The 72,089-nt window shown below is 41.4% G+C and overlaps 1 protein-coding gene across 1 annotated transcript; it reads right to left on the reverse strand.

Annotated features, from left to right (window-relative positions):
• Positions 1-2,814: 2,814 nt before the first annotated feature.
• On the reverse strand, positions 2,815-33,491 carry CRHBP (corticotropin releasing hormone binding protein). Its single transcript, XM_063456717.1, has 7 exons — positions 33,348-33,491; positions 32,858-32,948; positions 30,547-30,704; positions 14,999-15,209; positions 9,550-9,698; positions 8,703-8,823; positions 2,815-3,303 (listed from the first exon to the last, which is right to left on the reverse strand). Exons 1-7 carry the CDS (start codon positions 33,426-33,428, stop codon positions 3,149-3,151), a joined length of 966 nt encoding a protein of 321 aa, XP_063312787.1. The 5' UTR covers positions 33,429-33,491; the 3' UTR covers positions 2,815-3,148.
• Between the last annotated feature and the right edge of the window lie 38,598 nt (positions 33,492-72,089).

Raw genomic sequence — 72,089 nt, forward strand, 5'->3', positions numbered from 1 at the left:
ACACAATGGGGGAAGGGCGTAAGAACACCATCAGACAGGGGAGGGGGAAAAGAACACTATGGGACAGGTGAGGGGGAAAAGAACACTATGGGACAGGTGAGGGGGAAAAGAACACTATGGGACAGGTGAGGGGGAAAAGAACACTATGGGACAGGTGAGGGGGAGGAAGAACACTATGGGCCAGGAGGAAAACACTATGGGACGGTCAGAGTGGAAGAACACTATGGGGAGGGGGAAGAACACTATGGGGGAGGGGGAAGAACACTATGGAACAGAGGAGGGGGGACGGGAAAGAACACTATGAGACAGGGGAGGGGTTGGGAAGAACACTGAAAAAGAGGGAGGCGAGTTGAACATTGAGGGGGGGCACTAAGGTACAGGGGAGGGAAGGGAAAAGGAACACTTGGGGAGGGGGGACCACTAAAAGAGAAGGGAGAGGAAAATTAAGGGGAATGGAGGGCACTAAGACGAATACTAATGGACATGGAGGGGAGAAGAGAGGAACATTAAGGGACATGGAGGGGAGAGTGGCACACAGGGGAGCCTGAGTGTAGAGAAAGATACACAGTGGGACATGAGGAGAGAGAAAGACACACAGATGGGCCTGGGGGTGAGAAAGTTCACAGAGGGGCTGGGGATGAAAGCAACACACAGAAGGGCCAGGGGCTTGAAATGGAGGGGGGGGGGGCATTTGTTTTTTACAGCTGTGCAACAGCATACATTCACCATTTCAGTCCCATTACCAAACGTTTCTTAATATGTCAAAGTAGTCGGACTGAAACATTGGTCATATGCAAATGCACGTCTCTTTAAAATAACTTTGCTCTTTTGTTTACTTTGAAGCCCTATGAGCGTGAGGACGTCCAGTGTCAGTTAGGCAACTTTTTTATACTGTACTTTTCCGAAATAAACCTATTTTTTCTATGAAAACTGAAGCTTTTGTGTTTTTGCAGCCCACGCAAACTTAAACCTTGTTTATTTGGCCCATGTTAGCCTGTGAGTTTGACAGGCTTGGACTACAACATACAAATTGAAAAATAAAAAATTGGTCTGAATAAACTCTGAAGGCGCTGTGTGTATAGAACATAGAAGCATACGTCTGTATGTGTGTGGGAAGCATATAAGCTTTGCTTAACTTCATGCAGTAAAAAATATAAATCCATTGCTGCATTTCCCTGGGCGACCCCAGTCCCATGTCTGTCAGCCCCAGGAAGATCTCTAACTATCCAGGTGAGTGTGTTGATAGGATGTGTACAGAAGGATTTCAATCGGCAACATTTATGAGATGACTGTATATTTTGCCATGACCACTGTGCACTTCGTATTATCCAAATAGAATATCCATGTGGGGTTTTATTTGTCAGAAATTTAGAGATTTATTGACTAAACTGTAAATTGTGGTGATCTGAAAATTAAATTGCAAAAACTCTGATTTTTGCCTAAATTTTACATTTGTTTTTAAATAATTGAAATTCCTAATATGAATACATGATAAAAACAAAATCCATACATTTTTTTTATTTGGTTCCAGAATAAAAAGGAATACAGTATTATGACAAATGTTTTGTCATTTTGCTACAAAGCCAAGAAGTCATCAATAAAGATATAATAAAAATTTGTTTTAACTTAGTTATATTTTCCCTATAAATCGAATTATAAATAATGAATTAGTATAATACATAGCAGAACATATGTTACAATGATAAAGGTTTGTAAACAGTCTGTTTCCACCTTCACACTGCGATTTAGAAATGACAGCTGAACATCCGGGTCTTCTTCCATTTTTAGGTCTATTTTAAACATTTGATACTTAAAAACAATATCAGTATTAAAAAAAAAACATACTTATCTCTGAAGTTCCATCTTATGAATGCGCTTCCTGGGATTTGATACATTTTATTGTAATACAGAAAACAGGAATTGTCTTAGATTCTTCAACCAATTCCTGGTTTTCTCATTTCATTTCTTGATGATTTACTTGAAATGTCTGAGTGTATATCACAAACACACATTAACATTATTCCCTGACTCCCTGACATAGGAAGGCTGAACTTGATGGACGCATGTCTCTTTTCAGCTATGTAACTATGTAAATTGAAGATACCATACACATCGACAAGCTTACTGCTTCTCTACATCACACATCAGCATGGAACCCATGGTTGGCGTAGGCTTAATGGTTGCTTGTTGGGAAATGAGCTTCACCTCTGTCCTCCTATGCCCGCCCCCCCCCCCCCGCCTTCTATCCTTCTTCCCCCCCCCCTCTTTTTTCATGCCCCTCTGCTTTTATTCTCCCTAATTCTATTCTCATGTTTTTCACATTCAGTGAGGTATGACTCTAATAGGCCAATTGGTCTTTGGATTTTCTCCATACAGTTGACTCTGTTCAAACCTTCAATATTGCCTCTGTCCTACTTGCTGGATATTATACAATGTGCTGTGTATAAAATATCTTTGGTGTATACACTAGCTGACTTACTGGTGTTATCCTTTATGTGACTGTCATTCCGGCCGTTAATCCTATGTCATTTATTGATGTGTGCACCTAGTATTGTCATATCGCTATGCTATTTTTCCTTAGTTAAAGGGGTTTTCCTTATTAAATTTAAAACTTGATGATATCTAGCTAACAGGAAATAAAGATTCTAGCAGTTCATTGATCCATTGATTGCCCAGCTTTTAAACATTTCCACAAACATTCTGATTTACTCAAACATTCCATGGGAAACACGCGTTATTTATAAAACGAGGAAACGATTTGTGCAAAGTATATATTTTAATATTCATTTATATTTTGTATATTGAGTTGAATTAGCAAAGTGTCTACAAAGCAAATTAAGGAGCAAAAACAAAACAAAACACACTCTGTTCAACAGAAACATTATACAATCAGGGACATTTCTTTCTACTTGTGTGGTTTGACCCTTCTGCCACAGACAATTTTAACCATATAAATATAATATTTATTTTAAATTATAATACAGATAAGCGGTAATACTGTATGTACACACATTCTTTTAGCAGAATGACAGAAGGGTCACAGAGATAAATTGCTACATCTGAATAGTTTATAAGTAATTCATTTATCGGATTCCTGATTTAGATTTTTTTTTTTTTTTTTTAAACTAGCACAATATTTTTCTGTTGATCAATCGATCGGGGAGCAAACCTCTTCAACGCTGTTACCCTCTTGCTTTTCTTTCTGTCTGTCCAGCTGACTGTACTCAAACGTCACCCTGTTTATAAATTTACCACTTGAAACCATCCTTAGGACACTGTTGTCACAGCCGATCTTCATTTGGGCTAGAGACAGAAAAGCAAAGCCATAGATTAACTCTACATAATATCGGTCAATCATCCATCAACACAGTAAAGGAGGAGACTATATTTAAAAGAAGAAAAACTACCACAACAAGAAGAAATAGTCTTAAATTAGAGGGGCAAAGGTTTAAAAATAATATCAGGAAGTATTACTTTACTGAGAGGGTAGTGGATGCATGGAATAGCCCTCCAGCTGAAGTGGTAGAGGTTAACACAGTAAAGGAGTTTAAGCATGCGTGGGATAGGCATAAGGCTATCCTAGCTATAAGATAAGGCCAGGGACTAATGAAAGTATTTAGAAAATTGTGCAGACTAGATGGGACGAATGGTTCTTATCTGCCGTCACATTCTATGTTTCTATATGTCTCTAGCCTCTCAAAAAAATCCATCAAGCAACTTATATAATCAATACAGCAAATTTCTGTATCCTAAAATATATTAATAGAGTTTAAAAGGAATATGACATTAACAGTTGGGAAACTTTATTCATGTATTTTAGTCTCCCTAAAATGGTCCCCAGAGATGTAGAGGAAAGAAAAAAAAAAAAAAGACCCCATCTTTGAAAAAATAATTTGTTGAGAATTCCAACAAAGAGAAACAATATAGAGAATGGTTTTATGGCCAAAGAAAACCAGAAAGCTTTGGTTTTAAATGTGTGCTTTAATGTAAACATTTAGTATTGAATAAACAGTTTTAAGTTAATATACGTTGAAAAAAGGCTGGCATCCAACCAAGTTCATCCTTTGACAAAGCTTGGTTTGTGCTATTCATTCATAAAAATATTAAAAAAAAAATACATCAAGCAGAAACAGAGGGAATATTGTACTGTATTATGTTTATGAATTATAAGTATGAATGCACCATCAGCCAATATATATGTAATCACACCATGTGTGACACTAAAAGTTACAGAATAAGGAAAAGGTGGGTTTTAAGGCAATCTAAGATGTATTGATTACTATGTTAGTTCACTAAAGGGAGCAGTTAGTATATGAAAGGATCACTATAGTGTCAGGAAAACAAACTTGTTTTCCTGGCACTATGTAGTCCTAGGACCCCTCCCCCCCCCCCCCCCCCCACCCTCAGGGCCCGCCTCCCGCTGAGCTGAAAGGGTTAAAACCCCTTCAGCCACTTACCTTTAACCAGCGACGGGCTCCCTTGGTGATTGGTGATTGCAGTAGCTGCTGGTCTATCTGAAAGGGGATTATCGCCTAAACGGTTTTTATCCTCTTGTGAGCGAAATGGTCCGTTACAATTGGTGGCAAGCGGCGGGATCGTTCCTACAGCCAGAAGGACAGCTACAGGTAACACCATCCCCTGGATTTACAAACTGAGGGCAACGTTAGTACCCGTACAGCGACCCTATCTACAAAGGAACCAACGTCGGCAGAGCCAGCATGGCGTCTGACTACACTCAGGAGGAGTTTGACAGAGAGGTTGCCAGACGGCTGTTTTACTTTGGGCCCAACCCCCCTGAGAAATACATACCGAGCGCGAGGAAATTAGCAGCAGAGTACCTGCAGGCCATGGCAGATATAGCCAAAGGTGTCTTCCGCCCTCCCCAGCGGCAGAGTGCGTTACGGGGAGTCAAAGGTGTCGTCCTTCTTCCCCAGCGGCAGTGTGTACCCCAGGGAGCTGAAGGTGCCGTCCTTCCTCCCCAGCGGCAGTGTGTATCCCAGGGAGCTGAAGGTGTTGTCCTTCCTCCCCAGCGGCAGTGTGTACCCCAGGGAGCTGAAGGTGCCGTCCTTCCTCCCCAGCGGCAGTGTGTATCCCAGGGAGCTGAAGGTGTTGTCCTTCCTCCCCAGCGGCAGTGTGTACCCCAGGGAGCTGAAGGTGTCGTCCTTCCTCCCCAGCGGCAGTGTGTACCCCAGGGAGCTGAAGGTGCCGTTCTTCCTTCCCAGCGGCAGTGTGTATCCCAGGGAGCTGAAGGTGCCGTCCTTCCTCCCCAGCGGCAGTGTGTACCCCACGGAGCGGAAGGTGCCGTCCTTCCTCCCCAGCGGCAGAGTGTCCTGCAGGGAGCAGAGACCATCAGTGTCACACCCCAGCTGCAGGACAAAATATTGAAAGGGGAGACAGTGGGTCCCCCTCTCCACCAGCAGAGAGAGTGTCAGGGAGAGGAGCAATTACCCCCTCTCCCCAGCGGCAGTCTACAGTTCAGAGAGAGGAGCTTGTTATACCCTCTCTCCAGCAGCAGCCTGACCCACCAAGGGGAGATGTTAAGCCCCACAACTGTGCAGATGGGACTGTAGTCTCTGCACTTGCAGCACAAGGGGTGGGCATGGTCGGTCCTGTCCCCCAGCCACAGAGCGGTGTATCCAGAGGGGAGACAGTCAGTCTCCCCCTCCCACAACCAGGCTCCAACCAGGCTACTTCCGTGGTAGCGCTGGCACCAGGGCAGAGTACCGTTGGTCTCTGCCCACTCAGCAACCCACCAAGGCAGTCTACCAGTTCCCCGCACAGCCGTGGTGAGGCACCTGGACATGGACAAGTTGCTACTTTATCCAGGTGTAGTAACCAGTCAATGTGGGTGGGCTGTACTGCTGTTTGTGCTTTGTGATTGGGTTGCTGGACTAACCAGGGCACTGACCGGCAGGAGGTCAGATACCCTGTTAGTCTAGGGGGTAAAGGGGAGAAGTGTGGCGAAACCAACCTCGCCACTGTGCACTGGAGGAGCCTGGTTGCTCGCCTCCTACCTGCTGACTATGGCCCTCTCATCAGCCCATGGCGATTTGACTGTGTTTGTGGCATCTGAGCGCTGTTCGGATATATTGAGCGCTCAGATCCAAGCCATCTGGGGATGGGTTGAATGTGGGGGTTCTGTTCAGTATGATAGGAGTTATGTCTTTTTGTGTCTTTTTGTGTCTTTTGCTAACATGTGCGCAATGGAGTCTGCCTTTATCCCTGGATATAATTGGATTACCTCTCCATTGTCTCCAGGATAGAGGACTCTTGTGAAACTGGTTTGGGCCGGAAAGCCATGCTGGCAGTGGGTTTTATTAATACTTTTGCTAACTTTTGAACCCCTGGTCTAATTCGTGCCATATTATTTTTAATATGTTGTTCCCCTGAATGGATTGTTTGTGAATATGTAATTTTTATGTGAATGTGATGTATAGTTTTAAAGTTATAGTATATTTGTAAAAACTGTATTTCTCTGCCTGTGATAATTACATTTCCCATTGTGTAAGATAATTGTATCACAGGCAGAGGAAAGGACTTTACTGCGGGTTGTAACTGTTATATTATTGGTTATTTTATACCTCCCTGTGGGCGGTCCTGTATGTGCAAGACCGTACTAAAAACCAGGCTGGGTGTGCCAGCACAGAGAGTTCCTGCTTAACCCTCAAAGTGAAGTGTCGTCTCATACTTGGGGGGAATTTGACTGTATGCCGATTGCCAGTAGTGTAAGCTGTTCGTAGGGCTTTTCCTGTTCGGCTGGTTCCAGGGTTTGTGTGTTTCCTGTTCGGGAGTTGGGGCATTCGTGCAGTTTGGAGTTCGGGAGATTGGTGATTGCAGTAGCTGCTGGTCTATCTGAAAGGGGATTATCGCCTAAACGGTTTTTAACCTCTTGTGAGCGAAACGGTCCGTTACACCCTGTCCCTAGTTTAACTCAGGTCCCCTTCTGCCAAGTTTGCCATAAAAATTAACAATATAAACAATCTAATTACCCTTTTCCAGCACCGAGACTCCCTCAGTGCTGCTAATCTCTTCGAACTCCCGCGACTTCATGGTGGAGGACCGCATGCTCATTCACACTTCTGCTTAGGAAATCATTGCATTCCGCGTCACGTGATTGAGTTTTATTTGGTCAGTGCAGCGAAAGCTCCTATAGTGGTTTCAGTATGACAGCCAATAGAGGTGGACTTATTCCAGCAATGTAAACATTACAGTTTCTAAGAAACTTCAGTGTTTTACATTGCAGGTCTAAAAGGAGAGGACCACTGCAGCCAGACCACTTTATTGAGATGAAATGATTTGGGTGACTATAAGTATCAAGCCAAAATGTATTGATTGAAGTACATACAAAATGTGAGGAAGGCTGAACTTGATGGACGTAAGTCTCTTTTCAGCTATGTAACTATGTAGCTATGGCCAATCATGGCACAAAACAGACAATATACTGAGAGCAAAGAGTTGTATAAGCTGCACAATAAAAAGAGGCAGTTTCATGTAATGGTATATTCACGCTTATAACTCATAAGATTCCTTCCGTACAACTTTCCCTCTTTATGTAGGGACAGATTTACTCTTTGGTGTAAATCGTGTTAATGTGGGTTATGCCCTTCAGTTTTAAATATTGAAATAAATAAAAACAATCTTTCAAAACAACGAGGTAGGGCAAATTGTCTACACAGGGAGAAAATGTAGGATTGTGGCTACACTTCCCAGTTGGTGTCCTGCAAAGATCACGCCAACAGCACATTTGTGATCGTTTGTAGAGCCAGAGAGGATTTCTTTTAGCTCATTGCAAATCATTGGAAAGCCACGATCGTGTGTAGGAACGCTTACAGCTCCAGCACAGATTGGAGTACTCCCGTCACAGACTTAAAGTCTGTGCTGGGGGAAAAGGGGGGGACTTGCAAAGACTGCAGACAAGTGATCTGCAGCTTTTGAAAGCTGTTTTTAGATGTAGCCACAATAAACAAATATATAGTAAATAAAAAAAAAAATGTATGCATTTTATTTTTATAAACATGAAAAATTCCTTTCCCCTACTGCATTTACTACACTTCTAACATACAACTATGAAGAGTGGAGGGATGGCTGCCAACACTGGTTGTCTATTCTGGGAAAGAAGAGAAACCACTTTGTTTTTCTCTTTTGGAGTTTTGTTTAGTACATTGCATGCTGGTTCAAAATTCTACATCATATATGTCTCCTTCATTCAGCAAGATATCTGGAGAATGGAGGTCTACCACCATGGTAGGGGCTGGAGATGGTTTAGATCCTCTGGAGAACATGGAATTAAAGCAGTGGTTCCCAACCCAGTCCTCAAGTACCCTCTAACAGTCCAGGATTTATGGATTACCCAGTTGTGTCTAAAGTGTTTTTAGAAAAGAAAACAAAAACACAGACACAACAGGGTAATCCATAAATCCTGGACTGTTAGGGGGTACCTGAGGACTGGTTGGGAACCCCTGAACTAAAGTACTTGCCTACATTATACACTTTGAACAATCTGCACACCACTAGAAGCACTAGCTCTGAAGACAGATACACAGATGATACCTATGTTAGATGGAATGTGTGGAACCAGAATACATTTGTATTAAAATCTATAGCAAGGTTAGTATCTCGTATACAATGTTAACATGCTTTCCATATCAAACCAGCCTAATTTTATTTGTGTAGTTGCTTGGTGATGCCATGGGGCCACTTACCAGAGCCATGGAATGAGTGACAGAGATCAGCCAATGGAAACATCTTGGAAGGGTCAAGTCCGGCACCTCCTAAAAGTTCTACAAAATCACCTGTTCCCCCACATCCTCGCGGTGGAGGCTTCTACAAAGAAAATAAAAGACACAAGACAAGTGCACGAACACTTTATTAATTTCACCCAAACTATTAAGAACACAATAATAGATCTGTTTTAAAAGGTCAGAGTAGGTTATAGGCATACCCCAACGTGATATTCACAGCCTTATCTAAGTGTATGAGACATTGTGATTAAAAAGGCTAATTCTGATTACCACTGGGCAATGAGAACTTCATAATCTATTTATTGGACCAGGGAATGCCTGACCATCTGAGCAGGAAACAGAAACCGGTTTAAACATTGAACAAAATGTTGCTAAAAATACACCTTAATCGGTGATTAAAATGCAATGAGATATCCCTTGGCATTTCAATTTCCTATAAGTAACCTCACTAACACTTACAATTATCAACAGACAATACCTTTGTGGAATTTTGGCTGGATTAAATGCCAGCTTATATTCAAGCAGCTGATCTAAAAAAATGGGCTGGATGAACGAAATAAAACTGCATCGAAAACATATTTATTATCTTTTAGTAAATAACCGTGCTAGTTTTATTAAATAATAAAGACCATGGGGATGAATGCATATTAAGTGGGGGCTTAAAATTCAATAATGGGACTGGACAAGTGTCCCATTCCTTCCAAGAGTGCTTTTTTATTTAAGTTTCTGTCAATTTTTGTTCTGTGTATCATTTACATGTCTGAATAAGATACAATAAGTTGTGTTACATTAGTCACACAGTAAATACCTTTAACTGAAGCTCATTAAAGTGTCCTAGTGTAAGATCAGATATTTTAATTACCACCGGATATATTATTGAAAAACTGCAATTTCTGTGTTGATGGGGAATAATCATGGTGAATTGTCCACTGGGCGACTGTGAAATCGCATTACATGCTGTGGGAAAAAAAAGTAAAAAGACATTAAAAACTTAGAGACACGTCTTGCACACATTTAGTAAAAGCTTAAAGATGGACGGTGAAAACTCTGAATCAAGTTATGGATCTACATCACTCAGAATAACAATAATAGCAGATGGTTTATTATCCACTGATCTACAATCTATACAACCGCGTTCTATGCTGGTTGAGATTGATTATTCTGGTAAAAAGGTGAATTATCGATCTGTAAAGGTGGTTGGTCTGCTGCAAAACCTGATTACTGATCAAAACGTGAAGATGACCCTCAAGATTTATTAACTGGCAAAATGATAATTTTAAATTTGTCATGCCCCTCCCCTCCTCCCCCGTCTTTATCAGCAACTAATGATCTACTATATAGAAGTTAACATCTCTTAATATGATCTATTTTGACGGAAAAAAAAAAGCAAAGTAATTGTTGCTAGTGATACAGTGCTATCCACACATTATAAAAATAAAATAAATCCTAAAACTTACCTTTATTAAAGCGCCGGGGTCATGATTTCCCCTGATCCTCCTTGCCTGACATCACACTTGTTCTGGACTGGCTAATGTGATGCTGCCGGAGTTACACCTTTGGGATTCAGGATCTAAGGGGTTAATCTCTGTATGCGCAGCATTTCAAAGTGAAACACTGCACAAACCGACTCCAGGCACCAAGTCAATGAAGTGGTCTTGGTTCTTGGAATAACCCCTTAACTCAGCAGGAAATGCATCAAGTGAATTATCGAGCAATGAAAACGATGACATGACTGCTGAAATCTGAACTCCCATCAACAAAAATTAGACAAGGTCCATTTCACGTTAATAAATATAACTTTAACCTGTCCATAGCAAGATTCTACGATGTGTGCCACTTATACGAACTCAGCATATTAGAGATTGTGGGAAATTAATAAATAATGAGAGCATTTTCAAGATTTTGTTGCCCGTATTCCCCACATATGGTACCTTAGTAAATAATCTCCTGGAGGTAGAACATACCATAGGGATAGAGGTCAGTCTCTGTGCCCTCGCTATAAGTAAGTGGGCAATTATATTGCATACAGCCCATTCAACCTGTAATTTGTGAAAGTCCTGCCTGGAACCGTAACTAGGGCTTCCCATTGGGAGTTCTCAAACTATCGCTTAAAAGGACACTATAGTCACCAGAAAAAACTACAGGTTGTTGTATTTGGTTTGGTGGGTATAATCATTCCCTTAAGGCTTTTTGCAGTAAACACTGCCTATTCAGAGAAAAAGCAGTGTTTACATTACAGCCTAGGGACACTGGCCACTCCTCAGATGGCTGCTAAAGGTGCTTCCTGGGGCAGTGCTGCACAGTGTGACTGACATTCATTGTCTTCACCCTCTGCATGCAGACACTGAACTTTACTCATAGAGATTCATTGATTCCAGGGGGGCTAAATGGTGGTTTTAACACATGTTTGTGTTTGTGACCCTATAGTGTTTCTTTAAGTACTGATGCTTCTTTGGTGTCTACAGGGGGAGTGGGAAAGGTCCGCACCAGGAAGTACTGTCTTCCCACTAGCTCTCCATTAGTTTCATGCACATTAAACAGTCACCGTGTTCCAGGATATAATCTTGACACCCACTGCATGTCACAGCATCATTTTAACCTCTGGAGTCCAGGCAGTAAGTAAGAACTCTACCCAACATCCAAAGTGTCACTGCGGGTAACCAGTACACTGCAAAAATGAGACAGAAGGGAGGGGAGGGGCCTGACCGCTGAGCTGAGTGGACGCAGGCAGCAATAGCTCCTGCGATAAATGGTGTCCTAAACGACGATTTTCCCTCAAAGACACTGAAATTGGTCACCCACGGGCCTACGCAACGATACCACACATGTGGATGCCCCACTCGAACTCGCCCGGCGGTGCTACGAGGCCTACACTCATGCAAGGCGCGGGGGAGACGGCTGCTCTCCCGCCGCCCATATACTCGACTGACCTCTTCACATGCCCACATTCCCCCCTATGGACCGGTGGGGGTCATCCCGGTCCCGGGAGAGTACCCTCGGGCGCTGTGGCGGCAATCTGAGCCGAGCAGAACCGACCCTAAAAATGGCGGCGACCGGCCTGGAGACACTCACCGCGACGCAAGAGACAGATAGCCTGAAGAGGCTGGATGCCTTCTGGCACAAGCTGGCAGAAAGACAGGCCACAGCAAAAACCCAGAGCGAGCACTCATTGAAGGCGCAGCCCTCTCGCACTCAGTTCAGCAGCACGACAAGACGAAAATTGCAAGCCGGAAAATGGCGCCAAAGACAGCGCAACATTCCATCGACACACAAACATCAGCGCCCACAACTGAAAGCTACCCCAAGCAGGATGAAACCAGCCTCACCCCAGCCTAAAACAAAGCCAAGCAGAAAAACCATGCAGAGCAAGCAACCATACCCACACAGGACCCAGCCGACGAGGACGAATAGACCTGGATGCTATACAGCATACCACCAAGCCGGACACACACCGGGAAACCTAGCATCAGGACTCTGGAGACTGGGACCTGGGACGGCTGAGAAAATGGCGGCAACAGCAAGATGGATCGACAACAGCCCACAACTCAAAGCTACTGATGGACTGAAGCATCCACCTGCTAGCAACCCCCCATCCCTGGGCATAGGCTGAACTTTCTAACACGTGGACTGCATCTGAGCTGCAGGTTTACTAGACCCAACAGCTTATATGTGTTCTCTAATGTTACTATGCAAACCAATTATTTAAGCTTATGTTTTAGTTCAACCTTGTAATCACTCTGCTCGGCTGCAGCAGGGCTCACTTAGTTAGATCCCAACGTGTGCTATCCCATCGGTTAACATCCCTTCCCACCATACCTGCTGGTATAGCCTCTTGCCTCATAGCTCCCTTATCACTATCACTGCTCGGCTGTCCCATAACATGGTAGACGGGGTCCTATACCAGCCTGCAACCTAACTCTGGCAGATCCAGCCTCCTTCGACAGGTATACTAAATATAGCTGAACTATACCAAACGCAGGAATGTCTTATGATCACTAACGTATATACTAGCATCCAACGCCTGTTCTGTTCAGGCATTACCAGCAGAGTAATCAAATTATACTTTTAGACCTGTCTGAGACCCTTGTTCACCTTTTAGTTTTACTTGTACGGTGCACTAAGTAATTATATAGCGTGCCTACCAGGGGGCCCCGCGGCTCGCCAACCTAACACTAGAGTTTAATCTGTTTCTACTTTATAAAAAATCTCAGATATATAGCTAAGACCGATCTTGTTTATATGCGCTATATACTAGGAACCTTGCATGCTTAAATCAAAATATTGTCAGTTCAACACAAATGTCCTGCTATGCCTTTCAAGACAATACTGTTTACACTCGTGTTATCCTCTCTACTACTTTGAAAAAAAAAAAGTGCAGCATGTCTTGTCATTTACGTGTATACCAACTATTATGATGTTATTCACCAATTTTGCCTTGTGTCATTAACTCTGCACTTTGAAAAATAAAGAATTTAAAAAAAAAAAAAAAAAATGAGAGAGAAGGACATAGGACTCTCTGCTGGGAAGAGACTGCCTGTTAAAAAACAAACAAAAAGTAAAGAAAATCTAAAGGAATCTAACATTTCAGGACATAACCTAGGGCCGGCCCTGGAGTCTCTCCATTTGGATAGTCACTGCTGAACTTTGGGTTGCCAAGATGTAAGTCACTGGATATTACCGGTACATACACCCAATGAGAGGGTACACAACTGGAAAAAAGTAATGCTCACCAAGAAGGATATATACAAAAATGTGATATATTTATTATATAAAAATGTACCATTCCAAAGATACAAATTCCAGAAATACAGTCAATATAGTGTATGCAATAGTTTTAAGATAAGCCAAACACACAGTGTGATTTGCAGAGTGATCCTGCTTGGGCAGATAAAGAATCACTCTATTTAGAAATGTTTTTTGTGTGCTTTGATTTTTATTTTATAAGGGGCAATTCCTTTTATAACTTAAAGGGACACTCCAGTTGTTTTCCTGGCACTGCAGGTCCCCTCTCCCACCTCCCAATCTTAGGTTAAAACGCCTTCAGTGACTTACCTGTATCCAGCGCCGATGTCCCTCGCCGCTGGGCCAGGGTCCCCCCACGCTCCTCCCCCGCCAACGTCATCAGCAGGGGAGACGTATTGCACATGCGCGGCCGGCGGCGGGGGAGACCTCCCATACTCGCCATACAATGCCATACTCGCGCATTAGACCTCCCTATAGGAAAAAAATGCTTTCAATGCTTTCCTATGGGGATTGCAGCGACGCTGGAGGTCCTCACATAGCGTGAGGATGTCCAGCGACACTATAGCACACAGAATGTGTGCCATCAACATGGAAGTGCCCTCTAGTGGCTGTCTAGTAGACAGCCACTAGAGGAGGAGTTAACCCTGCAAGGTAATTATTGCAGTTTATAGAAAACTGCAATAATTACAGTTGCAGGCTTAAGGGTAGTGGGAGTTGGCACCCAGACCACTCCAATGGGCAGAAGTGGTCTGGGTGCCTGGAGTGTCCCTTTAACAAGAAGTAGGTATATTATTATTATTATTATTATTTTTATTATTATACTATTACTATATTTTGCAGTTCCCAAAAAATATCTGGTAAATTTGTGATAACAACTTGCCCATGGACCTTGGTAAGTGGAAATAATGACAGTAGTCTATGAAAGTAATGTGGGCTAATTGTCTGTCTTCCATGTGCCCTCTCACACACAAATATCTGCAGTCAGACACATGTTTTCTGTGCATGGACACGGTGAGACAGACAGTAACAAAACTGTTATCTATATTAGATTTTAATTAAAATGGTTAAAATTGACTTGTCAGCCCATACTGGACTCCATCTCCCATTATACAATATGGTTATACGGGTCTGAGTAGGGTGTTTTAAACTAGATGGCAACTGATCAGAGCTGTAATCTAAGATAAGCTCAACAAGTCCAACGACAAAAAACAGATTGATGGATTTTTCGTCAGAACAATTATTAGTAAGAATCACATCCCATAATTCTGTTTTAGGTTGGCAGCATTATAAACGGTGTATGTCACGAAGCACTAAACAATATTCATTCAGTGAAAATATATGCTCGACCACTACTAAACTAGAAGACCTCTCTGTGAAAAATCAATAGTAATTTCAACCCAGACATTTATCAGATGATTCAAGCACTTGTTTCATTAATGCGCTTCCCTGAAGAGATATATGATTTTGCTTGCAGTCCTGTAAAATGACTGCTAAAGGGAATGTAGCCAACTTACGGAAGAGATTAGGAGTCTTTCGAATTGTTAAAGTAAATCCGTTGCCTGGCTCTTGGACTCGGAAGAAAATCATGGCCACGTTTTGAGATGACCTTGTGATGCTTCCCATGTTGTTGAGGTCACAGATGTCAGTGTAACGTTCTCCGGTGGAGAGTGGATGATCCAAGGAACTTGGAAACTTTTCTCCTTTGATTATCCAGCCATCGAAGACCTAACATGATGTGTACAATAATAATTAAAACAGTTGTTTTGTCTGTGATTGTCAATATACTATTGAAATTCCATAATGGATTTGTTGTTGAAGGAGGTCTGCCACTGGTGTTTTCTTATTTAAATGCATAATAAAGATTTATAAAATGAGTTCAGTTAAAGTCAGGGCACACAATGCAAATGATAAAAAAAAATAGATACAATGTTTTGGATTCTCCTCTTCCACTGATGTTCAGTGGCAGAAAATGGTAACATTTATGATGCTATTTGACAAGGAGCTAAGATGGAGGCGTCCAGTTCCAGGATAGACACGTCGATTTTTACAGACCTCACAATTTTTTTTTGCCAAATTTAGGAAATATGTAAAAAGAACATTAAAAATCCTGAGAAGAGACAGATATTCTTTAAGTTGAAATTGTACAATCTCTTTACAAGGTGGGCACTATGCCACATAACAAAGTAAGTCTAACGCTGTAACTATCACATCTCATACTGACACATGGGCAAAGTGTCTTCTGAAAGTCCTGCTCCGAACACTGAGTCAGAGATTTTCAAGGACACAAGACATTGAGATCAAAACTATCAGGGTTATTCAGTAAAGTGAGAATTTACTTTTCCATTTTCTGTGGCTATTTTACCTTATATTTAAAATTAACTTTGAATTATGATTCAATAACCCTGTAAAATGCAAGCTGTATTAAAGGAACACTCCAACTCATTCCATCTGTCTGTCTGTCTGTCTATCTGTCTGGTTGTCTGACTGTCTATCTAACTTTTTTAATTGGAGTGTTCCTTAAACTCTTAAGATTACTGGGACTCCCTATTTCTGCACTGAAAATGTTAATTAAACTCATCATTATTCTACCTGTGGGGGAGTATCCTCACTGCAGCTCTGATCCTTCTCATAATCTGATGCTTCTCATAGAGATGCATTTGGACACACCAACAATGATTCTCATAGCGAAACATTGAAACTAATGCTTCTCTTTGAGAAGAACTGACTTCTGCTTTGAACTATAGTTGAAAACAAGTGAGGCTTTCGCTTGACAAAAGGGGGTGTTACTAAGCTGGCTTATAAGTGAGCTTGTCTGTCTTGAAAGCACTTACATAATATAAAGATGCAATTAATAAGTAGCAAACTGAAGTGCATTAGGAGTCTCCCTTTTGTCTTAAAGTTGTTTGCAAGAAAACCAGACTATAATTCACACACTAAAACGGGGATACTTCCTGTAGGGTGCCCCAGAAAGGGATGGCCAAAGGACCATATCAATATAGTGGTCTGGGTGCAGTAGTCCTTTAGTTTTAACCCACCTCTAGTGACTTTCTTTTGGAGTAAAACTCCACGTGAAGCCATGTGAATCCACCATAAGAAAGCAATGATTCAGTGGTGAAATGGAATGTGTGCGCACCGCTCGTTGTGCGTGCATATCAGGTCCCCAAGGATCCTCTTTGAGGAGTATTGGATAGACGAAGGAGGCAAAGAGCTTCACATCTCTTGTCTGCAACCTTTGCAAGCCCTCCCCTTCTAGCCCCACCCAGACATTCTGTGGCTGTCCAATCACAGACTTCCCAATGCAGCTCAATGGGAAGTCTTTTCAAGGCAGGTGCTCTGGGCAATTGATGCCTCTTGAGTTTAGCTGCACTGAATCACCAAACCAGGCAGTAATAGGACTAATTGTCTGATTGAAAGCCAGAGGGTAACAAAGTTAATTTATGAAAGCGCAAAATTCTATTGAAATCTGCGCTTTGTGTAAAATGAAAAAAATCACTTCAGCAAGTTAAAGCTCTTTAGGAATCTGGAGTGTCCCTTTAATTACAATACAAATAGTTTGAAATATTTATCAAAATCTATATACATGGTACACTCTTCAATTGCCTATTTAGAACATGTAGAAGATGAGGATTTAAAATGTATATAATATAGTCAAAAAATTAGGTTATTGTCATTAGTAAGAAAACTTCAAGCATGTTTGGGAAGGTAGACCCCCAAATTGTATCAGAAACTTTCTCAAATACTGATAGTATATTAGCAACTACTAACATTACTAAATCGCTTCTCCTTTTTCCCAAAGCACAGTCCTAAAATGACACATTACTATTTTTATATATACATACTACTACTTATATGCATCAACTATGATTCCTTGAATAAAACCAGGTATCTCTTTAATCTCTTCAATACCAAAAATGAGTATATATGTTTTTATTGTCATGTTTCTTTTACAGTATAACAGTTAGTCCATAAAGTCCCTTACAAGCCTGCAGAGGAACACATCTCTCTACCAGAAGCCACTGATTACTGATATAATGAAGGTAACGTTGCTGAAAATATGAGCTCACCCCCTGCTTTCAAACAGTACAGGAGGTTTCAATTAGTCATTTTATTCCTAAGGTGGGGTGGGGGGAGGAGGTGAATTGACGCTTCCATCTCACTGTCAGCAATACATTAGCATTCCAGAGATTGATAAAGATTGCTAAAGCAGTTTTAAATACCTTTTATTATAGAAATATATGATTTACCTATATAAATTGTACGTGAGCATTTTTGTGACATGTACACATTCTTTTTACATTCAGTTGCCAATGATAGTAAGCTGCACTGCATGTAATGCCTTCAGACCCTCGTAAACAAGGTCATTTACCATTTTTATTTACCAATTTTTGTAACATCTACTGTATGTGAGAAAACGTGCATTTTTGCTTTTGTACGAACAATTAAGACTCTATGTGAAGTATTATATGTTAAATGTCGCAGCACACTGTCTACATATGTTCATTTACAAAAATATTTTTATGAAGGAGGACTGAATAAGTGAAAAATAAAACATTCTGGAAATTTGCATAATTAAAAATGTTAAGTTTGTCTGCAAAGCAGTCTATACACGTAGCTGTGTTGTGATATGTTGATATGCTAGCTAGACATGTTTTGCTTCAAATAAATGTTATACTAATATTATTTCAATTAAAAAGTGGTCGGTAGTGAAATGGTTACTATATGGTATTGCAGACCCCGGAATACAATCCCTCCAATACTAAAAGTAAAATGACAATTAAAGTAACATAACCAAACCTTTTCTATAGCCAAAAAAATTAAACATAAAATGGGAAAGCCTTCAGTGGAGAAACATCTTCATCATGATTTACTATTACAGCATACCTGGCACTGTGACTTGGCTTTAATATAGTCATTAGCTGCTCGGTGGTTTAATAAGCCGAAGTAGGTATTTTCACCATTTTTTTCGCTCTCTTTTTTCACCATTTTTTTTTATAGACGAGTCCTTCATTTCTAATAATGCAAAACATGTTGTTTTCATTCATTGTTAGGGTTTCTATTCTACTGTATATGTTTTAGGGCTTTTTTTCTTCTGGTTTTCTCATCCCAACAGTTTGTGGGTTACCCCCATTTCCCATAACGATATCTAAGGACCTGTTGCCTTGGGAAGGAGTCTTCTAACTTTCCACTTGGGTTTCTGAACTTTTAGCTAACCTTTCCTAATTGTGGATACATATAAATAGAATTGGGAAAATTGGGAAAACTGGTCAACAACGTACAGTACTGCATAATATAAATATTATACAAATATATTGCAGTACACTGATGGGAGCATTTTCCCACAATCTGGGTCAGAGATCAAATCAGAGAAATAACCAATAGAGGAAAATATGAGGAGCAGTAAAAATCTATATTTATATATTATATTGCTTTTAAAAATATTAAATTATTAAATATATAAGTATACACATTTTTACCATCTACTGCTTACTTTTCACCTTATCTGGGAATAAAATCAACATTTAGTTAGTGTACCCATCATCTTTTTGTCATCAATCATGTCTTTTGATGACGGAACTCCAAATCACGAATCGTGAATCAAATGAAATGGTTTTGTTCGTGGTCCGTTTTGTGATTCATCCATACAGTGTTTCAAAGTTTGAAATTTCTGACGAATTGCCAATTGTCCAAAATTCAGACAAATCGTAATTCGTTCATTTGAAACCGAATGCACAAATCTAGAAAACAGGAAAGTAATCACGGACAGAGGCGACAGAAATAAAGCAATATAGAAGGGTTAAGAGAGAAACGGAAAAGCAGCAAGATTTTAATTTAATGTAAAATAAAGACAGATTTATTATGTTTTAAATTAGACTTGTTTTATATTGAACCTAATTGCAAGCCTCCAAAAATTAAAACCCCAAACCCAATCCTCTCATCACAATTACTAAAAAAAAATCCTGAAAACAGCTCACTGAAATGTGGCCTAAACTACAATTCAATATAGTGATTATGGTGCTTAAACAGTCCCTTTAAAGAAAAACTCATTATTATAATTAATGAGCTCATTAGAATTATTATTATTATTATTTAAAAAAATAATTGTTATGTATTATTACTGAAAATAGAAAATTGCATTTAATATACCTAGTTTTGAATTATTATGTAAAGAACACTTAAAAATGAAGTACTGCTTTCCGGGCATCTCTTGACTTATCCTTGCTCCGTGGGTGCAGCCTTACCAAGCTCTCTTTGGTCAGAAGTTAATTTTATTTGTTAAGACTGTGCACAATATGGAGGTATTAAACAATCCCAAAGGGCATCTTTAAGACGTGACGGGCTTGACTTGTGCATGACGTTACAATTCATAAACACACACTTTGTTGCACATATGGTTTTGGTCATTTGAGTTCCTGATTTAGGACCACCTAGAGCTTGTGTAAGTCAGGAGATGAGGGATTTATATGTATGGATTACATAAAAATACACACAGAAGCTATAATACATGTGTTGGGCTTTTTCAAGACAAAAACAAGTGCCTTTATGGATCAAATTGCTAAATAAGGACCAATTACTTGGAAAGCAATAGAATATCCCTCATCATTTAGTACTTTGCAGCACAATATCACCTATCTTGCTTTGATAAATCTCCCTCATAAACATTTATTGTATGCAGTATAAGGCCAATTTTCCTCTAATTTACCCAATTTTTCACTCTCCAGTTGATACTAGTAAGTTTGCTTGTTCTCCACCTGCAATATCTGTCTTCCATCGCAATATCTGTCTGCTTAGCCCTTACTACAGTGGTTTGCTTGATGCCCTCTCCAGTAAATTAGTGAGTCTCTACCTTATGCATGTTGATTGCAGGGTGGTGTTTGGATTTTAAATGCATGACACAGATACACACACTGACATAAAGACACACACTCCCTGACACACAGTTGCACATACCCAGATGAACATGCTGACATATAGATATGTGCGCACACACAGACACCCACACTGACACACACACACAATGACATATACACACACAGAAGCACACTGACATATATACACACTAACACAGATGCACACCCTGACACATACATACACAATATCTGACATGCACATTAACACATACATGTTATAATTGTTATATCTACAGCCACCCTCCTGTTAGCTTTCCTTTTGTGTCTAGGAAGGTGGTTTGGAGTCCTGGTCCTGCTGCTCTGCAGCTGCCTTCTCTCCCTCCCGCACTGTCTGTTTGTATGAAGCTGGGAGGAAGTGACAGCCGGCCGACACTACAGGGGCCCGGTCGAGGTCTCAAAGGGCCACGGCATCTGACCGGGCCCCTGTTCAGTAGAAATGTTTCCCGGTTAATATTTTTGCAATGCTCCTGTGCCCAGCGGCACACAGTTTGGGAACCGCTGACTTACCTAATAGACTCACCTCTCTCTTCTCATGAGACCTGCAACAACGTTCTTCTGCTGCTCATGCAGTTCCAAGAGTGAGCTTACCCTGATATCGCTACATTTCATTTGTGTTGCAATACCATGTATACTGGCTATCAATGTATATATATTGCATTATATCATTAAACTTGAATTAAAAATATAAAAAAAAACTTTAAACTTAACTCAAAAATTATCATGTAATACAAAAATGCTGAACTGTGCTTTGAGGGAAAACATTTCCACCTCTCCGCTGTAACAGAGATGTTTAGATGACCATAAATAATGCCATGGAGAGGTGCTGCAATCATGCATAAACCAATCAGTCTTTGGTCACATGGCTTAATATGACTCCAGAACCCTCCGAGTGTCATTAATTCCCTAAAATACAAGCATTTCTGTTATGTATCCTCTTTCTCTATATAGCACACAGATAGCGCTATAGTTATTCATATGCTGTCACATTTTATTCATGATCTTAAATGACAAAATACAAGCAGCACATTCTAAAATAGGACATACAGGGTAATATATAGCCGGCTGATATGCAACATGAAAGGTTTAATAACATTTTAATTAGAGACATCCTACAACTGCAGTATAATTATGGGCTAGGCATGTGCTTTGCTTATATGTTAGATAAATTATTCATCTTGAATAGTCTGGCATAGAACCCTTTTCCATTAGTTTTTAACGAGATCAATCCATTTCAAAAGAAATCAAAAGGGGTTTTACGCCGGGTAAATCCTGGTGAGACAATTCGTTCACCAATGAATCGTCAAAAGCACGTGTTTATTATGGGCTTCCGGAGACACCCTGAGTAAAAATTCATCCCACGGGTTTACTCCAATCTATCACTTACTGTTAGAGAACAAGAAAAATCTGATTTTAATGTACAGTTACACATTTAAATGAATGCTTGTTTGGTGTAAACACAAAATATATATTTTTTAAAGAAAATAATTATACAAACACACGCTATTACTCAAACTCTATAATTTGTCCCGCATGGCTGAATACGGATAAACACTTTAATTTGAGACCTTCAGACACTGATCTGCTATTTTTCCCTATTACTAATTACCGTTATTTGTTAAATCACTGTTTTCCTGCACAATGAAACTACTACTAGAGAAACATATTTGCAAAAATATACATTGCATGTAGAAAAAGAAATGTATGTTTTGTATATTTTTGTTTATTTGATGCTAAATATTATGTAGTATAGTATGACGTCAGGAATTGGAAGATCGCTCTTCGATATGGTTTTAATATACAATTACAATGATTACATGGTGTCAACATATTCCACAGTGCAGTACAAAAGGTAAACCAAGACAAACAATCATTTCTAACAAAACATGCCTGATATAAAAGAACAGTAGGTTAAGAAGGCCGTGCCTAAACAAGCTTACAATGTAAATGCAATCTGCCTAATATGCTTTGATATGTGCTTTTAGGTTTTAATTTGATGCAATGTAGTTAACATGTTATTTTTCTTTAGAATATATAAGGATTTAAATATTGTTAGCTTTTTTCCACTAGGCCAGAGGCTGGAGTAATTTAGGCACTATAGTGACCAAAAACAATTTTAGCTTAATGAAGCAGCTTTGGTGTATAGAACATTATTAAATCACTTTGTTTATGCAGACCTAGGCACACCTCCCTGCATGTGACTTACACAGCCTTCCTAAACACTTCCTGTAAAGAGTGATCTAATGTTTATATTTCCTTTATTACACATTCTGTTTAATTTAGAATTTCTTATCTCCTGTTAATATCTTGCTATACCCAGCAGGAGCCTCTTGTGCGTGATCAAAGTTCAACTTACAGAGTAGGAGATAAAAACATTAAAAATCTAATTTTGTTTCCATGCAGGCTGTGTCAGTCACAGCCAGGGGAAGTGTGGCCAGGGCTGCATAAACAGAAACAAAAGTGATTTGCTGGACACAACATAAAGATACCTGTAAAATACATAGAGCTGAGTACAATACAAAGATAGGCATACCACAAACAGAGCTGGGTACAATACAGAGATAGGCATACCACAAGCAGAGCTGAGAAAAATGCACAGAGCTGGGCACAATACAAAGATACCTATACAATACAGAGAGCTGGGCACAATAAGGAGATATTTATAACTATCCCAAACAGCCAGGATCAATATACTGGATTACAGAGAGCTGGGTACAATACCTACCAATACAATACACAGAGCTGGGTACACTATAGATATACCCATACAACAGGTAAAGCTGAGTAAAATACAGAGAGGTAACACAGAGAGCTGGGCACAATAAGATACCATAACTACCTCACACAGCCAGGATCACTGTGATGGATTACACAGAGCTGCAATACAGAGATACCGCCCATTACAGGTATAATGCCCTCACTTAGCTCTCCCTCTTGTGATCTCATCTTCAGTAGTGCTCCTGCTATGATAACTCTAGCTTTCGATTAAATATTGCTGCTGTTAGGAAGCATGTCAGTTAACCCATTAGCTCTCAGCACACAGTGTACACATGGCTAAAGCATCAAGATACTAATAGACTCCAACCATGTCAGCTACTCCTGACTCACTATTAGCACTCAGCACACAGTACACACATGGTTAAAGCAGCAGGTTACTGATAGACTCCTTATTTACCTTTGCAGCTGGGAATATAATTAATCTGAAGTGGTAATATGGAGCTAAGAAGTAGCTGACATGGTTAACAGAATCAACAAGCATTACAGGTTAAGACATATTTAAATCAGATCAGTCCTCAGAGTCACAACTCCTGCAGTTTTAAGCTTCACAACTTTTCAACTAGCCACAGCATGTTGCCCTATGTAGCAAAAGCACAGCTTAGTGGAAAGGGGCCTTGACAGAGCTAGTAGGCGGGCATTAGGAGGAAGCTATGTAGGGATTGATGGTTTAGAGGGTATGGGACTGGGCTATATATATAGGCAGCCATCTTAGGAAATTCACTTTTAACTTGCCTACCTGGCGTGTTCACTTATTGGGCCTGGTAGGTGTCTCTCTTTTGTATTTTGCTGCAGGATGGACGAGGTGGAGTGGATGCTGGGGATCAGGATGGCGGCGAGAGATCAGGGGGCCGATTGGATGCGGGCCCAGCTCAATTCTATGCTGGCCGTGGCAGCGGCTCAAGACGGCGGCGGCTGGAGGTGGCTGGCACAGGCCAGGGCTGGGGCTTGGGTGCACGTGAAGGGAGGATCACGAGGTGGCCGGAGCCGGACGCGAGGGGGTACGCAGGCGGGGGTGCAGCATGGTCGAGGCTCCACATCCCGGTGCGCCGACGGTGCCTCGGAGGATCTAATGCAGCAGGCGCCTGCCCAGAGGTCCAGCAGCGTGGCCCCCGTGCAGGAGAGGGCCAGGCTTGGAGCGGGTGCGCTGCGGTTGGCGGTGAGCCCTCGGGTAAGTGATGGGGAAAATTTGCATGGATCGTCGGTCACTCGTCTTTTTCTGGGCCGTCAGCGTCAGCTCGTAAAATGGATGTAGTAGGATATTAATGGGTTGAGGGGCCTGCTCCCTGGGGTACTGGTGGAGTGGTTGGAGATCACCGTTGGAGTTCACCGGCAGCAGGGGAGGCACGCCCGTGACCCATTAGCAATCGATCACTGCTGGGGGAAGGTGAATAGCTTGACGGCTAGTTTTGACAGGAAAGTGGGGGGTGTGATAGTGAGGCATGGGGACCTGGAAGGGGAATTTCCCAGTTACTATCACTCGTATGGAGTTCACCTCTCCGAAGTGGGGTGGAACCTTCTGACCCTGTGTTGTCATGAAGGGCTGCAGAAAGCACTGTTTCTTCAGGGTGGCGGAGCTCAGATGGCTTAGGGGATCAAGGGGGATAGGGAGCTGAAAATAGGAAATAGGGCTTGTGGCGGGATAGGGAGCTGAAAATAGGAAATATGCTCTCCTTTAGGATGGTTTTGTAAATGGTTAATAGGTGCCGAAGTCCCGAAATTTCGAAATGCCGAAGTGCCGAAGTTCCGAAGTGCCGAAGTGCCGAAGTTGCCAAATTTCCGAAGTGTCGAAGTGCTGAAGTGCCAAAGTTCCGAAGTTGCCGAAGTGCCGAAGTCCCGAATTGTAAAAATCCCGAATTTCGGAATGCCGAACCGAACCGAATTTTTTTCCCATGCACATGCCTATTACTATTTAATAAAAGCTGTGGACAATTTTGACCCATATAACCCATATAGTGTCTGTGTTTTATTGGGTTAGGTATGTGGGGGGTTTGTTCAGATTCTGCCTACCCATATGACGTCTATGCACCTGTCATGAGTGTCTCAGGTCTCAGCTGTAGAGTGACCGAGAGCTTAAAGAAGATGGTGGATTATTAAATTAGCGACAGGCAGCACAGTGCTCTGTGTCAGAAATGCCCCACTCTCCTTGTCATCCCTGGGCTTCCCTGGCTTTATATTATATATATTAATTATAATTTTGAGTAAATCCCCTTGCTTAATTAGCCTTTAGGCAGTCACTGGGGCTGTTACTTCCAAGATGGTTTCTGTACTCTCTCGTGTGGGCACTGTAACTCCACCCCCTGGTGCTAACAGCCAATGACGGCCCCTGAATAGAGAAGCCCATAACATGCCTCCACTCATGGGTAACTGACTCTGTTCTCCGAATGGCGACTCAATGAAAACTAACTTCTTAATGGACAGTAGGCATGTGTAAAACACACTGAAACAGGACAGATTTCAAACCAGACCCAATTTTATTACATACCCAGATGCTGTAAAGAAAACTTTATCAAACATCTACCAATGATGGGCCATACAGAACTGAAACCCATTGCAGAATTAAAAAGATGCTAATTTTTCCCATATTTTTTGGCTTTTTATCCTCTTCTCCTGAAAAAGAATATTAGTGTATCTAAACTACTGCAAATCATTTTTTCCCACATAAAAACTGCTTTAAGTGCCCCAATGGACGAGGCAGTAGGTTTCACTGTCAGTAAACAGATGCTACCCAAACACACCTCCATGACGACCACTGCCTTGCTAAAGAAGCTGGAGGTAAAGGTGATGGACTGGCCAAGCATGTCTCCTAAACCCTATTGAGCATCTGTGGGCATCCTCAAACGGAAGGTGGGGGAGTGCAAGGTCTCTAACATCCACCAGCTCCGTGGTGTCGTCATGGAGGAGTGGAAGTGGACTCCAGTGGCAACCTGTGAAGCTCTCGGGAATTCCATGCCAATGAGGGTTAAGGCAGTGCTGGAAAATAATGGTGGCCACACAAAATATTGACACTTTGGGCCAAATTTGGACATTTCCACTTAGGGGTGTACTCACTTTTGTTGCCAACGGTTTAGACATTAATGGCTGTGTGTTGAGTTATTTTGAGGGGACAACAAATTTACACTGTTATACAGGCTGTGCACTTACTACTTTACATTGTAGCAGAGTGTCATTTCTTCAGATGTGAGGGGTGTACTCACTTTTGTGAGATACTGTATATCTACCACAAACCTTAAATCTTAAAATGTTGGCCCAGAACAGAAACAATTTAAAAATTCCATCCCACCTGGGAAAACACCTGAGAATTTTTCCAATTCGGCTTTTGAAATTGGTGGGGTGGGGGCAGCAGCTACGTCCTGTCTGGCAATGATAGACTAGCATGTGGGAGAGGAGAACAAGTCAGAAGACGGGGAGAGAAACGTGGGGGCTGATAAAAGGAGACACATGGACTGATAAAGAGAGAGACAAGTGATGCTGTGGAAGAAAAACAAGTGGGGGCTGATAATAAGACAGATACACAAGTAAGAGGTGAGATAAAGAAAAATTGGGGCTGATAGAGAGACAGGAAGAAACCAAAACTCACCTGCAAACACTCAATCTCCTTCCCCAAAACACTCAGACACCACTCACACAACACTCAGCCAGCATACACAGGCACACAGCCTCCTTCACACACACACACACAACACTCAGCCAGCACACACAGGCACACACAGCCTCCTTCACACACAATACTAAGCCAGCATACACAGGCACACTCAGCCTCCTTCACACATAATATTCAGCCAGCATACAGAGGCACCCTCAGCCTCCTTCACACACAATACTCAGCCAGCATACAAAGGCATACCCAGCCTCCTTCACACATAATATTCAGCCAGCATACACAGGCACACACAGCCTCCTTCACACACAACACTCAGCCAGCACGCACAGGCACACTCAGCCTCCTTCACACACAACACTCAGCCTCTTCATACACAATACTCAGCCAGCAAACACAGGCACACTCAGCCTCCTCCACACATAATATTCAGCCAGCATACACAGGCACAGTCAGCCTCCTCCACACACAACACTCAGCCAGCACACACAGGCACACTCAGCCTCCTTCTCACACACACACACACCACTCAGCCAGCATACACAGGCACAGTCAGCCTCCTTCACACACAACACTCAGGCAGCACACACAGGCACACTCAGCCTCCTTCACACACAACACTCAGGCAGCACACACAGGCACACTCAGCCTCCTTCACACACAATACTCAGCCAGCATACACAGGCACACTCGGACTTCTTCACACGCAACACTCAGCCAGCATACACAGGCACACTCAGCCTCTTCCACACACAACACTCAGCCAGCACACACAGGCAAGCTCAACCTCCTCCACACACAACACTCAGCCAGCACACACAGGCACACTCAGCCTCCTTCACACACACACACACACACACCACTCAGCCAGCATACACAGGCACAGTCAGCCTCCTTCACACACAACACTCAGGCAGCACACACAGGCACACTCAGCCTCCTTCACACACAATACTCAGCCAGCATACACAGGCACACTCGGCCTCCTTCACACACAATACTCAGCCAGCATACACAGGCACACTCGGCCTCCTTCACACACAACACTCAGCCAGCATACACAGGCACACTCAGCCTCCTCCACACATAATATTCAACCAGCATACACAGGCACACTCAGCCTCTTCCACACACAACACTCAGCCAGCACACACAGGCAAGCTCAACCTCCTCCACACACAACACTCAGCCAGCACACACAGGCACACTCAGCCTCCTTCACACACAATACTCAGCCAGCATACACAGGCACACTCGGCCTCCTTCACACACAATACTCAGCCAGCATACACAGGCACACTCGGCCTCCTTCACACACAACACTCAGCCAGCAAACACAGGCACACTCAATCTCCTCCACACATAATATTCAACCAGCATACACAGGCACACTCAGCCTCCTCCACACACAACACTCAGCCAGCACACACAGGCACACTCAACCTCCTCCACACACAACACTCAGCCAGCACACACAGGCACACTCATCCTCATCCACACACAACACTCAGCCAGCACACACAGGCACACTCAGCCTCCTTCACACACAACACTCAGCCAGCACACACACCATTCACAGAACAGAGCCCAGGGCTCTAGGAGGGGGCCTCAATCTGGCATCCTGTGTAGGAATCTTGGCATTCTTAATCCTGCTCCAGGGAGTGGGAAAGTTAGGCAAATTACTTCTTAAAAAATGTCAATACTTATGAATTAAGAAAAAAAGTAATGTTATAATAACATACGGATTATATTAAAATAAAATACATTGATGATGTTATGCACAGACAACAAAGATATGGTTTGATAAAAAATGTTTTTAAATGTAAACATTATGTATAATATTTTACCATCTACATTTAAAACCAATATAACGATGTAGGCACAGAGTAAAACATGGGGGATCTTAGGAGACATTGACCATTGGAGATCTTGGGTGTTTGATATTTAATTCTTGAAAGAGTTCCTGGACATTAAAGTTTCCTCCAATAATTAACTGCTTACATAAAAGAGAAAATAACAATACAGGACTGAAGGCTATGCTTAAACATAAACATGATTCCATCAAATTTTGATGAGAGATTCCCTTTAAATAACCCCCTTGGGGCAATTACCTTTAGGCACATACATTTTCAGATACACTGTGGCACCCTCAGGCGGCCACCAACTGCTAGGACTCATCATAACATCTAACAGGATGGAACGAGCCGCAGGAAAGACATTTAGATCCATGAAGTATTATAGAAAAAACTATGAAAAAGTATATCCTGTATAAAAGAGCATTTTAGAATATTCACAATATTTATGATAGCTATACTTGAAATTGCACCTATATTCCATAGCACTGTGAGAGATCTGTGTTTTCTTTGTCTGTGCTGAAATATTTTTGAAACCTAGACCTGTAAAAGGGGCATATCAAGTGTTTGCGTTGAACTGAAACATCCTTGGGTCATACCAAGTGCCAGTCACGGGGACAACATGGACACTGGGAGATCCAATGGTGACTCAGTTTGAGCAAAATTAAAGTTCATTTTCAGAGAGAGAATTCAGTGAGTTCTATCTCTCTCGGTGGTGGGAGCATAGGCTTAGAATGGGCCATTTATGGTCAGTTTGTAAGTAACAGGATGTGTGTGTCAGTTGTTGGCTGCTGACGTACACCGCTCACCTAATTTGTTTTGACAAATAGAACATTCATTGTTCTGTTCCAGAATTCTAAAAGTCATCCAGTCTATTGGCTTGTACCAGAATGATCTGCCATTATAGATCCAGTGTCCATATTCACATATGCTGCTCTAGATTTCCTGTCGTCTTTAATGTTTTACTCCCCCTAAAGGAAATTACACCCCAGGCAACCTACCATGTTTTCTATAGCACCAGACACACTACACACAGCCATGGAAATGTGCTAAACCAGAGTTGCTGCCAATGCCAAACTGTAATCAGAATGCTACAGACAACAAGGGATGAGACACTTCATTACTGTATCACAGTGCGATTTTTTTTTTTAAAAACTAAACAGGTACAGTTAGCAAGGGGTGGGGGGGGAGGCTACTCTTGGACCACTAGCATTCAAGGGTTATGGTATGCAGCCTCATAATACCATTCTTCTTCGGATTAAAATAAACTGGAGGTATATTTGGAAGCATTGCATTCAGGAGTGAGGCAGCAAGCAGGAATTGTGCAAGGCCTTGGCTAGCACAGCACTTGACGGGCTTGTTCTTTGGCTGGAGGGTGTAATGCCAATGGTTTCCTGGCCTGGTCATGCTCAGTGGAATATTCCCCAGTAGAATTCAGTATTGAGGGCCAACCAGACTGGCAGACTATGACGAGTATTTATGATATATAGGTGTTTGGGAGTGGCCGGCGCATGAGCTGAGATATGGTATCATTGAAATCTCAGGAAGCAAAACAGATCTCCGAATGCTCGATCACACTGCGAAGATCATACTGAAGGAGGTAACATGGATATATGATGTCGCACCATGACATCACAGCCTCCATCTTTCCAACTCATACACTGCATGGGCGGGTGAGTAGAACCATCCACACATAGATCTGTTAGTTTTGTTTTTTAAAAGAGGCAATCATTTACACCCTCAGGACAAAAGTTACTATTGCCCATTCCCGATGACACCAATGGGTGAACTATGTAAACATACAGGGCGATATATGTACATTGAATAACATCGCAATAACACCTTGTACGCAGCATCCGCTGAGCCCTATTCATTAATTATGTTTTGATATCACCATTAATAGCAATTTCAAGAGCAGGTCATCTTACCTTAAGGATGTCTCCTCCTAGGCAGTCAATATTCACAAAGTTATATTCAATGGTAACAAACTCCTCTGGGTCTCCGATAATAAATAGGGCACAATGGAGCTGAGGCCGATCTGCTTTAAATGTGAACTGTCCGTCTATACTGAGCATGTCAATGCACCCTAAAAGAGAGGAGAAGACACGAGGAGGGTTATCGTAATACACAGGGCCTGCCTGCATTGTTTGGACAATATTAATCGAAATGAGATAGAACGATTGCTTTATCTTCATTTATGAAACCGCAGAAACCAAACCGAAAAGGAATGAATTATTTATGGATAGGAAAGTTGGCAACACAGATCAATATTGCAGTTTTTAGAAATAAATCATAATCACAGCCAGTGGCATGGTCCTGGTATAAAATTATACATTTCCATTGGCATTTCAGAAAGCGTGGGCAGACTCAACTAATAAACAGCGAAAGAGAAAATCCCGACACGTTGCTTAATCAACTGTCTTTGTATCAAAAACGTTATTTTCAAATTACCTCTAATTCTTGATTCCAGTGATTTATTATCCATTTTGCTGACCCATGCTCAGTAGCACCCTGTGTGTAACTGTTGTGACTGAGTGCGACCCTATTTCTATTTTTGTTATTATCCATTTTGAACATCACAATGGAACTATTTTTCCTTATATCTGGCTGTTTTATGATTTTTGTATTAAATTGTGACTATATTTATATAATTATATATTTTATATTAAGGTAAGACTATACATTTTAATATTAAGATATGACTATTTATATAATTATATTTTTATATGACGGTAAGATTATAGGTAAGACTATACATTTTAATATTAAGATATGACTATAAAACGATATATAATGATAATCGTTACAGTTCACACACATAGGTAAGCACTTGCATACATTTACACACACTTACATAGAGTTAAAAGGCACACAAACATGGTTACAATTCTACATAGTTACTATATATATATATATATACATACAATGCAATTAAAAATTAAAATACAATTAATAATGATGGTAGTGGGGTTCAGTTCGGTTTCCAGTAGGCCAGTAAGCAGTATTTTGGGGGAGGGTGGAAGTATAGTTGGTGAGGGAGGGGTGGAGAAACCATTTTTAACATTTTTAAAATCTAAATACTCATATAAAAATACATCGCTCTAGGCCAGGGGTAGGCAACCTTTGGCACTCCAGATGTTGTGGACTACATCCCCTATAATGCTCTTACACCCATAATGCTGGCAAAGCATCATGGGAGGTGTAGTCCAAAACATCTGAAGTGCTGGAGGTTGCCTATGCCTGCTCTAGGCTGTATCAGGTGAAATGCAGTGTTTAGGCATAGCATATAAATGTAGTTTAGCCACTCCAGCTAACTACTGTAATGACTGTAATAATAAACACTTCAGTGAACGAGTTCTCGTGGACAGCTATTTATAACATCCAGCATTCATGCAAACTCATCCAGGTATTTCATTTGAACTCTATATGTATGGTGAATTAAATCCTGAAAAATAAAAGTGAAAAAAAGTCCTACAACAATGACTATTTATGGGGGAAATTAAGCATCTCATTAAAATACCATATATCATATATACCATATAAATTGTAATACAATTTCTCTTTTTCTAAAATCTTTATTAACATTTTCAATATGCAGGAAGGACCACTTGACATTTCTTGATTAGAACTGGATTTCATTCAAAAACAGAATTTTGTAATTTGCTCTAATAATTCTTCTTACGGGGTATATTTTAGGTGGTCCCTTGCACTGACAGCTATCGGTGTCTGACATAGACTTATGGTAATAAGCATCAGTGACTGCACTTTAAATTCATTTTACGCACTGTACAACATACAGCTGTACCAGCAAAATCAGTCTCCCCATTTCTGATCATAGCACAATATTTAACAAAATAAAAAAAATATTGATTAAAATGTTTTTTTCTAGTATTCTATTTTAAGTTAAAAACTTGTAACTGTGCAATGAAATAAATGACATGGTATATTAGCATTAATTAATAGTAAATGCATTATGTCTATATTACAATGATAATCAATTATGTGTGAATTGTCGTTCTCCCTATCAGAACTCAAAAACTCAACTTCCAGCAGTCACATAGTTCTGAATTTCAGAATTGAGGCTATAATGGCCAGGGTGAACCTATACCGGAGTGTGGGATTTTATTTTTCCAGGTCAGTTTTTGCCTAAATTTGCCATTCTGTTTTTTTTTTTTCAGATCTACTGAATTTAGTAATTTACTGAATAAAGCTGTGTGCGTTCTGTATTGTAACACTTACTGAGGGATCTCCGATACATTTGCTCTTCAGACAGTTCCCTTTTGACATCAGAGTTAAGCAGAAACATTGCATCTGCTGGTGAGTTCTTTACCTGCAAAAAAAAAAAAAATGACACTGGTTAGATGAGAAATAATGGCAATTTATTATTATTTATTAATCCTTCCATTGCAGCAAAGGGTCTGCTTAACCCCCCTAGTTATTGAATAGCTTATCATTCATAGAGGGTTGCTGTACACTGTAAACCAAATAACCCGCCCTTTCCCATTTTCCCCAAAAAATAAAAAGAAGAACCAGCTGTCCAAATCTTCCAGATGTCTGCTATGCATTATTCGTGGAGTTTGCTTCCCAAATAACCAGAATTCTATGCCCAGCTTTACTCCCTAATTCTGGTTAAGAATGTAGTCCAAAGTTTGTATAAAGTCTTTTCCAGTACATATAGCTGAGCAGCATCCTGTTTAACCAGCTGTAGAGTTAAGAGACAAGAGCTCACCTGTATGTACCTGCTTTCTCCCTTTAACCCCCATAGGAGTGTCAGTAAAAGATGCCATTGAAATCTGGATACACAAGCCATGCTGCAGATACAGTCCTCTCCCTCTCCTGCTCAAACTGTACGTCTTACTTCTTCCCAGCTTGTGTTAGTACAGGAGGAGCCTGAGGGGTTTCCTCTGACAGACCCTTTTATATAGAATACTGACGAGTAAGGCATTTGGTCCTTTCATTGATGGGGATGTCGTAACCATGGGTTACCCTGTCTGATACAAAATACGTGGATCTGACAAGGACACCAAATCCTACCCAAGTCAATAATTTAATTGGGATCCTTCAGCCTCTCTGTTTCACCAGGAGACTGGTGTCATTGAAATGTCATGACACTTCTAGACATTAATTCTCCATTTTATTTCTGTGTATAAACACACAACTCATTGACAACTCGATGAGAGTATATTGCATAGAATAGAATATATTTTATTGGACGAAGATAACATTATTGATCTCAGTAGTAAGAGAGCACAGGAAAATTTTAAGATTTGGAACGGTCAGTAATATAACGTATCAAATTCTTCTTCTGCTCCAATACCCCCAACGGAAAAAAGCAAAGAAACAAAATTGGAAAGAATATTTAATCTGCATTTTGCAAATGTTGTGAATAAGCGTCAGTTTGGTTTTTACTCAAAAGTAACTAGAGAAAATTGGCACAAAGAATTGCAATTTTTTTGCCAAAATTGGAAGCTGGCTGAGTTGTTGAATGTTTTGTAGTTTGGTTGTTCTGACTTAACTGTTGCAGTTACTTTTGGATCCATTTTCGACCGTTCTCCTCATTACTGCGTTTACAGAGGAATTAAATCAAAGTCACTGCGTTGATTTTTAGATAATACATTTTAGCTATACATTGTGCTAGTCCACTTTCTATGTCATTAGCACAGATATAGGTCAAATGTAGAAATATGATCAGCGACAATCATACTTGTGTCCATTTCCTGTGTCCAACGTGCAAAATCACAGCTCACTGATGGTGCATGTATTTGATACAGTGGGTACCTGCAGGCTTCAGATAACTATAACATTTGATGTATACAAGTCCTGAAATTACTGCTCTGAAGCAGATTGGAATATATTCTTTAACTTTAAAGGGACACTCCACTGCCCAACTACAAAATAAACATCACTGTTTAGTAGATATACTCCAAATTAAAATTTGCATGCATTTAATTATCTATTTTTTCATTGGGAATATATCTAAAATCAGCTTGCAAACCTGGAGACCTCTTCTTTGCTGCCTTTGCAAGCCCTCCCCTTCTAACACCGCCCAGACTTTCTGTGGCTGTCCAATCACAGACTTCCCAACACAGTTCAATGAGAAGTCTTTTTAAGGTCAGATCAAGAGGCAGCAATGTCCCAAAGCACCAGACTTACAGGTGTGCCCTCTTTTTTCATTTTGCAACAAGTGTAGATTTCAATAGAAATTGACACTTTATGAATTAACCTGGTTACACCCCCTTGGCTTTCAAGCAGACACCAGGTAATGGTACTTCTATTAAAAGCTGCACTTTTTGCAAAACGAAAAAAGAGGGCACACTCTTCACACATAAAGCTTTTCAGCAAGCTAAAGTTGCTTAGGGGTGTGGAGTGTCCCTTTAAGTGAATTTTATGAATTAATGAACGTTTCCATGTGGGTCTTGATGCCATGTTACAGAGTCCACCCATTCATATAGCTAAAGTAAAAAGGATGAAGGCTGCCATGCATCTAATCATTCACTCATTTAAAGCAACCACATCTTCCGGTGTTGTGGAGTTTGGTAATTTGCCAGTTGTTTAGAACTGATTGCAAGGTTAAGTTTGCACTTTCTACCTCTCAAAATGATATTTACTTTATTTAGTTGGTTCTTCCGTGTGGCACAATATCCCCGTAAAATGAGGCTGCAATTTCTTACTCACACTTTACTTGTATTTCTCGAGCAAAAGACAAAGATTACTCGCAAAGAGCACAAATGGAATCATAAGACTTTTCTGAATTCCAAAAAAATTAGCAAACTAGTGGAATTCCAACATGCAACTCTGAGGATTATTTTCCAAAGAACTAATTTCATAACAACATTATGCCCAACAAGACTTACCGATTATAGCCACTCTATGCAGCCTTGTTCCTGACAACTTAATTTCCAGAGAACCTAATTCTTATAACATTGTGTTCTATTCTGATGTATGATGACCACATGTTGTACAATCCATAGTAACAGTCCTACACAAAATCTGGGCATTTTTCATGCTAAAATCATGGATAAACCTCTCCTTGGATTTTCATGTACGTTATGTGAATAAATTACTACCAAATCTAAATAGCATGCAAAGCCCATGCTGCCTCCATGTAAGGAACCTTCATTTTCAGATCTGAACTAAATATGGATGAAAGTGTACCTTCAGGTTTACAAAGAAAAGCCACTTTGTATCTATACGTTTGTTCACCATTAGCTAGCACAATGTATAGATACGCTTTAAACCACTACAGATTGGCACTGTGTCACATATTTTGTAACTTAATCTTTGTACATGTTCTTCAAGACGTACATGAAAATGAAAGAAATCATTGTGTAGTCTTGCAGGTAAAAGCTTGCTAAATACAGGTGAATCTGATACTTGGAAAATTAGAATATCGTGCAAAAGTTCATTTATTGCAGTAATGCAATGTAAAAGGGGAAACTAATATATGAGATAGACGCATTACATGCAAAGCAAGATAGTTCAAGCTGTGATTTGTCATAAGTGTGATGATTATGTCTTACAGCTCATGAAAACCCCAAATCCACAATCTCAGTAAATTAGAATATTACATGCAATCAATAAAACAAGGAGTGTACATAGAACAATATCGGACCTCTGAAAAGTATAAGCATGCATATGGACTCAGTACTTGGTGTGGGCCCCTTTTGCAGCAATTACTGCCTCAATACGGCATGGCATGGAAGCTATCAGCCTGTGGCACTGCTGAGGTGTTATGGAAGACCGGGATGCTTCAATAGCAGCCTTCAGCTCTTCTGCATTGTTCTCTCATCTTTCTCTTGGCAATGCCCCATAGATTCTCTATGGGTTTCAGGTCAGGTGAGTTTGCTGGCCAATCAAGCACAGTAATCCCACTGTCATTGAACCAGGCTTTGGTGCTTTTGGCAGTGTGGGCAGGTGCCAAGTCCTGCTGGAAAATGAAGTCAGAACCCCCATAAAGCTCGTCTGCAGAAGGAAGCACGAAGTGCTCCAATATCTCCTGGTAGACGGCTGCATTGACCCTGGACTTAATGAAGCACAGTGGACCAACACCAGCAGATGACATAACTCCCCAAATCAACACAGACTGTGGAAACTTCACACTGGACTTCAAGCATCTTGCAGTGTGTGCCTCTCCATTCTTCCTCCAGACTCTGGGTCCTTGATTTCCAAATGAGATGCAAAAGTTGCTCTCATCAGAAAAGAGGACTTTGGACCACTGAGCAACAGACCAGGTCTGTTTTTCTTTAGCCAAGGTAAGACGCTTCTGACGTTGTCTGTTGTTCAGGAGCGGCTTGACAAGAGGAATACGGCATCTGAAGTGAAGCCCATGTCCAGAATCCGTCTGTGTGTGGTGGCTCTTGTTGCACTGACTCCAGCCTCAGCCCACTCCTTGTGAAAGTCCCCCAACACTTTTGAATGGCCTTTTCCTGACAATCCTCTCCAGGCTGCGATCATCCCTGCTGCTTGTGCACCTTTTTCTTCCACACTTTTCCCTTTCACATAATTTTCTATTAATGTGCTTTGATACAGCACTTTAGGAACATCCAACTTCCTTCGCAATTACCTTTTGAGGCTTTGCCTCCTTATGGAGGGTGTCAATGATGGTTTTCTGCACAACTGTCAGGTCAGCAGTCTTCCCCATGATTGTGATTCCTACTGAACCAGACTGAGAGACCATTTAAAGGCTCAGAAACCCTTTGCAGGTGTTATGGCTTACTTAGCTGGTTAGAGTGGGACACTGTGAGCCTAGAATATTGCACCTTTTCACAATATTCTAATTTACTGAGATTGTGGAGTTGGGGTTTTCATGAGCAGTTACGCCCAGCCACTCTAAGGCCTGGTAATATTTATTCTATACTGTTCTACTCTCCATTTATTGATTCTATCCGTAGTTAAACTGACAATGGTAGAGGATAGACAACCTTTTGCACTCTAAATGTTGTGGACTACATCTCCCATAATGCTCTCACAGCCATACTGCTGGCAAAGTATCAAGGAGATGTAGTCCACAACACCTGTATTGCCAGAGGTTGCCTACCCCTGGGGCATAGTTTAGGGCTGCTATTTTTCAGGAAAGGCTTCAAGCAATATATGTGGGAAGGACCATCACATTTACCCTTTTGCTGAAACCCCTGGTCTTATTGCCACCTCTGGTGGCCAGGTATAATGAAGTTGTGCAGGGCCCTATAATTTCCAATGGCCAAATATCACACAATTATGCGGTCCCTGGGATCCATTTGAACTCCAACTCTAGGCACAAGAAAATAGAATCTGGTCCCCAGCAAATAACTTATCGTACTCCTAGTAGTTAACATGGAAGCCAGGGTGCCATATTCTTTTCCAAAGCAGAGGAGTTGAATATTTTTTAAACTGTATTTTTTTCTTAATTCTTTTATTTTCTTCCTTCGATTATATGTTAATTCAATCAGTTTGATGCCAACTTCGCTCAGCAGCTAAGATCCTCGTCATTTTGTTTTGCACAATATCCGCGTCATCAGCGCTCCTGCATTGTTACTGCAAATATTGTCTTTTTCTATATAACTCATTGCAGAAAGCTTCTTGTCAGAAACATTTGGTGTAATCAGTATCACAAGCCCCACAGGAAGCCACATTCTCAAGAGGCAGGCACTTGTAATCAGCAATTTACTGTTTTTCATTGATAAAACAGGAGGATTCATTCATTCCAGCTATTGAGTACCGTCAAGTACTGGGAATTACTAGTTCTGGATCATTGACTGGTGGCAATCATGACGTTCCCACACTATTTCCGGCCTACACTGTAATTTCATGAAAAATAACATTGAGAAGGGCTATGGTGAGACTCAGCAGGTATCATTAACCATTAACCTCTTCACTGCCAAGTTCTTTTTATTTAAAGTATACCTTGTCATGAATGAACCAGGCAGAAATCCAGGGTGGAGGAGTCACCTGTATTCCATTATATTTCTATAGCGAACAAGCTCTGCCAGGACTAGTGTTAGATGCTGTCAATGCTGGTGAGATATCTCCACACTCTGCACATGCTTGCTTCCAGGACTCCGACTCCCGTGCCTCTTGGCCACGAGTAATAAGGTAGGAGGAAGAGGAGGATGGTAGTAACAGTAGTGGGAGAAAGGGATATAAAGAGGGCACAAGAGGGGAAGGATGGTGTGGGTAAAATGAAGGGAGGAAGTGTGAAATGTGCAGAAGATCACAAGAGAAAGTTATGGACAGAAAGACTTAGGGTGATAAAATGGGGTCAGGACAGAGAGACACAAGGTGGGTAAAGGGGTACATGTGAGAAAAAGAGGCAGATGGATAAAGAGATGCAAGAAAGAAAAGGGGGCACAAAGCAAGGGAGGCTTGTAGGAAAAGTGGGGATATCAGGTGTATGGGCAAATGGAGACACGTGAGGGAAATTTGAGGTATGAACAGATGGATAGAAGTGGTGAGAGATAAATAAATTGTGTGAGATTGAGAGATATACAGAGGGGTAGATGTGAAGACGTTCACTGGTAGAGACAAGAAATGCTAACCCTCAATACTAATAATACTGGAACTCCCTCAGACAGTATTAATACACCACTGCATTCACACACTGGAACTCCCTCAATATTAATACACCACTGTATTCGCACACTGGAACTCTACATAAATACACCACTGCATTCACACACTGGAACTCTACATAAATACACCACTGCATTCACACACTGGAACTCTACATAAATACACCACTGCATCCACACACTGGAACTCTACATAAATACGCCACTGCATTCACACACTGGAACTCTACATAAATACGCCACTGCATTCACACACTGGAACTCTACATAAATACACCACTGCATTCACACACTGGAACTCTACATAAATACACCACTGCATTCACACACTGGAACTCTACATAAATACACCACTGCATCCACACACTGGAACTCTACATAAATACGCCACTGCATTCACACACTGGAACTCTACATAAATACGCCACTGCATTCACACACTGGAACTCTACATAAATACACCACTGCATTCACACACTGGAACTCTACATAAATACACCACTGCATTCACACACTGGAACTCTACATAAATACAACACTGCATTCAAACACTGGAACTCTACATAAATACAACACTGCATTCACACACTGGAACTCCCTCAATATTAATACATCACTGCATTCGCACACTGGAACTCTACATAAATACACCACTGCATTCACACACTGGAACTCTACATAAATACAACACTGCATTCAAACACTGGAACTCTACATAAATACAACATTGCATTCACACACTGGAACTCCCTCAATATTAATACATCACTGCATTCGCACACTGGAACTCTACATAAATACAACACTGCATTCACACACTGGAACTCTGCATAAATACACCACTGCATTCACACACTAGAACTACCTCAGTATTAATACACCACTACATTCACATACTGGAAATTCCTCAGTATTAATACACCACTGCATTCACACACTGGAACTTCCTCCGTATTAATACACCACTGTATTCACACACTGGAACTTCCTCAGTCTTAATACACCACTACATTCACACACTGGAACTCTACATAAATACAACACTGCATTCACACACTGGAACTCTACATAAATACAACACTGCATTCACACACTGGAACTCTGCATAAATACACCACTGCATTCACACACTAGAACTCCCTCAACTACATTCACACACTGGAAATTCCTCAGTATTAACACACCACTGCATTCACACACTGGAACTCTACATAAATACACATCTGCATATACACACTGGAACTCTACATAAATACACCACTGCATTCACACACTGGAACTCTACATAAATACACATCTGCTTATACACACTGGAACTCTACATAAATATACCACTGCATTCACACACTGTAAATCTACATAAATACACCACTGTATTCACACACTGTAAATCTACATAAATACAACACTGCATTCACACGCTGTAATTCTACATGAATACATATCTGCATTCAAACATGGGCATTCTGCACACATCCACACCAACACTCCACAAAAACATACCTATACATTCACATACATACACACACACAAATCTTTCCTTGCTCCAAACCCCCTTTTATCTTCCATTTCCCTCCTATCTACAGATCAGGTGTGGAAGAGTTTGCTCTGTTGATAAAAGCCAACACCGGATATTTTTAGGCAGAGAAAAAAACCCAAGAGGAAAGCAGTGGTTTAAACCTAGTTATAAATCTGAAACGTAGGTCCTTTCAGGTAAAGCAGGAGAAATACTGGAGTTCTATTTGTATTCCCGATTGTAGTTTTCCCTATTAGAGTGAGCAATCAGTCATTTGTTTTGTATTCTAAATATTAAAATGTTAGAATCAGCCACCATTATAGCTATTATAACTAGCACGGAACAGTTTGTTCTGTACTTACAAAACAAACACCACAGATACATGTGATCCCAACATCTGTGGGGTACACCTACACATCCCTGCAGTGGTAAGTGATACCAAGGCACCAGCACACAGAGATTAGAATCTAATAATGCCACTTATCCCAAAAATGAGTTTTACATTCAGCAGTGAAAACACATTGCACAAGGTATTACCACTTATCAATAATAACAATAATAATAATTCCTCATCTCTTCAAGCGAGAAAGACAAGTCATCATGGCTACAAAGTTCCATTATGTAGAAATTATTCTTCAGCAAAGATAAATTGTATGTATAAAGGCTACATCAAATTACAACAATTTACTAATACTAATATAATCGCTAACTAAAAATTGTTACATATTTGCTACAACTAAGTTAAAAAAAAAATACACAAGTCAGTCAAGTTAAAATTTTACGGTTGGTTCAGAAAGTAAAGTTTTCGTCACAACTGCAATTTTTCTTAAAGATTACTCTTTTCTAAAAATATATATAGAGCTTCCATGTCTTGAAAATATATGCTGTGCAAACCATCATCACTCCCTTTGTTTGTTTTTTTGTTCCAGAACACGGACACATTAATTGTAAAGACATTCTTCCATTACTCAAAGAGTTTCTGTTCCCCCCGATCATAAAGCACTTTAAGGGGACAGTCCAAACATATGAAGCACTTACGCCTGCTCATGTGCTTTATGTGTGAAGAGTGCGCCCTCTTTTTTTAATTTTACAAAAAGTACAGATCTTAATAGAAATTGGCACTTTTATATATTAACCTGGTTATGCCCTCCTGTGTGTCAATCAGGCAGCTGGTCCAGAAACTTCCTGGTTCGGTTAACTCAGTGGAGCTAAACTCAAGAGGCAGCAATTGCCCAGAGCACCTGCCTTCCAAAGACTTCTCATTAACCTGCATTGGGAAGTCTGTGATTAAACAAGCACAAAAAGTCTGGGTTATAAGGGAAGGGGTTGCAAAGGTTGCAGACAAGAGATCTGCAGCTTTTTAAAGATATAGCGTCAGTAAAAAAATATACATAATTAAATAAATGCATGTTTTTATTGGGGCGTATCTACTAGTGATTTATTTAGTATTTGGACAGTGTATTGTCCCTTGAAAGACACTCTCAGACAACAAATAACATTCAGAGTTGAGCACAATTGATGTTGCTAATGTGGAGGTATGAACGTCTGCTTTAGCATATCATTGCAGGCTACAAGGACTGCAGGAGACAAACAGACCAGCAGCCTACGTGTCAAACTATTCGTAAATGGTTTGACAGCTTACAGTGTTATGGTGCCAGGGGGCTTCTGGCACCATAGATCAGGGGTAGGCAAGCTTTCAGCAGCACTGTGCCGAAATAGAATTGTGATGTCCTGTAGCGTGCTGGTCCTATTTTTTTTTAAATTAAGGTGTGTATGCTGCCGTATTCTGATTGTGTTATTTATACTGCAGTTGCTTTGTATCGTTGTATTTGTGCGTGTATGAGCTATTATATTGTATGTGTTCATGAGTAGTTTGTTGTATCGTGCCCCTATGAATGTGGGCTGTATATGGGAGCTGCTTGTGGAATTGTGTGTGTGTGGATGGATATATCACATAGTGTGTTTAGTAGTGTGTGTGTGTGTGGGGCTGTTTGGGGTATTGCATGTGAGAGGCTGCATGTGGGGTTGTGTGCATGTATGTGGGTTGTTGGTGGTGTTGAGTTTATGGGGTTTGTGTGTATGTTTGAGTGTGGGCTGTTCGTATTATTTGTATGAGGGGAGGGTTATTGAGCATTTCTTTGTAAATCTAGCAGTGTGGGTGGCTTCCCTAGGTTCCAGTGGGGACCAGGCTGGCCAGGTACAGGTCAAGGACAGGAGCTGCAACAGCAGCTATGGGCTGCTCTACCACAGTGTGGATTCCCAGTCACAAGTGCTGGGAGGAAGTGATAAATTGAGGATTGTCCTTCACCACCTTTTTGTATTAGCAGATATCTGAAGTTTCACTCGGACTCCTGATAGGCCAGATCCTTTTTGGCTCTAACAGCCTTGAGTGCCGGGCAAAGACACCTTGAGTGCCGTGCATGGCACACGTGCCATAGGTTGCTTACCCCTGCCATAGATATTGAGTTTAGAGTATGTGCGAAGAACAATCCTACTGAGGAAATGATGAGTATCCTGCATGATCAGGTAGGTGAGTCTTGTGATTGGGACTGTTTTTTTTATTCCTTGCACAGTGCATTGCAGTGACCTCATCAGTAAAACTCTAGCAATCCCACCTTCTCATTGGCTGTGAGAGTCACATGCTCTCAGAAGCATTCAAGATACAACTAATGATAATGAAGGTACCCTCCCATAGGATCTCTGTGTAGCTACCTTATAACTCAAACTGTTTTGTCCGAACTTCATTTTTATTGAAGTTTCATATTAATACGTTAAAATGCTATTCCACATATTACTACTCCTTTAAAGAGAACAATAATAGCAATCAATAGCGAAAAATATACTTCAAAAGACAAATCAGGTTCATATATGTTTCTGATAAAACACTTGATTATCATAGTGTCAGTGTGTTTAATTCTTAAATATTTGATAAAAACATGGTTTTGTAAATAGAAGTTATTAATTAGAGCAAAAAAATATATATATTTAAAAAAAAAAAAAAAAATTTGTGTTTGAAATGGATTTATTTTCTCAACTCCCCGTAATCTGTGACATTAATGGTTCTGCTGTAATATGAAGTGCATAGTCAATGTTGCATAGAAAACCTTCAAGGTCCATTGGTTTCATTAATGGCCTGCCCAGGGTAGCGAGGAAGAGCAATAATTCTTTATTCTTCCTTGATAACAGATGATCATTTACCAGATTACTGATTGCAATGACAAAGCTGAATTCGGAATTCACACTAAAGCTTGCAGGTGCCATGTTTCCTTTAATTACATGTAGAGGAGTATGTGACGTTCAGTTAGTAATATCATAGAAATAGATTCAATCTAGGCCCTGGGGACATAGCGCAGCTAAGAGGACAAGGGCAGATGTATGAGTGTGGGGATGGATGCTTGTGGTTGTAAGTGTGTACAGGAGTGGTTATGTGTTTGGGAGTGGTGTAGGGATCATCTTACCTCAATGTCTCTTGGAAGACAGGCCAGCAAACAACTTACCCTGACTCTGTTGCTCCTGTTTGTCCTGGGCCTTTGGATACTTTCTGCTTGAGGATGGATGTGGAATCAATCCTCTCTGCCATCAGAACTGCAGCTGCCCTGGATGGTGACAGGCACCTCCGTGAGCAATTTGCTCACCTCCAGCCTGGTTTGGCCGCTGGTGTGGTCACCCCCAGTGGCCAGGCCTATGCTGGGGCCTCCCATGTAGGCCGCACGAGCATTGGCCGGAACTCCCGTCCATCTACTCGCCTGAGTCGGGATGCAGCGCCTCGGCCCCGTTATCAGAGCCGGAGCTCAGCCCGAGGCACCACCAGGCACGCGTGTCTTCCCCTCCCGACACGTGGCCTGCTGCCCCCGAAGTCTCCAGCGCATCCCCCGGCAATGGACATCGGGCTGGGGGCGCAAGAAGATGGCCAGCGGAGCCCAGATAGCCGGGGGCGTCTGGGAGGCCTTCCCGGGCACTGCGCAGTCATCTTATCTCAGTGCCTCTTGGGAGACGGGCTAGCAAACAACTTCCCTCCCACCCTCCCTCTTCTCTGTTTGTGTTCGTTCATGTCACAGCTAGCGGGGGGTGTGTCCTTGCAATAGGTTTTGGGGGCTACTACATGGAATGTCAGGATATGGACAAGGTTGGGTCTCAACCTCCCCTGCTCTGTATGGTAAACTTTTAAGTTACCGACTTGGATGTGCCCACCGAGCTAGAAGCCGGCTGGTGGTAAGCATTGAAAGGAAAAGGGAATTTGATTTGGACAAGGGGGAGGCGAGAACCCTGTGGGCAAGTTGGTGCATAGGCACGTGGTCTCTTTCATTGGCAAGGACGTTTATGTAAGCTAAGTCTGTAGGGTACTAGTTGTTTATAATTATTTGTTAAGTTATGGATTATTTATGTATTTATCTCTGGTTTTAATTAAATGATAACGTTTAATAAATATTGGATGAGTCCTACAGTCTTATGTTTTAATAAATGCTGTGGCCTGTTCCATCCAAATTCGGTGCCTGTTGTTATTTGTGGGGGTATTTGGGGTAGGCTCTATAATTCTTATTTGCATCATATTCCCCGCTACGTCCATGCAAGTGTTCTTTTATTTTTTGAATGCAGTAAAATAAGACTGGTTTTACATAAGGAAGATGTATGTAATATTAAATGTAATATATTGTAACCACCAACAATTGTCATAATTCCAGCAGCTGATCATCTAACTGCTAACATAGCTTACAACGAGCCATTGTTTACCAGCACGGCCGAAAACTTACATAGCATGTTTGTGTGTTTAACCAGCGAGTGACTTATCTCTGACTGGTCGAAATCTTCTTTGCAAGAAGATACAGACCTCAATTTAATTTGTTTGGATTAGCATCAGACTTAATCACAATATGTTAGAAAAACTTTTAAAATAGTGTTTCTACACAAATCAAGATTAAAGTCTACAGGAAATTTTTGTAGCTAAATAATTTTAAAGGTTTTTCTAACAGATTGCGACCATTTGAACTGCTTATTCAAAAATATTAAATTGAGGCTATGGTTGGAAACCTGTTAGTAGCTGATCTAAACTACCAGCTTACAGTACAAACACAGAAACGCAAACACACTGACACACAACCTTACTGACAAAGTGCATGTGCCTGAGGGTGTGTGTCCAGCAGTGAATATTCTTGTATGTGTGCATCTGTCAGTGTATATCTGTGTATGTATATCCATGAGTGTGTTTAGAATGTGTGTGTGTGCACGGACGTATTAGCCGCGAGGCAAACAAGGCATTTGCCTTGGGCGGCATTTTCCAGGGGGCGGCAAAAAACGCCGCCCCCAAATGCCCAGGCAAATACCTTGTTAGCCTTGCGGCTAACTGACAATCCGGGCGGGCTGCTGATCGGGCGGCGCTGGCGAGGGAGCACTTCCCCTGAGCTCTCTGCTCAGCTCCCTCGCACGCCGCCTGCAGAGTGATACCGGGAGCCGGAAGATGACGTCATCTTCCGGCTCCCGGTATCACTCTGCAGGTGGCGCGCGAGGGAGCTGAGCAGAGAGCTCAGAGGAAGTGCTCCCTCGCCATCGCCGCCCGCCTGACTGACCAGCAGCCACTGGACCCTCAGGGAAAAGGAGACCCCCCCCCCCAGCATTCCCAAAGGTAAGGAGGCTGGGGGGGTTGAATTTTTAAAAGAAAAAGTGTGTGTATGTTAGTGTGTGTCAGTGTGTGTGTATGTTAGTGAGTGTGTGTGTCTGTTAGTGTGTGTGTCTGTATGTCTGTTAGTGTGTGTGTATGTTAGTGTGAATGTGTGTGTATGTATGTTAGTGGTTTGTTTGTTAGTGTGAGTGTATGTTAGTGTGAGTGTGTGTCTGTGTCTGTTAGTGTGTCGTTTAGTGTGTCTGTTAGTGTGTGTGTGTGTGTCTGTTAGTGTGAGTGTGTGTCAGTGTGTGTATGTTAGTGTGAGTGTGTGTCTGTATGTCTGTTAGTGTGTGTGTGTGTCTGTGAGTGTGTGTTTGTCTGTTAGTGTGTGTCTGTTAGTGAGTGAGTGTGTGTCTGTTAGTGGTTTGTCTGTTAGTGTGAGTGTATGTTAGTGTGAGTGTGTCTGTGTCTGTTAGTGTGTTGTTTAGTGTGTCTGTTAGTGTGTGTGATTGTATGTGTGTCTGTTAGTGTGTGAGTGTGTGTATGTTAGTGTGAGTGTGTGTCTGTATGTCTGTTAGTGTGAGTGTGTGTCTGTTAGACACACACACTCACTCACAGACACACACACACACTAACAGACACACACTCACACTAACAGACACACACTCACACTAACATACACACACTCACACACACACACTAACAGACACACACACAGACACACTAACAGACACACACACTGTTAGTGTGTGTCTGTTAGTGAGTGAGTGTGTGTCTGTTAGCTAGTGTATGCGTATCTGTCAGTGAATGTGTGTATTTGGAAGGCGGGGGAGGGGATGGGGTGGCGGGGAGGGGGGTTGGGGGGGGGCTGAGTTTTGTCCTGCCTAGGGCAGCACAAAACCAGGATACACCACTGTGTGTGTGTGTCTTTGAATGTATCTCTATGTCTGAGCAAGTGCACCTCTGTGTCTGGGAACCTCTCTGTTGGTGCTCCCCAAGGGTCTGTCCTTGGTCCCCTATTGTTTTTAATCCCTTAGTAAACTCATCAGCTCCTTCGGTTTCCAATATCATTTCTATGCTGATGACACGCAAATTTACTTGTCCTCCCCTGATTTCTCACCACAACTCTTGACTCGTGTCTCTGACTGCTTCTCTAGTATTTCCAACTGGATGGCTGCTCATTTCCTTAAACTGAACCTGTCCAGAACAGAACTTCTGGTCTTCCCTCCCTCAAATGTTGCTACTCCCTTGTCTGTTTCCCTTCAAGTCAATGGCGCTACCATCAGCTCTAACTCGCAGCCTAGGTGTTCTCTATGACTCAGACTTCTTCACCCCTCATGTTCAATCATTCGCCAAATCAATCTAAAAAACAACGCTTCCCCCCCACCCTGATTCTTCTTCTGCAAATGTCAAAAATAACGTACTAAGCCCTCAGTGAATACTATTCTAGAAACCTACTTTTCTACCCTACCCTTACCTTCTGTGCCACTATACCCCATGTAAGCTCATGTAAGCTCATTGAGCAGGGCCCTCAATCCCTCTGTTCCTGTGCGTCCAACTTGATGGTTACAATACGTGTCTGTTAGTCCACCCATTGAACAACGTTGCGGAATTTGTTGGCGCTTTATAAATAATAATAAAAATAGTGTCTGGAGTCCCCCTGGTGCCATCCTTCCATTTTTAATGTTTTAATGCTAGACTAGAGTCCGCAGCAGCTCAGTCTCTTGAGCTAATGAGGAAGCATTAGTCTGAGCAGCAACTGGCTGCTGTGATTGGCTGGGAGTGTCAGCCCATTGCACGTATGAATTGGTATGACTCGAATGTAAGCTCTCATGATTTTCTGTTCCTGTACATCTAAATTCACTTGGTTTAACTACTTGCTTGTTACTCCGCCAACTGTACAGCGCTGTGAAATATATATAATAATGAAATTTTTTTTATTATTATTTATTTTTAATTCTTTATTTTTTCGTGCATGTGAATTACAGTTGTTTCGTCAATGCCCCAACGGTAATGACAAACAGTGGACTTGACATAGCGTGACAATTAGAAGCATTTAAGTAGATAGCACAGTTTTTTGTATAATGCGAGTCTCAAGTGAGATCTAACTGACATATTACGTTTCAACTGACTTATTACGTTTCAACTGACTTATTACGTTTCAACTGACTTATTACGTTTCAACTGACTTATTACGTTTCAGCTGGCGCATCACGTTTCAACTGACAGATTACGTTTCAACTGACAGATTACGTTTCAACTTGAATCAATGCTTTTTTTTTTTGGGTTGTTTCTGTTTTGTGCTCGCTTAATCTAGCCGAAACAAGCATACATGACTGCGTGCAAGGCAAGGCGATATTACAAACATTCAACATTATACATGTAGCAAGATAGTTAACATAAAAGCATGCAGGTAACCACTGGAGGTGGGCAAGCCCAAGTTGTATTACACGATTCTGCGTGAGGCAGGAGAGCATAACCATGGTGTATTTTAGAGTGCATTGGGTCTTAGGCGGGGAGCAATGCATGTGGAGCTGTTGTCCCTTCTATAGTCCATGTTCTGTGGGCTGTGTGTGTTTCTATGCCTGTAGGTCTTACTCGATCCCCATAGACACTTATCTGTTAACACAGCAGGTCTGCGCGCTCTCAGTGTTGTGGGGACCCTCAAGTCATTCCAGGTGTCGCTTACACTCTGCTGTGCTCGGTAGGTCTGCAGTGCCAGGCTTGTTGTCCCGGAAAAACCACACTTGTCCAGCACTTAGTTGTTTGGGGACGTCCTCTTGGCATGATTCTGATGGGTCGGCACCTCTCGCATCCTGCCTGCTTGTCGGGTAGAGGGTCTCTCTCTCTCCCAGACCGACGGGGTCAGCGTTTCTATCGGATACCCTGTTTTAGGGCTTACCGTCAGAGCGGACGGCGTAACTGCTGCTTGCTCTGTGGTGCTGTGTCGGAAACCGCCGCCATTTTGCGAGGTAGGCCTCGGATGTTCTGTGGGTCTCAGTTGCCTTACTGTACTAGCCCGCGAGCCCTCATCAGTGGAGACCGGGATGACCCCCCCGGTCCAAAGGGGGGGAAACGGGACCGGCTAGCGACGTATGCAGTCCGGATGTGGTAGCCGGGTAGGGAGACCCGGCAGCGGCCGTCCACCTCGCCTCCCTCCCAGGTAGGCCGCAGCCCTCGAAGCTTCGCGTTCCCCCTTGGGGGTTCAAAACTCCCGATCTCGGGGTCTGCTGCCTCTCCCACAGCCTTGGGTAGTTCGTGGGCTCTGTTTCTTTTGTGCCAAGTCTGCTTTTAGTTGCTTAAGAGGCCAGATTCCTCTGGAGCCTCTCCTGCATGCGACCGGTTAGCATGGCGGTCCGGCCCCGCCCCATAATAATGAAATTTTATGTAAAAGTCGTTCCTCTCGGGGCAGAGTTTGCGGTAGGAACCCCTTCTGTCCAATTATAAGTTCGTGGGGGGTTTAGGATCACTCATGAGTATTTATTTTTAATTATATAATCAGTCGATAGTGTAGCTACACCTTGTCTATACCATTATTAACTGAAGGATTTTATCGAATATGGACCACTGTTTCCAACATGTCTGTGTATTGAAACAAAAATAATTAAAAAGAAAAAATAATAATGACAATATCACAGTATTGTCTTATTTATAAAAGTTACGCTGAATGTATTCTATTGAATGTGTCTTTTCTTGGATACTGCCATGTATTTAATTCTATGTGCTTTGAATACAATGCCCTTTGGTAAACAGATTAAAAAAAAAAATAATAGTAAAATCTTTATCTTTAATCAATTCTTAATTATTTCCCCATGTTGAAATACGACATAATATTAATAGCAATGTTCTTACAGGGAGTTCCTTAGGTACCAGGGGACTTTGCTCGTTCATGCATAGAAATTAATAAATATTTAATAACCGTGTTTATTGGTTAAATGTCAGTCATGTCCCCCAGCTATGGGGTAATGTGCAAATTGCCATTCATTAACTTAATTCTCATCAATAACCTTTTGTCCACTTCTTCTGTTTATAGTACGCCATATAATTGTACAGGGTATATTTAGATCAACTATCAAATACAACAATTCACCCACTCTCAAGCTGTTTCAAATAGAAATTGAAAAAGACAATTAAGGTAATTGAGGGACACATTTGATTGAAGAAATAACTCCTACTTTGCTGATACATGTTAAATAGTAGATTTTGTGCACTCATAGACCTACCTACATTTACGCGTTTTGATGAGCATGGATGGTCCACCATCTCAGCCAATGAACCCAATAAAAGCACCTGGAGACATTGATTGCCTTCTGAAAAGCCCTTAGGAGTAAGAAGACTGGACAAAGTATCAACTAGAAGACTCAAATGGACAAAACAGAATATTTTAGAGATGCAAAAATATCTTATGCTTCTCATACTGGTTGACTAAGTTTGCATCTTCTGTTTTCCCTCAACTAATTTGTTCATGTCCACATTGGACAAATACTCATTCGGTTCTTCCCTTCAGCAGCCAGCTTACCTCATTACCTCGGCTCTTGATTGGAAATTCTCAAAGGGATCGCTCTGGTTTGGATGCTGATGGTTTGACATCACTTGGTACCAGAAATTACCAAATGTTTTCGTCTTTTTGGTATACCGGTAATTCTGCTGGTATTATTTGAACACGCAGATTCTCACAGATGTTACAAAAAATAATGTCTGTGTGATGAAGAATACTTGTAATACGTGTTGTTGGTTTTTTTTTGTACTTGTTTAATTATAGTCTCAAAAGCCAAAGCACAGATTCCTCTAATTTAGCAACAAGTAGAAGCCAGGAAAGCCTCATCCCCAGTGCCATTGGCTGCAGCAAGTGTGTTTCCAACTTCAACACTCACACAGAGAGGCTCAATCAACAGGTAGAGGAACTGGAATCCATCTCTCACTTCAAACAATATAAAGGTGAAGTCTACCATCTTTTTTTCATTTTTGACCCTTGATTAACAAGGAACATTCAAATGTTAAAAATAACTAGGTTTTTGTGTTTTTATTTTTAAAATATTAGCATATTCCTTGCTCTACCCTTTTATTATTTTTTCAACCGCATTACTTACCAACTTGAAAAGAAAAATCACATTGTGCACCAACACATCTCACGTCCATTTAATGTTGGTACCATTCATTCTCAATGCAGAACTGGTCTTCCTCTGTCTGTTACCTGAAAAGCCATTCCCTCGTTATTACTGCGTTCCCCAGGCTGCTTACCACATAGTACACCTACACATTCTACTGGCTGGTTAGAGGGACACATGGATACATAGGATTAAATAAACTAATATGTTGAAAGAATAAAGGATGTAGCGTATGTTAAATGGTGTGTCCACACTGCCTGCACCTTGTATTTCCTTTCTATTGATTAAAATAAAAGATCTTAAAACTTATTTTTAAATATATTTTCTGGATTATGTTTTGGCAAGCACATAGTTATTTCCCCCATGTTGTGTGTACTCCAATAAACCCAATCCCTGTTTATGAGAATTAGCAGGTACTATGCAAATATTAAAAACACATCTAGACATAGGAAAGGTAATAGAGAGCGTGGTGGAGGCATGGAAGGGCAGGTGGACAGACAGATTGACAGATAGCTTAACAAGTAATAATTATAGGAGAGATCTACAGCTAAACTAAAAATAAAAAAGGTATTAAAATTATTTTAACATGCCAATACTCCACATGCTTCCACTTACAAAACACTGAAGATATAGGCAAGGTCTCTGCCTATTCAAATTTAATTTGCATAAGGTTAATTTGTTAAATGCAAAAGTTCAAACCTGCCAAGTCTGAAATAGCTTGACGCAAAATTTGCATTCAAACATACCTTTGGAAAAAAAATACAAAGTGGGTTTAGTAAAGATCTCATGGGATAAAGAAAACTACGAATTAAGACTTGTGCCCCTGTAGACAGTGACAGATTCACATTACCATATCATAATTCTCTAAAATCACATGATATGTGCTGGTATTCTAAAATACTATGCATGACATTGGTTAAACATGGAGCATATTACAAGGTCAACACAAATCAAATTGATATATATATATAGTAATGATATTAATAGAATGTTACTGGTTGTGATTACCCTGAAATAGTCAAGTATGTCCTAACCAAGAGCTGGAAAAAATGGCAAGGGCAGGAAAAAGGCTAAAAGTTAAAAAAAATTATAATCTTTACTGATTATGACATGTAAAAATAAAATACAAAAAAACCTACACACTGTGGGGAAAATAACATAAGTCTACTCCTTAAATAATAAAGTACAAGACATCGTACACTACAAAATAACAAAGTTATAGAATAATGAGGAATGGGGTCTCAATAGCAGGGGCTCAATGAGTAGATGTTGGACAAAAAAAATGCCAAAATAATAATAATAATAACAAAGTATTTAACCAGGAAAGGAACATTCAGATTACTCCAAGTACGTACTAGGGATGTTACTTGCCCAACATCCAGGGGTTGTTACTATTACCCAATTTAATGGTACTCATTTTATCTACCTCGGAAGGATGAAGGGCTGAGTCAACCCTCAATCCACTATTCCAAAAATAGATTCACAGCACGGGGACATTCACTAAATATTAATTTAGTTCACAGATCAAAATGAGAAGTGACAAATAGAGAGGAATAAAGGAGGACCAGTTACAAAAATCTGTATTTATATATATATATATATATATATCTGTAAACCAAATGGCGATAAAATGCACCTATCATTGTACTGCACAATATATACATATGATTATATTATGCACATATTTTGCAGCACACTGGTTGGACCATTTTCACTTACTTTTGGGTTATCCGATGAGGTTCCCGAATCAGTGTTTTCATGCTGAAATTATGCCGAGCCGAACTGACAATCATCTGAAATTTGGGCACCCTGAAAAATTATAAATTTTCAGAAAAAAATATTAGAAACCAAATGTTCTTGCCTTGGACAGTTCTATCAATAACATAAATAGCTACATATGTCCTATAATTATGGGGTGTAAATGTGGACTTATGATTTGTAGCCGAGGACTCATTTCCACAAATGGTACTTGTAACGGAACTGCTGGCACCCTGACTGGGTACCTTCCGCTGACGGATGCTCCTAGTGCTTTCTGAGGGCTCCAAGCACTCCACCAGATACCATAAACACTGCAGACCCCACGCACCGCCGCAGCTTGGTTTGGGTCTCACCATCTCCACCCACTCTGGACCCAAGACCAGGGTCCAGCTTCCAGTAGTTCGACCTCTCCGAATTCCAGAGAGCAGGAACCAGGAACAAGCTCTTAGCAGAGCTGAGTGATTGTACCCTGGGGGGTATAGTGATTATACTCGGGGGGTATAGTGATTATAGCAATCCCCAGAGTGTAGTTCTCCAATCCCCCAAACATGAGCCGAAACGTCATGAAGGTACAAGATGATCTGTTTAATCAGCACGAAAGAGCTTTCTTTTATGCAGGTTTTACTCACATAGTACCACCCACAGGGTTTTGTGGAACAGCCAAACAAACACGTAATATACAATAAAACACTCCCATTCATTCCCACAAAATCCTCCCCTCTGCCTGTGATATAATTACTGTACACAATGGGTTAATGTAATTATCACAGGCAGGAAAAATATACTTTTTACACATTTACTATAACTTTAAAACTATACACCCAATCTCCATATTATTACTCGGCATACTTCAAATTCAGGCAATTCCCTCCAAGGGTTAAAAAGTTAGTCGGAAGTCCTTTGTGACCGACCGCAAGCATACCTTCCTGCCATAGGCGTGCGCAGCCTATTGCATTAGGGTGTGCACCCTCAAGCACAAGCACACGCAGCGTGTATATATATATATATATGTATATATATATATATATGTATGTATATATATACACATATATACACACACACACAAAGCTGTGTGTGTGCTGTGTGAGGGTGCTGTTAGTGTGATGTGTGTGTGCTGGTAGTGTACTATGTGGGTGAGGGTGTTTGTGTGTGCGTGCTTGTGAGGGTGCTGTGAATGTACTGTGTGTCAGGGTGCTGTTTGTGTGTGTGTGTGTGTGTGTGTGTGTGTGTGTGCACTTGTGAGGGTGCTGTAAATGTACTGTGTGTCAGGGTGCTGTTTGTGTGTGAGGGTACTGGTAGTGTTTTGTGTGTGTGTGTTTGTTAGGGTCCTGTTTGTGTTTGTGAGGGTGCTGTGTGTGTGGGTGCTGTATGTGTGTGGGTGCTGTATGTGTGTGGGTGCTGTATGTGTGTGGGTGCTGTGTGTCTGTGGGTGCTGTATGTGTGTAGGTGCTGTGTATGTCTGTGGGTGCTGTGTAGGTCTGTGGGTGCTGTGTATGTCTGTGGGTGCTGTGTATGTCTGTGGGTGCTGTGTATGTGTATGTTTGTGGGTGCTGTGTATGTCTGTGGGTGTGCTGTGTATGTCTGTGGGTGTGCTGTGTATGTCTGTGGGTGTGCTGTGTATGTGTATGTGTGTGGGTGCTGTGTATGTCTGTGGGTGCTGTGTATGTCTGTGGGTGCTGTGTGTGGGTGCTGTGTATGTCTGTGGGTGCTGTGGATGTCTGTGGGTGCTGTGTATGTCTGTGGGTGCTGTGTGTGGGTGCTGTGTATGTCTGTGGGTGCTGTGTATGTCTGTGGGTGCTGTGGATGTCTGTGGGTGCTGTGTGTGGGTGCTGTGTATGTCTGTGGGTGCTGTGTATGTGTGTGTGGGTGCTGTGTATGTATGTGTGTGTGTGTGCTGTGTATGTGTGTGTGCTGTGTATGTGTGTATGTGTGTGGGTGATTGTGGGGGGTGGAGGTGGGGGTACATTACTAAATATCCCCCCTCCCTTCTTACTTTATGTGGGGAGGGGGGATTCTTGTTCCTTGTCCCTGGTGGTCCAGTGGAGGTGGAGGCAGATCAGTTATCCCCCTCCCTTCTTACCTTATGCCTGGGAGGGGGGATCCTGCTGCTGCTGCCATCCCTGGTGGTCCAGAGGAGAGTGAACTCTAGCCAAACCAAGTGGGAAGAAGCCATGAATAGAGTATTTTAAGGATCTGGGGACACCATCTTACAGGGGCACTGTTCAGAAAAGTCACAATGTGCCCACAGACTGTTCTTACAGGGCCATAGTCATGAGGCAGGCAATCAGGCTCCTCCAAAAGCCTGGGGCAAAGGGCAGTTGGTCACACTACTGTTACATTTATTCCAAGTTTAACTTAAATTGACTCAAGAATTTAAAAATAAATGTATATATCATCTATCATATCTGTAATCTGACCCTATTAGTTCTCCAAAAACCTGTCAAGCTATACTTGTGGGACACTACTGGGCTGCAGATAATGCAAATCAAAAAGAGATATCTTACAGGAACTCTATTGGGTTAGGAACACAAACATGTATTATGTAAAACACCATCTAGCCCTCCCATCCCCCCATCCCCCGGTAGCCCTTGCTCCCCTAAATATAGTAAAATCATCATTTATTCCAGACTGATGCTGCTGGCTCTGCCCCTGATCTGCATGCTTGGCTGACATCAGCAGAAGTGGTCATCTGAGCCAATCCTATAGGAAAGCATTGGATTGGCTGAGACTGTTAAGTAGGTAGAGCCAGCACAAGCCAAACACAACCCAGAGATAAATCAATGAAATAATATGAGGAAAGTACAGTGCAGAGGGTGAAGATACTGAATGTCCGTCACACTGTGCAGCACTGCCCCAGGAAGAACCTCTAGCAGCCATCTGAGGAGTGGCCAGTGGAGGTATCCCTAGGCTGTAAGCACTGCATTTTCTCTGAAAAAACTGTGTTTACAGCAAAAAGCCTAAAGGTAATGATTATACTGACCAGAACAAACACAATAAGCTGTCGTTGTTCTGGTGACAATAGTGTCTCTTTAACTAAAATGTAGCATTTTGGAGAGTTTTTATTAGAATGAGAAATCTGTGAGTTCCAGCACATTTCTATAATAAAATCTATGTACTGAACTATGGAGGCCTCTATCACATAATCAATAGACTTGGAGATTTGGTTTAGTCGAGCTGCAGCCGGTTGGAATTTGGGTCGATCAGGTGAACCCCAAGCTGAAATTTACCCGCATCACGAACCTATCGAAATGTGCAATGGTCAAACATGTTTGGTAGACATGTGCAATTAGTTTCGGTCCGAATTTAAATTCGGACGAATGTCGGCAATTCTGACATTCGGATGCTTCGAATTGCCGAATTTCTGAACTCCCGAATTGCAGAATTTCAGAAGTTTCAAACCGAATTGCTGAATTGCTGAATTTCGGAAGTGCCGAAATGCTTCGGATTTTTGAAAAGTGGAAAAACAGGAGAGGGAGGTAAAATTAAGGGAACGATGACAGGAATCTAACCTTAACCCTAGCCCTAACCCTTACCCCAACCTTTCTCTAACCCTAGTAGGGTTAGGGGTAGGGTTAGAGTTAGGGTTAGAGGTAGGGGTAGAGGTAGAGGTAGGGTTAGGGGTAGGGTTAGGGAATTGCTGATGTCTCGAATTCCTGAATTTCGGAAGTGCCGAATTCCCGAATTTCGGCAGTTCCGAATTGCCGAAGTCCCGAATTCCTCCCATAGGCACCATAAAGAGATATGATTGATGGGAAAATGATGATTGATGGTTAGGGTACAATCACCAAATGTTGATTTTATCCATCAATCAAGTAAGAGCTGAGCAACAGAGGAAAAAATGAGGAGCAGAAAACTAAATCTACATATTATATAGTTAATAAACTTTAAACTATAGATTTTTTTTCTGCTCATCTTTTTCCCACTATTGATTACTTTTTCTGACTTGATCTGTGAACCAAATGGCAGGGAAATTGCCAGTATTTTCTGATAACATGCTGCATTCATCTTGCCATGACTTGTGACGAGATTCCCTGTGTCTTTAGAGCTCACACACCCCAAAACATCAGTGAGCCACCACCATGCTTCACAGTAGGGATGGTATTCTTTTCACTATTCTTTTTATTTTATTTATTATTGCCATTTATATAGCGCCAACAGATTCCGTAGCGCTTTACAATATTATGAGAGGGGGATTTAAATATAAATCGGACAATTACAAATAAACTTACAGGAACAATAGGTTGAAGAGGACCCTGCTCAAACGAGCTTACATTCTATAGGAGGTGGGGTGTAAAACACATTAGGACAGGAATTTACAATCAAATAAGGTGGGCTGCCCTTCAGGAGAGGGCAAGAGACAGGTATGTGAGGTAAGGGTTAGTCTTGGAGGCCATAAGCTTTCCTAAAGAGATGGGTTTTAAGGCACTTCTTAAAAGATGCAAGACTAGGGGAGAGTCTGATGGCGGTAGGCAGGCTATTCCATAGGAAGGGAGCCGCCCGCGAGAAGTCCTGCAAGCGCGAGTTGGCCGTACGAGTGCGGACAACGGACAGGAGGTGGTCACGGGCAGAACGGAGAGACCGAGAAGGGACATACCTATGGATCTGTGAGGAGATATAAGAGGGGCTAGAGTTGTTCAGTGCTTTATAGGTGTGAGTTAGTACCTTGAATTGACTCCTATAGCATACAGGAAGCCAATGTAAGGACTGGCAGAGGGGTGAGGTGTGAGAGAAACGACTAGAGAGGAAAATCAATCTAGCAGCAGCATTCATTATGGACTGTAAGGGTGCAGTACGGCTATTGGGGAGACCAATCAGGAGAGGGTTACAATAATCCATGCGGGAAATTACTAGAGCATGGACAAGCTCCTTGGTAGTATCTGGTGCAAGAAAGGGGCGGATGCGGGCTATGTTTTTAAGATGGAATCTACAGGATTTGGCAACATGCTGGATGTGAGGCTCAAAGGTGAGACCAGAGTCAAGTATGACGCCAAGACAGCGCGCTTGCAAGGATGGACTGATGTTGGTACCACAAACTTGGAGGGAGAGCGAAAGAGGAGGATCAGTATTAGGAGGAGGAAAGACAAGGAGCTCAGTTTTTGAGAGATTGAGTTTCAGAAAGCGGGAGGACATCCAGTCAGAGATGGAAGAAAGGCAAGCAGTGACACGTTGCAGGACGGCAGGGGAGAGGTCCGGGGAGGAGAGATATAGCTGGGTGTCATCAGCGTACAGGTGGTAGTGAAATCCAAAAGAGGTAATAAGTTTGCCAAGAGAGGCAGTATAAAGAGAAAATAGAAGGGGACCAAGGACGGAGCCTTGGGGAACTCCAACCGAGACAGGGCAAGGGGAGGAGGTATCATTAGAAAAGGAGACACTGAATGAGCGTTGGGAGAGATAGGAGGAAAACCACGAGAGGACAGAGTCACAGAGACCAAGCGATTGAAGAGTTTGAAGAAGGAGAGCATGATCAACGGTGTCAAAGGCCGCTGAGAGGTCAAGAAGAATTAGTATGGAGTAGTGGCCTTTGGATTTAGCTGCGATTAGGTCGTTAGTAACTTTGATAAGGGCAGTCTCTGTAGAGTGGAGAGGGCGGAAGCCAGATTGAAGAGGGTCAAGGAGAGAGTTGGAATTGAGGAAATGAGACACACGGGTAAAGACAAGTCTTTCCAGAAGCTTTGAGGAAAAAGGGAGCAGGGATATGGGACGGTAGTTAGAGGGGGTGGATGGGTCGAGGGATGGTTTTTTTAGTATAGGTACTACAGTGGCATGTTTAAGGTCAGCAGGGACGATGCCAGAGGAGAGCGAGCAGTTGAAGATGTGTGTTAGAGAAGGCACGAGACAAGTGGAGAGAGATCTAATAAGGTGAGATGGGACAGGATCGAGCGGGCAAGTGGTGGGGCGAGAGGAGCAAAGAAGAGCAGCCACCTCTTGGTCAGTAGCTGGGGAGAATGTCTGAAGGGTAGGAAAGGCATGATCTATGTGTGATTGAGAAACAGAAAGGCAAGGAGGGGAGAATTCTTTCCTTAGCTGTTCAATCTTGTCAGTGAAGTAACATGCGAAGTTATCAGCAGTAAGGTTAGTTTTGGGGGTGGCCACAGCAGGGCGAAGAAGAGAATTAAAGGTGTGAAAGAGACGCCTGGGGTTGCGGGAACATGAACTAATGAGAGTGGAAAAATAGGACTGTTTGGCAAGGGCAAGGGCTGCACTGTATGAACACAATATGAATCTATAATGGAGAAAGTCTGATTGTGTACGAGACTTCCTCCAGGAGCGTTCAGCCTATAGGCCTTGTTGACCCCTCTCTAAACATTGTGCTTATGGTTGTAACCATAAAGCTCTATTTTGGTCTCGTCACTCAAAATTACAGTGTGCCAGAAGCTGTGAGGCATGTTAAGGTGTTGGCACGCATATTGTAACCGTGCTTTTTTTTTTTGCCATTGGCGCAGTAAAGGCTTCTTTCTGGCAACTCGACCATGCAGCTAATTTTTGTTCCAGTATCGTCGTATTGTGCTCCTTGAAACAACCACACCGTCTTTTTCCAGAGCAGCCTGTATTTCTCCTGAAGTCACCTCTGGGTTTTTCTTTGTATCCCTAACAATTCTTCTGGCAGTTATGGCTAAAATCTTTCTTGGTCTACCTGACCTTGGCGTGATATCAAGAGATCCCTGAATTTTCCACTTCTTAATAAGTGATAGACCAGTACTGACTGGTATTTTCAAGGATTTTTTATATCTTTTCATATATCCTTTTCTATCTTTATAAAGTTCCATTACCTTGCTATGCAGGTCATTTGACAGTTCTTTTCTGCTTTCCATGGCTCAGTATCTAGCCTGCTCAGTGCATCCACGTGACAGCTAAAAAACTCATTGACTATTTATACACAATCACTCACTAAATGCAATTTAAAATGCCACAGGTGTGGGAAATTAACCTTTAACCGCCATTTAACCTGTGTGTGTCACCTTGTGTGTCTGTAACAAGGCCAAACATTCAAGGATATATAAACTTTTGATCAGGGCCATTTGGGTGATTCTGTTATGATTTAAAAAGGAGCCAAACAATTATTTGATAATAAATATCTTCATATGATCGCTATCCTTCAATAAAATATATTTTTGAATGATCAGTCAACTATATATATATTCCTTATAGGAATGTTGGTGAGAGGAATATTTTCCCGACTGAGTCAATAATCTCTCTTTTTATCACATCTTTGTACATGTGATCTGTCTGGTTTATGCTTACACGTATCATTCTGCAAGTAAATAAATGTACGTATTTTAACAAGAAAATCATTTACTGAAAAAAATCAATTGTGAAAGATTAATGCTGTTTACATTGATTCTAAAAATATAAACTCGGGTTTTTCTGCCATTTATCTGAGTTCTAAATCAATACATTTTTCTAGTAAGGATAATGTAGAAATCGTTTTATAGATTATTATCTGAAAAAGCTGTAAAAATTACAAGAAAAATTGCTTGAAAAGTTATTTCCGTTAATGATTTGGGTTGAAGATTGTGTCCAACTATTAATAGAACGAAGTTTGTTCTGTTCGTGTACGTTGCTCGCAAAGAGAAGGGAAAAAAAATAAATCACTGGGGATTTATTTGTTATACTGCCGCAAGTCAATCTTATTGAGTCAATGAATGTGCTGCGGTACAGCGGGCAAATCGTGATATGCAGTAATTTTATCTTTCTATGGAACAAAGCCACAGATATATCTGTCATACTACTTCAGACAATAGAGAATTATTCTATCAGGTTTGGAAACTTAAAGTATTACAGTAAAGTATTTAACTCTGTCAGAGAGATATGTGAAAATTGTTAAATAAAATAAAATAGGCAATGTTGTTAACATTTAGCCGAGGTTAAATGTATTCAATGTCTTAATTTATAATAAAAAAAATTGCAAGTTACATATCTGTCGATCTGTACGTGTCTGTCTGTCTATCCATCTTCTACGACAAGCCCAATATGATGTACATGACCCCTGTAGTCGAAGTGACAGACATACGGACGCCAAGATGCTATAGTTTTCTCCACAGAGTCCAAAATTACCTGTGAATTCTGATCTTCCAGAAAGGTTCCTGACTTCGATTCACGAATAACAGTAAGACAAGGACATAATGTCTCCTGGGCCATGCCACACCTGTATCTGGAGATCGCTTATCGATCATCAAAGAACACCATGAAAAAATATTAATTACAGCTAGGAGCACAGACTAGATCAGACATTTCTGGATGCACCTGGTTGTTTAAGAGGAGAGGGTAGAGTGTTCCTTGAATGGAATGCTGACACAATGTTCTACTATTCTTCAAAACTATCAATCCATACATGATCTTAATATAAGGCCTGATGCACAGCAGGAAAATACACCACAACTGGAACACCTTTATCAGAGTGGGAAAGATTTATAAACCATCAGCTTGCTAGGTAGGGATTATGTTGACTTCTAACTTATAATACAAACCATTGAAATAAGGACAGGGAGGTGATCATCATTAGTCTGAGCGTTAAAGTATATTTAGCAAACTGCTGCTATTCAGATCCAAATACTGTGAATTTATATAAAATAATAACTGACCATGCCCACTGTCCATATGCCTCACAAAGTCCCATTCTTTGACTCAAATGACCATAATCTACTGATTTTATTGGCCGCAGACATTTGGAATGTGGTTGAAACTGTGCTTCTGGTACTTGATATAATTTGATGTATATCTCTTGACGGCATATGCAGAGGTAGCGGATACACAAAAAGCTCACCAATGTTTGCCATCCCAGCTACCATGTGCTTAGTAAGGTAACACGATCTGATTGAAACCTACAAGATATAGCTAAAATCTGATCATGGATTGCACTGGGTGAGGACACAGATTTTATTCACCATTCTACAAACAAACATAAAACAAAATGTTAAACACCTGGATATTTTAATCACTTGTCAGAATGTAATTTTTGCTCTTACCTAATATACATTCCACTTAAAATCCTGAGAAATCGTTTTTAATTAAAATTTTAATAAATTGCATCTTATTATTAATATTTATATAGTGCCAACAAATTCAGCAGCGCTTTACAATCTAATAAACCTGACTGGACACGGAGATTGATTCAACCTATAGAGAAAAATCCCCACACAGCATCAGTTTACTTTTCTTTACTGTGACGAGACCAATCTCGCCACTGTGCATTAGAGGAGCCTTGTTGCCTGCCTGCTGCCTTTTGACTATGGACCGGTATTTAAATACTTTATTTTCCTATGCAGAAAGGTCTATTCATGTATTTCTGCTCTGGCGTTCGGTAGATTCTCGGATTTACTGAATGAACTAATTTAATCCAGATAGCTATGCCATGGAATCAAACCAATATGTGAGCGCTATAGAAACACCGTACAGATATTATGGCAGCACTTAAAATACAATACACAAAAAATGTGCAAAAAATAGACAATAGTTACCAAAACAGCGCGCTAAAATAATCTGCAAATATAAAATACAAATAATAGTGCAGACTGTCTGAATACACTCCTATATATTTAGAGAAATCTTAGGGAAAAAAAACTCACATGTCCCAGAGCCCTATCACCCCTGGCTCTGGGTTTGTAAGGCTCTTTAGGAGAGGGGATATCCCCACACCGCTGAATCCTTCAAAGGATATGTTCACTGCCGATCCCTGCTATGCTGTGTGTGAAAACAGAAGGGGAGGACCTCCAATTGAATAATATCTTAAGTAAGTTTATTACATAAAAAAATTAAAACCCTTACTTGGGATGTGGTGGGTATAGACTCGCAGAGTCACCCACATAAAAGCATGAACAAATATTGTAAAAACGCTTCCTGATTGCAGTCCGATCAGTCCGATCACGTGACCGTTTCCGGGTCCGCCCCTCCAGTGACGTTCGTGTGACGCGTTTCGCCCGCCACCACAGGCTTCCTCCGACGACGTCAGAGAGTTCCAGACAGTCTTTTAAGTCCACAGAGCCTCCCCCTTCTCCTCCCATTGGCCAGGGGGCGTGAATTTTGGTCATGTTTACTGGGCAATCAATTCTGCATATGCGGACTTAAATTATTTAAATTATTTAAATTATTTAAATTATTCTAACTAGCTGAACTCCTTTTATCAACCAAAAAGGTGTTGATTCTATTTAAACACACAGTCAAAAAGCAACATCTGATCATTAGAATACAATAGTAATAGTATTGTATTCTAATGATCAGATGTTGCTTTTTGACTGTGTGTTTAAATAGAATCAACACCTTTTTGGTTGATAAAAGGAGTTCAGCTAGTTAGAATAATTTAAATAATTTAAATAATTTAAATAATTTAAGTCCGCATATGCAGAATTGATTGCCCAGTAAACATGACCAAAATTCACGCCCCCTGGCCAATGGGAGGAGAAGGGGGAGGCTCTGTGGACTTAAAAGACTGTCTGGAACTCTCTGACGTCGTCGGAAGCCTGTGGAGGCGGGCGAAACGCGTCACACGAACGTCACTGGAGGGGCGGACCCGGAAACGGTCACGTGATCGGACTGATCGGACTGCAATCAGGAAGCGTTTTTACAATATTTGTTCATGCTTTTATGTGGGTGACTCTGCGAGTCTATACCCACCACATCCCAAGTAAGGGTTTTAATTTTTTTATGTAATAAACTTACTTAAGATATTATTCAATTGGAGGTCCTCCCCTTCTGTTTTCACACACAGCATAGCAGGGATCGGCAGTGAACATATCCTTTGAAGGATTCAGCGGTGTGGAGCTATGCCATGGAGCCTATTCGTGTAATAAAAGACTTTGGCTCCATGGCAATTGAACTGTATGTGTGTGGTCTGAGCGCCATTCAGTAATAATGTGCGCTCAGACCTAAGCTATCTGGGGATATGTTGCATGTCTGTATTTTATGTAATAAATGTAACCTTGTGTATTTTATTGTATTTTACTGTATTTTACTTTGCTACCATGTGGCTAATGGAGTTTTGCCTCTGTCCTTGGAGATAATTGGATTACTTCCCAATTATCTCCAGGATAGAAGACTCTGTGGAACTGATTTTGGGCAGAAAAGCCATGCTTCATTTGGTCACAAAGGACTACGATCTATCTTTTGAGGGGAGGATTTTGTGTGGGAGTATCTGAGTGTATTGTATGTGTTTATTGGTTGTCTTTCAAAACCCTGCGGGTGGTACTAATGTGTAAGAATGTGTATATAAGAACAATAAACCCACAGCTCTGGCTGTTCCTGCTTGACCCTCAAAACGGAGCCTTGTCTCGTTCTTGGGGGGATTTATTGTATGCTGTTCCAGTTCGACTGCTAGGAGTGTAAACCTATTCGTATGTTTTTTCCTATTCGTCTGTTTACAGTATTCGTATGTTTGAGAGCATTCATATGCTTCTCCGGTTCGGTGGATTGGTGTCTACAGTAGCTGCCTGTGTCTCTGGAAGGGGAAGATCTTCTAAACGACGGTTTAACCCTTTTATGACTGGGGGTGCCGTTACATTTACTATCTCAGAATAGACTATGATGAAACCAATATACATATATATATATATATATATATATATATATATAGATAAGTAGGGAGAAAGGGAGTCACGAGTGGGGGATACCACAAGGCCAAAAACACATTCAGAGTCACACACACTTACAACATACAAATACACATCTGTGTGCACACATTACAACACACATTTCAACCACATTTTTAAACACAACGAACGAAAAAGGGGTAATGTGTCAAATCAGTGGCACTAAACATGTTAAAGGTGATTCGACCTGTCCCTTCAACAAATGCTTAATGGACCCTGAGTGGCAAATGCCCTAAATTCACATTTGATACATGGCTTATCCAATAAATTGGGGGAGGTGCCAGTAATGTAGGTATTGCTGGGCTAATGGCCCAGTTCTGCACATTGTATGGTTAAGTGAATAGACTGTTATCTGTATATTACAGAGCTGTCTGTTCTAGTAGTACATTTTCTGTCTCTTGGTTACACTCAGAGAGGGGTGAAATGAGGATATGAAGACAATAAATGTACCTTAAACTGAGTGCAGTTAATCCACATGGTGATCCGAAAGGTGTGTTTTAGCTCAGTTTATACGCAGATCAATACACCACTTTGTTTTTTGATATACAATATAAAATATCAAATATTAGCAATTTCCCTTGTGATTTAAATAGTGCACTGTGATATTTAGGTTAACCATCTCCTGATATCAATTTAACAAAAGAAGGCTGTCCATCGTTACTTTAGAAATGAGAGTGTTTTAAATAGCAGAGCACAGAATTACTATAAGAAGACCCCAAGCACATAACCATTACAGCCTGCTTTAAGAACAGTTTGACAACTTACCTGGGTTCCCCAGGCGCCCCTGGAATGTTACTTTAAAGCTCCATTGAAACAATTATGTTAAAAAGGATGTCAATACAGTAACATCCAATGCTTCTTATAGAGAACCATAGGCAATAGTCACACTATGCAAATCAATACAAACATGTATTCCTGACCTTATAGTGTTAAAACCACCATCTAGCCCCCTGGCCCTCCTAATATAATAAAATCTTACTTTTATTCAAGTCTGCAGCTGCTGGCTCTGCCCCTGATCTGCCTGCTTGGTTGACTTTAGAAGTGACACTCCAGGATCAAGGTAAGTTTATTTATGGGTACACTACCTCATAAGTGCAAAGTGCAATGTTTTGACTCAGCAGAGTCTTAATCGTGCATGATTATGCTCTGCTGAGCTGAAACATCGCACTTTGCACTTTTTATGAGGTGGTGTACCCATAAATAAACTTACCTTCCTAATCCTGGAGTGTTGCCTGTGTTCCTCAGCTTCTAAATTTCAACTGTTGGATTCAGCGGTGTCTGCCTTTGCACGGAGCACCTCCATGGTGGAAGGCCAGAGCTTCAATACGGAACTAGTGTGCAGGGTTCGTTGTTTCTATCATCAGAAGTGATTCTCTGAGCCAATCACAATGCTTTCCCATAGGATCGGTTGAGATTGTCAAGGAGGCAGATCAGGGGCAGAGCCAGCACAAGTTAAACACAGCCTTGGCCAATCAATAGCTCCTCATAGAGATACATTGAATCAATGCATCTCTTTGAGGAAAGTTCAGTGTCTCCATGCAGAGGGAGGAGACACTGAATGTCAATCACACTGTGCAGCACTGCCCCATGAAGCAACTCAGCAGCCATCTGAGGAGTGGCCAGTGGAGTTATCTCTAGATATACTGCAAAATGCCTGAAATGACTGATTATACTCACCAGAACAAATACATTAAGCTGTAATTGTTCTGGTGACTATAGTGAAAGTAAGCAACACCCTAACCCTGAGAGAACGTTATCACTCTGAGTACTGTTCTGTAGTATAAGACACTACAATGCTGCAGGAGAGATCAGTTAATCAACGAGTGGTCCCAAAGAAACTATCAGGATTATTCATTAAGGTGAGAATCGTCTGCAATTCACAGACTTCAAAGTGAATTCAAATTTAAGGCTATAATACCTGAACTGAAAACATTGTCCAAAGTTAGCTATGGTTCCAGTTTGGCTACTTTAGCCTTAAATTAAAAATTCTGTGTGTGTTTGTAAGTGTGCTGTTGCATGTGTGTGTGTTTGGGCATTAGGGGACTAATGCGCATGTGCAGCGAGCCCATTAGGCCCTCCCGATAGGAAAGCATTGCTCCAATGCTGTTCTAAGAGGATTTTACTGACACTGGATGCCCTCATGCAGAGTGTGAGGATGTCCAGTATCAGTTAGGCGTTTAAAGGTTACCTAGCAAGCAGGAAGTGCATCTAATGGCTGTCTGATTGACAGCCACTAGAGGCAGTCTTAGTCCTGCAATGTAATTATTGCAGCTTCTCAAAAACTGCAATCATTAACATTGCAGGGTTAAGAGGACAGGGTCACTGCACCCAGACCACTTCAATGAGCTGAAGTGGTCTGGGTGTCTATATGCTCTAGGAAGCAATTAACAGAGATAAATTCTAAATTAAATAGACACTATAGTCCCCAGAACAGCTTAATGTAGTTATTTTGGCGTGAATAGTATGTCTGTGATGGCTTTTTAATAACCACTTCATATATCTAAAGTTGTATTGGTGCTCACAGTGTTTGTTTAATATCCTTAAAATATGTTCAAACCCTAAGCAGGTATTGACAGTAGAATGAAATGGTTCAGACTGCACTCCACTTATATTTATAATGTTAGGGCCCACACCCACTGGCCAAAAGTAGGGGCAGGGGGAACATGACTTGTCAACCTCCTATTATTGGATATAAATTCTCACGAATTACCACTTGTGGGGGCACGGGACGGATCACGGTCAGATCAATCTATCACCATAGGATGGGGCCTTTCTAAAGACTGGGCAGTCACTCGTTTTAGCTACAGCGTGGAGCATGGGGGCATAAACCAAACTATAGTAATATGAGGTTATATTTAATCCCATATCCTGCTGGACTAATGAAATCCGGAAGAAATTCTGGCTCCTTAAGAGATACTAGTAAAAAATCTGGACATAGGTTAAATAGTGAGAACAGTAGAAATGGTCCCATAGCTGACAGGATGGTGTTATCCCATTCAGAATGGGGCAAGTCGGACTTTAGTAAATAGACCCTAGCCGTCATTTTCAAACTTTGATGCTACCAAATATGTAGCAGTTCTGTGAACCCAGTAACTTCCTGGTTTAGTAAAACTCACTGCAGCAACTGAAAAGCCTGAGAATTTGAGGCGAAAAGAGACTTAAATGAAGATAAAGGGCACCATAACAACATAATTGAAATGAAGTTGTTATGGTGCCCAGAGGTCCTGGTTAACCTTTAGGGGTTAAACCTTCCAAGAAAAGTTTTACCCCAAAGTGTCCTCTTCAGCGCTGGATTACACTGCCCCCTGAAAACGGAAGCCTAGGACTGCCAGGGCAGGGTGCTGCCGATTGGCTTAGAGAAGTCTGCTGACACTCTCAGCCAATCAGAGGCTCTCTAATCATGCAAATGGCTTGAGAAAAAATTGTATGTCTCTCAAGCCGTTTTGTGAATGGGGAACCACTGATTGGTTAAGACCATCAGCTGACCGCTCTAAGCCTAACAGCGGTGCCCCTGCCCTGGCAGTCCTAGGCTTCCACTGGAAACCATCCAACAAGTGGTTGTTGGAAGGGACTGAGCTATTGGGCGCTGAAGAGGACTCTTTGGGATTAAATCGTTTGTGAAGTTTAACCCCTAAAGGCAAGCCACAGCAGGGACTTCCTGGCACCATAACAACTTCATTTATATGCATCTTTAAAATGTGAGGGATTTTTTTTATTAATTTTTTTTAACTTGACATTTTGTTTCATTTTTTAAATTATTCTTTTGCATAGTTTTAATGTCTATATCTAATAATTGCATTTACAAGCAAAATGGATCAAATCCTGCTGGGATTATTTCTTTAATGTGACAAACTGTGATACTTTGTAAAAACACGCAACCGCATGACTGTCCCCAGTTACTCAATGACATCACTGTGTTTATTTTTGCTAAAAGATAACTGTGAGATAAATCAATGTATCCGTTAATTCCATTGTTTTTTCTCTGATGTAATTAGATGAGTCATTTCATTATTACTCTCCACTCAATACAAATAGCTTTAAATTATTTTCATTAGAAACTAAATTACAGACTCTTTGCACATGATTTACCCCCGATATGGAATCGTAATCAAAATATGAACAACATATAGCTGTGGGTAATGTTGCATAAAACAATTATGTGTAATTTATTTCATTCATAAATATGAGATTGCTGCTTAAGATATTTTTAAGCCAGGCAGCAGAATCTAAACACGTATTCCTAGTGTTCTAATAGCTATTCTGAAGACCGTTTGTTCCTTACCCCCCACGCGTGCAATAAAAAAAAACAGTTTTAATAACTTTTACCCTCCTAGTGAGGCTAATGTGCATGTATGGTAAATTGTAGCGATTGAGACATTTTAAGGATTTCTATAATGGAGAATTACCCATTACACCCGGTTACCTCTATACCATCAAAAACATTTCACAGCTAATAGAAATCAAGGTCAGAAGACTCAAGACATATTAAAGGAAGACTCCAAGCACATAGCCATTAGAGCCTGCCATGGCGGTTATGATGTCAAGCGTTCCCTGTTACCATCCCACAGTAAGTAGACAAAGTGTTTTAGTATGGCTTGACAACTTACCTGGATCCCGCCAGGTGGTTATGGCCGCAGTCCAGGGATCCAGTCTTCTCTTTCTGTACTGTAACAGAGATTCAGAAGCGGCATGCCGTTTAGGGGACCTGCAGACCAACGCAGGAGCCAAACCTTGGGGTAAAACTGTTCGAGAATGGTTTAAGAAGGAAGAATAGGGTGTATCCAAGAGACAGTCTGTTTAGATTATTATATTTTCTAAGGGTATAACCGATTCATTCATACAGAAAGTCTCCAGAGACGTGCCAACATTATTATTCATTAAAATGAAAATAAATACATTTTATTAGAAAAACATTAAAAATGAAAATGTGAAAATAGCAAATAATGTAAGACAAAACATATGACAAACTTAATAAATCTCAGTTTGATGAGGACTGGGATATAGATTCAAAACTGTGTCCTCTTGTTGTGAAGGAATTATGATTTATTACGGTTATATGTGCTAATTATCAAATTCTTATGTTACTTAGTGTAGTGCTTGCCAATGACTAAATAGACTTAACCTTGGCTTCAATAGTGAATCACTAAATCAATAAGTAACAAATATAAAAATAACCCATAAGAGAAGAACCTGAGGAGGCAGACAAAGCTAGCCGGATCAAGGAGCATGTGTAAGTGTGTGTGTGGGGGGGTGTGGGGGTTAGGGGTGTTGGTTGCGATGAGGGGGGAGGGCAAGTGCCTCATTTCCTCTTGGTTAATGCAACATCACAAGTTCCAATGTAACAGATAATGTGTCCGATCCAACTAGAAAACAATAATGGGGTTAAGCCTTCCCGGTAATCCATACTTGTTAAACTGAAAGGAAAGAGAAAGTAGTATCAGTGATACGGAATGGTTCGTATGAAACATATGTTTTATGAGTATTTATATAAACTCTATGAAGATTTAGATTATCTATCGGTTGTCACTTCTAACGTCCATCTATCGTATTATTTACCCGTACCTAGGGTTTAATTTGGTAAAAATCACACATTCCCTTAAATCTAACTTACCTGAGACGAGGGTGGGATTATTAGTACACTGCGCTAGCATAATCTTAAATTTTATAACATGACAGGAGGCTTCGTATTTTGCAATTTTAACGCTTAGGCAAAAGAGAAAATGCGGCATTAGAAGACTGGAGGAAGTAGAACGTCCGGAAGGTCGATTCTCGGGACCAGTCTGCCGCATGTAAGATATCCGATAGCGACGCGCCTGCTAAAAAAGCTGACAACGCTGCTGCTCCTCTCAAGGAGTGAGCTCCGAAGGACGGGTCCACTCCCGCGAGGGTGAGGAGCCATCTAATCCATCTGGATAATGTAGTGGTCGAGACTGGACTGTGAGGACTAACGTATGAAATCAATAATTGTTGGGAGGTTGGCTGGTGTAGTGCTTCCGTTGCCGCCATGTATGTTCTCAAAGCCCTAACTACACATAGTTGGGGCTCTGACGTGAAGAACGGGTAGAAAATTGATGTTGAGTCGGTTTTGGTTCGTCTTGAGATTCGGAATGTGACCCCTTCTGGGTTGATAGTAAATGAGTCGAAAGCTCGTATGTCTGAGACTAGACGAAATGAGACTAGGCACAGTAAGAAAGTAAATTTCGCTGACAGTTGTCTTAAAGATAGTCAGTCGTTCATTCTGAGGCTATTCCTTCAGGAATGTAAGTACCTTCTCCACATCCCAGAGGTGTTGGTATTTGGGTGTTGGGGGGGCATCTCAACCTGATGCCCCGTAGTAACCGGCAAAGCAAAGGGTCTTGACCGATTGCTCTCCCTTGGGATGGAACGTGGGCTGCTGATATAGCCGATCTGATGACATTGATGGTGCGGTATGGTTTACCTTCTTCAAAGATGGAAGACAGAAAATTAATTATCTCGGAAACAGGAGCTGTAAAGGGATCCAAGTCCCATCCCATGCACCAACTGTTCCAAGTTCTCCATGCAGATAGGTAACTCTTTCTAGTCCCTGGGGCCCATGAGTCCCACAGCAGGTCCTTAGTTGTAGACGATAGTTCGTGGGTGTCCCATGCACCCCTGAAAGAGTCCAGGCTAACAGGGTTAATCGGTCGTCCAGAAGCATGGGATGTGGGTTCCCTGTTGGGTCCCTGAGTAGATATGGGTAGGTCGGCAGGAGGAGTGGATCTTCGCACAAGAGTTCGAGAAGGTCCGGGAACCAGGGTTGACTCTGCCATAGTGGTGTCAGTAGTGTTAGCGTCACCTCTCGTCGTCGGATTTGATGAAGTACTCTTGCAATCATTGCGAATGGAGGAAAGACATACGCCCCGGATCCGGGAGCCAGCTGTAAAATCTTGGGAGTTGATGGTTGTTGCGTGATGCAAAGAGGTCATAGAATGTGATGGCAGATAAGAACCATTCGGCCCATCTAGTCTGCCCAGTTTTCTAAATACTTTCATTAGTCCCTGGCATTATCTTATAGTTAGGATAGCCTTATGCCTATCCCACGCATGCTTAAACTCCTTTACTGTGTTATCCTCTACCACTTCAGCTGGAAGGCTATTCCATGCATCCACTACCCTCTCAGTAAAGTAATACTTCCTGATATTATTTTTAAACCTTTGTCCCTCTAATTTTAGACTATGTCCTCTGGTTGTGGTAGTTTTTCTTCTTTTAAATATAGTCTCCTCCTTTACTGTGTTGATTCCCTTTATGTATTTAAATGTTTCTATCATATCCCCCCTGTCTCGTCTTTCCACCAAGCTATACATGTTAAGATCCTTTAACCTTTCCTGGTAAGTTTTATC

The sequence above is a fragment of the Pelobates fuscus genome, chromosome 5 (genome assembly GCF_036172605.1).
Source record: "Pelobates fuscus isolate aPelFus1 chromosome 5, aPelFus1.pri, whole genome shotgun sequence".
NCBI lineage: Eukaryota > Metazoa > Chordata > Amphibia > Anura > Pelobatidae > Pelobates > Pelobates fuscus.

Coding starts and splice junctions, on each gene's coding strand:
- CRHBP (XM_063456717.1), bottom strand. CDS start 33,428: ATGGCTTGTGTATCCAGATTTCAATGGCATCTTTTACTGACACTCCTA. Junction 8,824..9,549: donor TTAATGAGCTTCAGTTAAAG/GTATTTACTGTG, acceptor TTTTCTTTGTAG/AAGCCTCCACCGCGAGGATG. Junction 3,304..8,702: donor TCACTCATTCCATGGCTCTG/GTAAGTGGCCCC, acceptor TTCTGTCTCTAG/CCCAAATGAAGATCGGCTGT.